This window comes from Rutidosis leptorrhynchoides, chromosome 6 (genome assembly GCF_046630445.1).
Source record: "Rutidosis leptorrhynchoides isolate AG116_Rl617_1_P2 chromosome 6, CSIRO_AGI_Rlap_v1, whole genome shotgun sequence".
In the NCBI taxonomy this organism is placed as follows: Eukaryota; Viridiplantae; Streptophyta; class Magnoliopsida; order Asterales; family Asteraceae; genus Rutidosis; species Rutidosis leptorrhynchoides.
In genome coordinates, this window is record NC_092338.1 from 367,241,892 (window position 1) to 367,313,980 (window position 72,089).

Below are 72,089 nucleotides of genomic sequence, written 5' to 3' on the forward strand. Positions count from 1 at the left end.
ATGACTCCAAGTAATATCTCTAATATGAGCAAATGCACAACGGAAGATTTTTTTAATACCTGAGAATAAACATGCTTTAAAGTGTCAACCAAAAGGTTGGTGAGTTCATTAGTTTATCATAAATAATCATTTCCGATAGTATAATAGACCACAAGATACTCATATTTCGAAAACAATCTGTGAAGTCTGCTCACTGTTGGAAAATCATTCATACGATATATAAACACATGGTAATCGACCTTAACAAGATGCATATAGAATATCCCCCGCATATCGGCATTCCGCACGGTCATGCAAAAGCATACAAATAGGTCACTCTTTTAAATATGATGGTTATGTACATCTCACAAACAGATCATATCTTGTAAGACCCAATAATTTATTGTACATAATTTATTTATGGTATACGATGCGTGTATGAAGTGTACGTGTTGCTTGCTCGAACGCCGAAGGAAATTGGACGTTGTCTGAAGTGACAAGGTGTGTACGTATCTTTTCAACCCCAAATAAAGTTTGTGTTGATGTTTCAAAGCCTTACCATTGGAAAGGAAATCTTATTACGTTTCCAACGATATTTGATTCATCGAAAACGGAGCTACGGTCAAAAAGTTATGGCCAAAACAAGTTTCTGAAAACTGACCTGCAGGTTGGAGCGGCGCTCCACCATTTGGCGCGGCGCTCCGATTGCTGCTGATGCAATTTTCAGCCTTTTTAAAAGGTTTAAATGAGGGGTACTTTGGTCTTTTCATTTAGGGTCGGTTTAGGGTCATCAAGACTGATCTAGAACTCCATTAGAGCTCATTTCTCACCCACACAAACACTCTCATCCACATCTAGAGAGAGAGGAAGAGTTCTAGAGTGAGAGAGCTTGATTTGGAGAAGAAGGAGTCGAATTCTCGCCAAAGCTCAGGTTTTAAAGTTGTTCATCTCGCTCCCAGCTATGTTTTGGTAGTATTGGTAAGTTCTAACTCCGAATTTCATTTGTTAGATTTGATATTCAAGTTAGGGTTTGAGATTGTTAGTTGTAAAACCTATTTGGTTGATGAAGAGGGTTTATGGAAACTTGCTATTTTGATATTTGGCGGATTTTGGGTTGGTTAATGATTTAACCATGTTTAAGACTTGTAAATGGTGTATAATCACTAGTGTTAGTGATTATTGGTGTTTTGGAAACCATTAGGGTTCTTATGATTGACTAATTTTGACTAGAGTCAAAATTAGGGTTTGTTGATGATTATGACTCAATTGCCGATTTAATAAGGTTTATAAACTTAAAATGGATTAAGTTGAAGCATAGAACCGAGTTAAATATATCCTGTGTCAAACTTGCTAATGGCGTGATATTGACTTCTTATGGGTCAAATTAGGGTTTAAGTGTCATTTTGGGCAAGATAGGTGTTTAACACCTATGATTGGGTTTGATTGGCATATTAGGATCATTCTCACCGGTGTTAGTGATTATTGGTTAGTTTGGGCGCGGTTTGTGCTTGGAAGTGCATTTGGGTCAAAATTGCTCTAGTTGTCAATTTGGGTTGATTTGTATATCCACCCTAATTGTGTTACTTGTTATGTGATAAATGGATTAAGTACATTCCATCGGCGATTGCGGATTTCGGTAGCATTCTTCAAGGCGACAAGGTGAGTGTTAATATCATATATGCATATGTATGTGTAGGATGGGTGCAGGTCGGGTGAAGGGGTTCTCGCTTATAGAGCTCGCTTCTCGTATAGGTGGAATTGTTGGACTTGTGTATAGGTCCAATTGGCACGGTTGTGCGTTTTGGTTGACCACTTTGGCCAGGTGCACACTTTGTGTGTACGTTATCACATGGGCGTGTGATGTGGACTTATATAACCCCAATGACGAAGGGTTAATATAGTGAGTGGAATAATTATATGCGTAGTTATATAATGTATTTATTTGTTGTAGCGTGAGATGTGAAGTGTCGATGTGCTAAGACACCACATTTCACGTGAGGAGTGAAGTGTCGATGTGCTAAGACACCACTCAAAGTAACGTGACGAGTGAAGTGTCGATGTGCTAAGACACCACTCAAAGTAATGTGACGGGTGAAGTGTCGATGTGTTAAGACGCCACCCGGGGTGAAGTGTCGATGTGTTAAGACACCACCCGGAGTGAAGTATCGATGTGCTAAGATGCCACTCCAAGAGAATAACGGGTGAAGTGCCGATGTGTTAAGGCGCCACTCGAGGTGAAGTATCGACGTGTTAAGATGCCACCTCAAGTAAAATGAAGAGTGAAGTGTTGAAGTGTTAAGACACCACTCGAGGTGAAGTGTCGACGTGTTAAGACGCCACCCGGGGTGAAGTATCGAAGTGTTAAGATGCCACCCGTGGGGTTAGTGTACGAAGTATTAAGTGCACTAATGGTTGTTATGAACATCGATGACTTGTTTCGCGAAGTCATTCCCTTGCGAAGATTTGGTTAACCATGGTTATTGTGTTGTAAGCGTAAGCAAATTATGTTATTCGAGATATATATATATATATATATATATATATATATATATATATATATATATATATATATATATATATATATATATATATATATTGTATACATATAATGTTGTATTGTCGTGATGTAGCTAACCCTCCGGGTGTAGCTTATTGGCATTGTTCACATCGTTGTTGGTGAACTTATATTTTGTTGATGTATCTTTAGCTCGTTGCTTAGTGATCTTACGGTATGCTTAGACTAGCTTGCCTTTATGCTTGGATGCTCCGGTATGCGGTATTTGGTTTTGTGTGGCGTGTCCATTTTATGCATATATATGTATGTAGTATATTCTCACTCACTAAGCATTAGCTTACCCTCTCGTTTGATTACCTTTTTATAGATTTGCATGGATGCGGTGGCTCGGGTAAGCGTGGGACTGGTGGACTCGCGTAGTTGCTTTAGAAGGCTTGCTTTTGGATTGATTAGGATTGGGTAGCGTATCCCCAATCGCCATGCTCGGCTTTATTTGGTGTTACAAATCATGTGATTGAAAACTTGTATTTTCGTATGAAAGTCGTAAAACGGACGGTGTGGGCCCGGCCTCGTAAAACTTATTTTATGAATGGAACGTGTTAGTTTTTCATATATGAATAGGTTGTGAAAAGCTTTTTGTCTAAATACGTCGGGAAGTGGTCAAACATTTTCGCATTTCATGACTTTTTGGACAGGCCAGTTTGGCGCGCCGCGCGGCCATATGGCACGCCGCGCCATATGCTGTTCCAGCAAAAAAAAATTATTTGATATTTCCGTGTGATCGTTTGTATTACGGGTTGGGTTGTTACAAGTGGTATCAGAGCATGGTCTAAGAGATTTAGGTGACTTGAGATAGGTGCCTAGGCTTAGACTTTTGTATGTGCTTAATTTGTTGCGGGACTTGTAGGATTACGGGTCGGAATGGGTTTAGTTAGTGCCTTGTTTATAGGTTGACTAACGTTTATATTAGTAATGCGGATATTATTAATATGCTATTGTGTTGTGATAATGATTCTTGTGTTGTGTTTTGTTTACGTTTGCGGTTGCATATATCATCGAGCGAGGCGGTCGTTGTACTAACGAGTCGATACGGCGTGTATGCGTAATAAAGACTTGCAAACCTTATTACGGGTGCAAATCGTGTCTAACAAGTGATGTACGACGAGTGTTTAGCAAGATGGGGCGGTGTTGTGTGTGTGCTTTATACGTTCGTGATATAATCGCTTTGCATTCCTTGGAATGGCGACGGGAAATGGGATAGAGACGAACGACGCTGAGTTTAACGCTAGAGTTGCGGTCGCCGTTGCAGAGTAAATGAGTGCGTTTCGAGAAGAAATGGATAGGGAGTATTCCGAACTTCAAAGTAGTGGCGAAATGGAACGTTGTCTTAAGAGCTTCATGAGGACTAAACCCCGATGTATCACGGGAAACCGGATCTTTTGATAAGTACAACTTGGATCTCGGATGTCAAAGGATGTTTTCGCACTATTGAATGCCCTCCCGAGAAAAGACGAGACTCGCTACTAGTTTGTTGCGGGGTAGGGCGAGGGATTCGTTGGACGGTAAGATTGATCTTGTCGGTGGCGAAACGTTTATGGCTTTATCGTAGGACGAATTTAAGGAGGAATTCTTCGAGGAGTTCCGGACTTCAGCCGATTTGTGGGAATTGCGTAATGAGTTGCGAAATTTGCAATAAGGAGCTATGGATTTGAATACTCTTAAGACGACCTTTATGGCGAAGGATCGTTTTTGCCAGGAGTATTTGGGGAATGATCATTTGTTGATGCAAGATTTCTATCGAACCTTGAATAATGACTCGAGGAGTAAGATTAGCAGAGTTCAGGAAAAATCGTTTGCGGAGTTATTCGCCGCGGCTAGAGGTTTCGAGTCGTATTCACGATCGAAGGTTGGTGAACCTTCAAGTGAGAGAAGGGTTGTTTCTTTTGGTGCTCCAAGTAAGAGGACTAAGGGTATGAGTGTGAGCACGGGTGGTACACGGACGGGTATATCGGATTCTAATGCATCTAGGTGTTACAGTTGTGGCGTGAGGGGTCACAAGTATTGGGAATGTCCGGTACCAAAGGGTGATGGCACAGTATGTTTCAATTGCCAAGAAGAAGGACATCGTAAGTCTGAATGTCCCGAGTTAGCGGGGACGGGGGCGGCAAGGAGACGTTAAGGTACATTTCGTTTTAATAAATATGTCCTTTGATTATTTATTATGTGTCGTTTGAGTTGGAGTATGTTAAATGCATCGTGTTGTGCATGTTATCGTCATGGGTGACGTTCCTAATGGAAGTACCCTATGGTGACGTTTTGATTGTTGGGCAAAGGGCGTAAGACTTGGCGTAACCAAGCATTCCTTAGTATTTGGGAAATGTTTCTACCAAGCCATGGAAATGAGTTTTGGTGTTCGGATGTTAGAGCGTGTTCGCTCTCGTGTTGAAGTTGATGAACCATGAGGTTCGACGGGTGGGATAAAACCCGAGAAATCGAGTGTTTTGGATCTCAATGTATGTTGGTAAAGGAGTCTACGTGACGCGACATTAGGTGCCTCTTTTATACCTACTAGCGTGGTGTTCGACTCCGATTGTGTTGCGGTTACATTGTACTTAGGGTACCGAGGTGAAACCCTTAGGTACATGAGTGATCGGGTGGAATATGACAAACTAAATCAATTGGATGATTGCGAGGGTATGGTTTGTGTAATTGTGGTACACTTTTCATTCAAAGTGTTTAAGGATTGATTGAAATCCTTCGTGTGCCCAAGATTGGAGCAAGATGTGGTGATGGGCCGTGTGAGCCCAATTGTTGGTATAGTCTACCTTTGGTAGCATTGTACGAGTTGTGGATATGGAACGTAGTTCCAAGTGGGGGAGTTACACTCCCGCACGAGGAGATCCTTAGGGTGAGAATTTGGATAATGCTTATGGTAGATCCGAAACTTGTGTTGGGACCTAGTTTTGGTTGATTTGTGGTAGAGTACAATTTTGGTTAAATTGTACTTATGATTTTAGATTTGAAAATTATCACCGAGGTGGTAATGTGGTAAATCTCGTTGAGAGATAATGGACGTGTTTGGCGAGCAAGGTGAAATCCCTCGGTTAAGGGATGTGTGTGTCGGATTCTCTTTTAGAGAATTTTTGTTTTGTACCTATGTTCGATATAGGTGGTTCTTGCTCGATTGTGTGAATGGTTAGTGGTATCCGTTAGGATTCACTATGGCGTAGCAGAGCGCGATGTTACGCTACTCGTTGTTCGAGGCCAAAAGGGCGTTAATTGGTGAAGCATGACCTTCGGGGTCCGCTGACTTCATCATGGTATTGTTGATTGGTGAAGCATGACCTTCGGGGTTCGCTGACTTCATCATGGTATAGTTGATTGGTGAAGCATGACCTTCGTGGTCCGCTGACTTCATCATGGGAGTAGTGATATATCGGTGAAGCATGACCGTTGACGGGGTCCGCTAACTTCATCGGGTGTTGAGTGATCTATCGGTTGTTTTATACACCGATGGTGGGGTCGTGAGGACCATGTTGTGTGATTAGTGATGTGATAGCCGTGTTTCGCTCACATGTTGTTACGGGTGTGACAATAGTCGATTTTGTACACCTTAGGATTAGCGTTGGCATAGTCGTTTTGGGCGCTTTTGGTTTTAGCCATTGCTTATGATGTTAGGATAGTGGCGTATTAGTTATATTGCGCACTACAAAGGATGTTTAGAGGTAAGTGTAATCCGTAAGGATTCATGTGGTTCGATCTTCAACGTTCAGATTGTTGACTTTAGGTTGAGATTTGGTAGCTTTTAGCGTTGTCCTCTGTAAAGGTACGCTAAGGAATTGATATCTCGGTACGAGATTGGTTGAGTTTTTCCCGATATGGGAATTGAGCAGGTTTTAGTGCTCGGATTGTGGTTTTGATAAATCGCGGGTGACAATTTTAGATGTTAAAGGTGATTCATTGGGAAGAATTGTCTAGGAAAGTTCGGATTGGGACTTATAATTGAGGACCGTTGAGTAGGTCCGGATTGGTTAAGTGGAGAAGATCACGAGGACGTGATCGAGTTTAAGTGGGGGAGAGTTGTAAGACCCAAATATTTATTGTACATAATGTATTTATGGTATACGATGCGTGTATGAAGTGTACGTGTTGCTTGCTCGAACGCCGAAGGAAACTGGACGTTGTCTGAAGTGACAAGGTGTGTACGTATCTTTTCAACCCCAAATAAAGTTTGTGTTGATGTTTCAAAGCCTTACCATTGGAAATTAAATCTTATTACGTTTCCAACGATATTTGATTCATCGAAAACGGAGTTACGGTCAAAAAGTTATGGCCAAAACAAGTTTCTGAAAACTGACCTGCAGGTTGGAGCGGCGCTCCACCATTTGGCGCGGCACTCCGATTGCTGCTGATGCAATTTTCAGCCTTTCTAAAAGGTTTAAATGAGGGGTACTTTGGTCTTTTCATGTAGGGTCGGTTTAGGGTCATCAAGACTGATCTAGAACTCCATTGGAGCTCATTTCTCACCCACACAAACACTCTCATCCACATCTAGAGAGAGAGAGGAAGAGTTCTAGAGTGAGAGAGCTTGATTTGGAGAAGAAGGAGTCGAATTCTCGCCAAAGCTCGGGTTTTAAAGTTGTTCATCTCGCTCCTAGCTATGTTTTGGTTGTATTGGTAAGTTCTAACTCCGAATTTCATTTGTTAGATTTGATATTCAAGTAAGGGTTTGAGATTGTTAGTTGTAAAACCCATTTGGTTGATGAAGAGGGTTTATGGAAACTCGCTATTTTGATATTTGGCGGGTTTTGGGTTGGTTAATGATTTAACCATGTTTAAGACTTGTAAATGGTGTATAATCACTAGTGTTAGTGATTATTGGTGTTTTGGAAACCATTAGGGTTCTTATGGTTGACTAATTTTGACTAGAGTCAAAATTAGGGTTTGTTGATGATTATGACTCAATTGCCGATTTAATAAGGTTTATAAACTTAAAATGGATTAAGTTGAAGCATAGAACCGAGTTAAATATGTTCTGGTGTCAAAACTTGCTAATGGCGTGATATTGACTTCTTATGGGTCAAATTAGGGTTTAAGTGTCATTTTGGGCAAGATAGGTGTTTAACACCTATGATTGGGTTTGATTGGCATATTAGGACCATTCTCACTGGTGTTAGTGATTATTGATTAGTTTGGGCGCGGTTTGTGCTTGGAAATGCATTTGGGTCAAAATTGCACTAGTTGTCAAGTTGGGTTGATTTGTATATCCACCCTAATTGTGTTACTTGTTATGTGATAAATGGATTAGGTACATTCAATCGGCGATTGCGGATTTCGGTAGCATTCTTTAAGGTGACAAGGTGAGTGTTAATATCCTATATGCATATGTATGTGTAGGATGGGTGCAGGTCGGGTGAAGGGGTTCTCGCTTATAGAGCTCGCTTCTCGTATAGGTGGAATTGTTGGACTTGTGTATAGGTCCAATTGGCACGGTTGTGCATTTTGGTTGACCACTTTGGCCAGGTGCACACTTTGTGTGTACGTTATCACATGGGCGTGTGATGTGGACTTATATAACCCTAATGACGAAGGGTTAATATAGTGAGTGGAATAATTATATGCGTAGGTATATAATGTATTTATTTGTTGTAACGTGAGATGTGAAGTGTCGATGTGCTAAGACACTTCATTTCACATGACGAGTGAAGTGTCGATGTGCTAAGACACCACTCAAAGTAACGTGACGAGTGAAGTGTCGATGTGCTAAGACACCACTCAAAGTAATGTGACGGGTGAAGTGTCGATGTGTTAAGACGCCACCCGGGGTGAAGTGTCGATGTGTTAAGACACCACCCGGAGTGAAGTATCGATGTGCTAAGATGCCACTCCAAGAGAATAAGGGGTGAAGTACCGATGTGTTAAGGCGCCACTCGAGGTGAAGTATCGACGTATTAAGATGCCACCTCAAGTAAAATGAAGAGTGAAGTGTCGAAGTGTTAAGACACCACTCGGGGTGAAGTGTCGACGTGTTAAGACGCCACCCGGGGTGAAGTATCGAAGTGTTAAGATGCCACCCGTGGGGTTAGTGTACGAAGTGTTAAGTGCACTAATGGTTGTTATGAACATCGATGACTTGTTTCACGAAGTCATTCCCTTGCGAAGATTTGGTTAACCATGGTTATTGTGTTGTAAGCGTAAGCAAATTATGTTATTCGAGATATATATATATATATATATATATATATATATATATATATATATATATATATATATATATATATATATATATATATATATATATATATATATATATATATATATATATATATATATATATATATTATACATATAATGTTGTATTGTCGTGATGTAGCTAACCCTCCGGGTGTAGCTTATTGGCATTGTTCACATCGTTGTTGGTGAACTTATATTTTGTTGATGTATCTTTAGCTCGTTGCTTAGTGATCATACGGTATGCTTAGACTAGCTTGCCTTTATGCTTGGATGCTCCGGTATGCGGTATTTGGTTTTGTGTGGCGTGTCCATTTTATGCATATATATGTATGTAGTATATTCTCACTCACTAAGCGTTAGCTTACCCTCTCGTTGTTTACCTTTTTATAGATTTGCATGGATGCGGTGGCTCGGGTAAGCGTGGGACTAGTGGACTCACGTAGTTGCTTTAGAAGGCTTGATTTTGGATTGATTAGGATTGGGTAGCGTATCCCCAATCGCCATGCTCGGCTTTATTTGGTGTTACAAATCATGTGATTGAAAACTTGTATTTTCGTATGAAAGTCGTAAAACGGCCGATGTGGGCCCGGCCTCGTAAAACTTATTTTATGAATGGAACATGTTAGTTTTTCATATATGAATAGGTAGTGAAAAGCGTTTTGTCTAAATACGTCGGGAAGTGGTCAAACATTTTTGCATTTCATGACTTTTTGGACAGGCCAGTTTGGCGCGCCGCTGTAACATCCCGCATTTTTCCGTTAAATTATTTTAACGACCGTCTTTTTTTTTTAGATAATATCTTCCGTTATCTAAATTCGTAGTTTCCGTTGACTAACGTTCATAATATTTCCGTTACTTAATTATAACATCACTCGTTTACTCGAGCGTTTTCAAAATATTCGTTCGGTAAAATCCCGCACCCGCTTCTAAACTCGAGGGACTAAAATTGACACGGGGCAAACTAGTTGACTAGGTCAACTAGTCCACCCCAATCACCACCATTCAATCATCTCCATCTCTCTCTCTTTCTCTCTAGCAAGAACACACACACAATTACCAAATCCATTCAATCATCATCTAAATTCGATCTAGGAGGCTTACAACAAAATAAATTACATATTCGTGATCCTCTCTTCATCCTCTTCATTTTGGTACCAACTTCATCTCGTTACGGTAACATTTCTAAAACTCTAGATTTCTCTAAATTCGTGTTTTTGACTTGAAATGGTGTTAGTTAGTGTCTATGGCTCATTGTGATGTCGTGTATGTAATTTGTATGCTCGATCTTGTTATTTGGTGTAACTAGCATGAACACTTGAAATGGGTTAGTTTAATCTTTGATTTTGATTGATTAAATGTTGTTAGATGTTAAACCCATTGTGTTAAAAGTGTTACTAGCATCGTTAGTTTCGTTTTGGTATGTTGGATGATATGAAAACCTTGCGTTAACATGATTATTGATTTTGTGATTCTTGGCTAGGGTTTGATAGCTCTTAAAATGGACTTTTGATGATTTAAATGCCATGAAACATTGTTAGTAAGTGTTTAGTTGTATTGTATGTTTCGTTACCTTCAAAACGGCATATCATATGTATAAATTGGATTCCCGAATCATGAAATGCATTTTGCGAATTTGAGACTTTGATTATGAACATTTAACGATCTCTTGACGAGGTTTTTGTTGTTGTAAATGATAAACTCGATTGATGATATGTGGTTAGTTGTATCCTTTGTCAAAATACCTTCCCGATGATATAGGATACATGTTTTGATTATTTGCGGGTCATAAATTGGGATTGTTTGAGTTTTGGTTCGTGCATTTCTTTGTTGCAGCAAAACAGGGCCTGGATACAGATCTGGGCGCCGTCCAGATTCTTGGACGCCGTCCAGCCCTTCAGACTTGGACGCCGTCCAGCCTTTTGGACGCCGTCCAGGCCTTCAATACTGGACGCCGTCCAGCCATTTTGGACGCCGTCCAGATGAACTATCAGGGGCTGTCCAAAATTGTCGTTTTTCGTTTAATTCTAACTATGCTACGCACCTCCGATTAACATGAAACTTGACCAACATGCTCATATATGATTTCTAAGCTCAGAAAAATAGTTCGGAACCCGACCCGACCCCGTTGACTTTTTCGTTGACTTTGACCAAGTTTGACTTTTAGTCAAACTTAACAAAACACTTATGCAATCGTTCTAATCTTATTTTATACTTGATTCTTGCATGAAACTTGACAAATTGATTCACATGCTATATTTAATCGAGTCGTAACGAGCCATAGGACTAATTGAACACATTTCGCCCGACCTTGTGTCGTAACCGGTCAATTGATATAACTTACTTGTTTAGGTCAAGGCTAAGCAACTTTCATGCACACGTTTACTTTGTGAAGTACATTTATACTCGTGCACTCGAGGTGAGATCATAGTCCCACCTTTTCAACAACTTTTTATACTTTTAAATTATGGGCTGAGAAACATATACTTTGTTACATTTTGTACTACTTACTTTTATACTTTGAACACAAGTACAAGGAAAACAAACATTCCACAGCGAGTTAGAACAAAAATCCTCAATTCGATTATCATTAGTTACACTTGCAGGGTGTAATCGAGAACTTATATTGTGTGGCCATACGGGTTTGACAAACCCTCATTACGGACGGTTCGCTACCGTCTACGGATGAAATATATTTTCGAGAAACAGTGTATGTTCTAACACTATTGTGATGGGGTTCTATGGAAGGAAACGTTAAGTATTAATAATTGGGTGCTCGCGAACAATACTTTTGGAATGCAAACGATTTTGATAATCAACTATGGGAATACTAAATCTTGTGGTTCAAAAACAACGTTTACAAATACACCTATGATTTCACCAACGTTTTTCGTTGACAGTTTTCTATATGTTTCTCAGGTTCATACTCGGCTACTTGATACATGCTTCCGCACACTTTGATTACTTGCTTGAGGTCAAGCATACATGCATACGCTAGTGATAGCACTTTTGGATTAAACCTTAAAGCATACATACTTACGCTATTTATAGCAACTGTGATTTTCAACTTATATTATGTCGCAAGTTTTTTCATTTATACTTTACAATTTTTGTAATCTTAAACTTGTTGTCGAATTGTTTGTAAACTAAACTTTGCAAGTCTTGTACGTTTCAAATGAATGCGACATAATTTTGGTCAAACGAGTCTCATATAGGGACTATGACCACGCAACGGGACCTAAGTAGTCGGCGCCGTCAATGACGATTTTGTCGGGTCGCTACAGATGGTATCAGAGCGTTGGTTGTAGGGAACTAGGATGTGCATTAGTGTGTCTGACAGAGTCGTTGGGACGCCTTAGTGAATCTAGACTACAACCGGATAATTAGCCATTGCATTCTGACATACATTTGCTATAGATAGCACTTACTTGACTACTTGTGCATTATACTTGAATCATTCTTAGGCAAACTTTTTAATGGTACCCAACCTTCATCATACGAACTCGTATTCCACCACTTTTTGGTAACACACGTGAATTCAAGGTTTATACGCGTACGGATGACCACGACTTTGTTAGTCACTCCAGTTCGGGAATTCTGACTCCTTGGTTGTTATCCACCCCGTCTCAGCTTACTATCCACAAGTGTTGTAAAGTTTCCACCACCACTCTAGATGAGTATCGTCATCACTATTTATCACTACGGTTGCGTACTACTCGTTATCATGACTCGTTACTCTTTTCATACCTAAATACATTATTGTCTGACTCGAACCGCATTGACGTGAACAATCATTTATACACTTCCCTAGGGGAACGCTTCCTTAGAGTTGCAGAAATTCTTTCGATTTAATACGAGTCACGTTTGAGACGTCGTTACATTTTGTTCATATTAGATCTTCACAGTTACACGAACTTGATGTTATGGAGTGATGTGGGAATGGAGGTATGAGTTAGCGTAATATAACGACACTCGATCAACGTGGTTATATTACGGTAAGACATACCAAAGTTCTAATGACACGTGATGGTGGTTAGACTCGATCAACCTAATCACCACCATGTGCCATGTACATGACTTCATCTATTCATGTTTGGACATCTGAAAACTCCGAAAGTACTGACAACAACCATACCGGGGATACACCTTCGAATATTGTCGAACCATATTTATGCTTCCGAATGAATGACAAATTCTTTCAACATCAAACATATGTTACACGTGTATACTATCTCATTTTCGCACAGTTTTATCGACGAACTACAAACTGTTTGGTATGCTCACATCGAGGCGGAAACTTCTCTCGCATTACACTCGTACTTCCGTTTAAGGAAATCATTATTCTAAACTCTCAATGGAGAGAGAGACTCTTCACGTTATACTAGTATTCACCACGAGGGTGAATAGTCCTAACAAACGTTTTCGAAAACCGATAAATCTTCCGCGGCGCGAAATTCTTGAGAAACATAAACTTGTTCTAACTAAAGTTTTCAAGTCCTAACAAACTTATTCGAATTTATCTTAAGGAAATGTACCTCGTTTCGGATCGAGATCCTCGTTTCACTTCTAGATTTAGGAGTGCCTTACAAAAGTCTCGGGACCACGTTTAGACATGAGTACCGCGTATCATCCACAAACCGACGAACAAAGCACATGTACAATTCAACCTTGAAAATCGTAATACGAATTTGCGTTATCAACTTCAAATTCACTTGAGAAAAGTATTTGCCTTTAGCCGAATTCTAGTACTACAATAATTTTCATTCGAGTACTAACGCCACACCTTTCGAGAACTCGTATAGCCACAATTGTCATTTTCTAAATTGTTGAACCGAAGTAGTTGACATGCAAACCACCGGACCCAGACTCATTCATGAGATAACCTTTATGATCGTTCAAATCCAAGAAAGGCTCAAGGCGGACCGTAGTCGCCAAAAGAGCTATGCCGATGTTAGACGTGGACCTCTCGAATTCCAAGTGGGTAACCGCGTAACGTTAAAAAGTCGCACCTTAGGAAGGTGTAATCCGTTTCGGGAAACGTAGGAAGCTAAATCCGCGATACACAAAACCTTTTAAAATCCTGGGGCGTTTCGGACTCGTTACTAGCCGTTTAGACTTTTCAACTCATTCGAGTCTCCGTACATCCCACATTCTACGTATCAAACTTAAAGACGTGCCTTGCGAAACCAGGACTTGTTACCCTCTTCGACGAACCTACTATCGATGATAAACTTTCCTTCCTAGGAGAACCGGTTGAAATTTTGAATCATGAAACCAAACTTTGAAGCAACGTAAAACCCCGACTGTCAAAGTTCGTTGAAATGCTCGATGAAGTATTTTTACTTATCCGTAGAATGGGCAACGCACGATCTCGATGAAGGAACAACGACTACTACTTTCAACTAAATTTCGGGACGAAATTTCTTTTAAGGTGTAGGTAATGTAACATCCCGCATTTTTCCGTTAAATTATTTTAACGACCGTCTTTTTTTTTTTAGATAATATCTTCCGTTATCTAAATTCGTAGTTTCCGTTGACTAACGTTCATAATATTTTCGTTACTTAATTATAACATCACTCGTTTACTCGAGCGTTTTCAAAATATTCGTTCGGTAAAATCCCGCACCCGCTTCTAAACTCGAGGGACTAAAATTGACACGGGGCAAACTAGTTGACTAGGTCAACTAGTCCACCCCAATCACCACCATTCAATCATCTCCATCTCTCTCTCTTTCTCTCTAGCAAGAACACACACACAATTACCAAATCCATTCAATCATCATCTAAATTCGATCTAGGAGGCTTACAACAAAATAAATTACATATTCGTGATCCTCTCTTCATCCTCTTCATTTTGGTACCAACTTCATCTCGTTAGGGTAACATTTCTAAAACTCTAGATTTTTCTAAATTCGTGTTTTTGACTTGAAATGGTGTTAGTTAGTGTCTATGGCTCATTGTGATGTCGTGTATGTAATTTGTATGCTCGATCTTGTTATTTGGTGTAACTAGCATGAACACTTGAAATGGGTTAGTTTAATCTTTGATTTTGATTGATTAAATGTTGTTAGATGTTAAACCCATTGTGTTAAAAGTGTTACTAGCATCGTTAGTTTCGTTTTGGTATGTTGGATGATATGAAAACCTTGCGTTAACATGATTATTGATTTTGTAATTCTTGGCTAGGGTTTGATAGCTCTTAAAATGGACTTTTGATGATTTGAATGCCATGAAACATTGTTAGTAAGTGTTTAGTTGTATTGTATGTTTTGTTACCTTCAAAACGGCATATCATATGAATAAATTGGATTCCCGAATCATGAAATGCATTTTGCGAATTTGAGACTTTGATTATGAACATTTAACGATCTCTTGACGAGGTTTTTGTTGTTGTAAATGATAAACTCGATTGATGATATGTGGTTAGTTGTATCCTTTGTCAAAATACCTTCCCGATGATATAGGATACATGTTTTGATTATTTGCGGGTCATAAATTGGGATTGTTTGAGTTTTGGTTCGTGCATTTCTTTGTTGCAGCAAAACAGGGCCTGGATACAGATCTGGACGCCGTCCAGATTCTTGGACGCCGTCCAGCCCTTCAGACTTGGACGCCGTCCAGCCTTTTGGACGCCGTCCAGGCCTTCAATACTGGACGCCGTCCAGCCATATTGGACGTCGTCCAGATGAACTATCAGGGGCTGTCCAAAATTGTCGTTTTTCGTTTAATTATAACTATGCTACGCACCTCCGATTAACATGAAACTTGACCAACATGCTCATATATGATTTCTAAGCTCAGGAAAATAGTTCGGAACCCGACCCGACCCCGTTGACTTTTTCGTTGACTTTGACCAAGTTTGACTTTTAGTCAAACTTAACAAAACACTTATGCAATCGTTCTAATCTTATTTTATACTTGATTCTTGCATGAAACTTGACAAATTGATTCACATGCTATATTTAATCGAGTCGTAACGAGCCATAGGACTAATTGAACACATTTCGCCCGACCTTGTGTCGTAACCGGTCAATTGATATAACTTACTTGTTTAGGTCAAGGCTAAGCAACTTTCATGCACACGTTTACTTTGTGAAGTACATTTATACTCGTGCACTCGAGGTGAGATCATAGTCCCACCTTTTCAACAACTTTTTATACTTTTAAATTGTGGGCTGAGAAACATATACTTTGTTACATTTTGTACTACTTACTTTTATACTTTGAACACAAGTACAAGGAAAACAAACATTCCACAGCGAGTTAGAACAAAAATCCTCAATTCGATTATCATTAGTTACACTTGCAGGGTGTAAGCGAGAACTTATATTGTGTGGCCATACGGGTTTGACAAACCCTCATTACGGGCGGTTCGCTACCGTCTACGGATGAAATATATTTTCGAGAAACAGTGTATGTTCTAACACTATTGTGATGGGGTTCTATGGAAGGAAACGTTAAGTCTTGATAATTGGGTGCTCGCGAACAATACTTTTGGAATGCAAACGATTTTGATAATCAACTCTGGGAATACTAAATCTTGTGGTTCAAAAACAACGTTTACAAATACACCTATGATTTCACCAACGTTTTTCGTTGACAGTTTTCTATATGTTTCTCAGGTTCATACTCGGCTACTTGATACATGCTTCCGCACACTTTGATTACTTGCTTGAGGTCAAGCATACATGCATACGCTAGTGATAGCACTTTTGGATTAAACCTTAAAGCATACATACTTACGCTATTTATAGCAACTGTGATTTTCAACTTATATTATGTCGCAAGTTATTTCATTTATACTTTACAATTTTTGTAATCTTAAACTTGTTGTCGAATTGTTTGTAAACTAAACTTTGCAAGTCTTGTACGTTTCAAATGAATGCGACATAATTTTGGTCAAACGAGTCTCATATAGGGACTATGACCACGCAACGGGACCTAAGTAGTCGGCGCCGTCAATGACGATTTTGTCGGGTCGCTACAGCCGCGCCATATGCTGTTCCAGCAATTTTTTTTTATTTGATATTTCCGCGTGATCGTTTGTATTACGGGTTGGGTTGTTACATATCTTTTAAAGCTGGCGGTTGTATACCTATTTTGAAGTACTAAAGCAGTTCAAATTCTCTGACTGGGGCTTGTGAGTGCCCATAGATCTATCTTTAGGATTCGCGTCAATTAGGAGCTCAGTTTCCTAATTCTTAGATTACCAGACTATAAAGGGGTGATATCGGGTGTACTTTTAACTCAATCGTAGAATGTTTTTAAGTACTTGTGTCTATTTCGTAAAACATTTATAAAACAGCGCATGTATTCTCAGTCCCAAAAATATATATATTGCAAAAACATTTAAAAAGGGAGTAATGAAACTCACTCTACAATATTTTGTAGTAAAAATATTCATACGACGAAACTGAACAATGCAGGGTTGGTCTTGGATTCACGAACCTATATCATTTATGTATATTAACACATATAATAGTATTCGAACAAATATATATATTATTATTAGTGATAAAATTTTATATTGATAACTTATTTATTTCATTAAATATATTCATTTTATATATAAAAATATTTATGTAGTTAAGTTAATATATTTTTATATAATATCATTTGTTCGTTAAGTTAATGATAATACTAAAATAATGGTAATATTATTATTACTTAGGTTTAATAATGACGTTGAAAATAATTATTTTGATAACATCATTAGTCACTTTATTAGTAGTGATATTGATAATGATAATAATAATAATATTAATAATAATAATGATAATGTTAATTTTAATTTTAATAAAATGCAAATTTTAAGGTTGATAGATTTTTAATAAAACTGTAAATGATAATTTCAAATAAAATGACAATTTTAATAACAATACAACTTATTAATGAAAAAATTTTATAATGACAGTAATCTTAATAATAATAATAATAATAATAATAATAATAATAATAATAATAATACTAAAATATTGATTTAACCATAATGGTATTAAATTTTTAACCTTAGTGATAGTACTAATAATAATACTAATAATAATACTACTGATAATAATAATAACAAAAATAATAATTTTACTGCTGGTGGTAGTTTTGATATTAGTATTGGTAATGACAATAATAATCATAATTGTGATTATAATCATGATAATAATAATAAATGATAACTAATACATTTTGTAGTAAAAATAATAATAATTATAATACCTAATGATAATACTAGTAACAACAATAATGATAATATTATTAATGATAATAATAATCATACTTTTAGATGTTAGGAATTAATAATAATTATCATAATAATAAAAATAATTAGTAGTAATAATAATAATAATATTCATATTATTAACTTTAGGGATAACAATAATTAACATAATAATAACATAATAATAATAATAATAATAATAATAATAATAATAATAATAATAATAATAATAATAATAATAATAAAAGATAAATAAATAGTTAGCTACCTCAATGAAATGGCTAAAAAAAATGTGCTTCAGTTCAGACTCGAACCCACAATCCCTCAATAACCCACAAACACATACAGCCATCGAACCATCTGACTTTTCTGTTTTATTACTATACCCATATACTTTTAAACAGACTATATCTATTTCCATTTTTTTCCTGCTTCTTCACCTTAATTTCTATCGACCTTAATTACCCTTTTATCTCATCTGATTCATTTGATTTAAGTCTTAAGATTAAATTTCAATCAACCTGTTGTGGGGGATTTTTAACTAACGGCCAATAAATAAAAAAATATCAGACGCGAAGAACACAATAAAACTCAATCATCGATTTTGATTTTCAGACGTTTTTGGACAATGTTTCTTACAGGAAATAGATTCTAAATCACTCCTAAAATCTTTCTGAATCTTCAATTTCAATAGAAACATTAAAACGATTACGAATTTGAAGATGAACACAATATTTGACTTTTTGTAAATTACCTTTACTTGTAAAATTGAAATACGATAGATAAAATTGAACCTTGAAACTTTACAGATAATTTAGTTGGAAGATTTCTAACAACACTACATTAACACATTTTGAAGTTTGGTTAGAAATCGAGGTATTCGAATAATGAAATAAAAAACAGGGCAGTTCGTTGTTGTTCTTCCTCTTTAATTTTTTTTTTTTTGATAATTATAAGCTTTAAGGGTTTTTGGAATTTGATAGTTGATAAAGTGTAGTCATTTAGTATTACTTACAACTGGAAATTATTGAGTTTAATAGCACAATGAATCCGACAGAGTGATCAATTAAGAACAGAAATAAATAAAAAGGTTGAAAAGGATGTTAAACTGATTTTATCTGTTTCTGGTGGAATGATTTCGACATATACAGCTGATAAAGGCAGAAGACAAAATTGAAAAAGGTTGATTATGATTTGCAACTGATTCCATTTATCTAGTCCTTGTATATATATTTTTTATTATTAATAATAAGTAATACAAATACATTAATAATAATAATAATAATTTTAATAATAATAATAATAATAATAATAATAATAATAATAATAATAATAATAATAGAGTTATTAATATAAAATACTAGTAATAATAATAGAATTAATAATAATAATAATATTGATAATCAAAATAATACTAATAATAAAAATGAGATCAATATTAATCATAGTTGATAAATAAAATAAAATGTTAGTTATAATATTATAAATGATAATAATATTGTAACAATTTATATATATATCAATTATCATAGTTGTATCTTAATATTATTAATCATGATATTTATATTAGTATTTACTTTAAGAATGAAAGTAATATATATATATATATATATATATATATATATATATATATATATATATATATATATGATTATTAAATATTACATATATTATATATATATATATATATATATTAATATGTAATATCTAATAATCATATATATATATATATATATATATATATATATATATATATATATATATATAATATGTAATATCTAATAATCATATAATAACTTTTATTGATTCTTTATTATTTAATTATATATATATATATTATAATATACATATAATAATTATACCTAGAAATCACATGGCTTTATATATAGATTAATTTTAAATTATACCTAATTATTTTGTATCTTATTTTTCATATCTAATTCTAATGTTTACATTATATTTTTCAATTATCATATATACTATTATTTACATATATATTTATACATACAACATTAATTATGTATAGATTCCTGTATATATATAGATATTTATTTTAATAGTAACTTTATTATTTTGTATACTACTTTACAAATTCAAATCAAATAATTAGATTGTATTTTATTGTTTCAAAATATTATATATACACCTATATTTATATTTATAATTATATATATTTTACATATTTATGTATACACAATTGTTCGTAAATCGTCGAGCACAGTCAAAGGGTAAATGATTACATGAACACAGTTCAAAGTTTTTGATATTTCAACATTACAGACTTTACTTATCGTATCGAAATCATATAAAGATCAAGTTTAAATTTGGTCAGAAATTTTCGGGTCATCACAGTACCTACCCGTTAAAGAAATTTCGTCCCGAAATTTGATTGGGATGGTCATGACTGACATTAAGTATGTTTTCATGACGCATACGAGCTGAAAATTAGAATTTTATCATCAGCGAGTAATATGAATAAAACAATTTATTTATGCAAAGCGTACAAGTGAAGTTATCACAAAAGAGTGAAATGAGAAATAAAGATTCATCTTGACTTTTGATGTAGTCACCGTTGAATTCCGGAATTCAAAGGATTTAAAGAAAAATCTTCGAAATCTAAAAGATTTGATTCTTCGGTGAATAAGAAAATTAAGATCTCTATAATTAATTATGGTGATTTGCCTCGATTACTCTGTCTAATATTCTCATTATAAATTAAGCTCTTCCGTTCCATTATTCTCACCATTCTTATACTTTCTTTCTTAGTTCATACATCCAAAAGATTGTGAAAATGCTTAATCCCGTTCTAATCCTTGATATTTTTCTAATTATCATTTCTGTCATCCTTCTTTTTCAATCTTCCACCAGAAGAATCTGTTTACTTCTACTATTACCTTGGGGTGATACTATTCTTAATTCTACATTGTCTTTATATTGCTATTCGTATTAATATTCACGGTTTGTAACCTCCGTGTTGTTATTGGGCTTTATATTTTCTCTTATATTTTGGAGCTCTTTGCCTTTTTATTCTCTTCTCGACCTCTAGTAGAGCGAGTAATGGTCCAGAATACGTAAGTATGAAGTTTCAAATGAACATGACTAATATTCTAAGAAAGAAACGGTAATAGCACAATCTGACTTGTCAAATTACCAGAATTCAAGGGAAAAGATAGGACTATCAAGAAAATATGTTCTTGATGTATTTATAGATTAGATAGAATGTAAGAGTCATGTAACATGGCACATGATGACGTTATAATCTGTGAATCATCACGTTCCATTAGAAACTCAGCATGACTTACTGTAATATAATCATGTTGATCAAGTGTCATTATATTATACTAACTCATGCTTCAGTTCCCAATACTTCTTCAAAAACACTCATATTTTAAATTTGAATTTTTCAGAATTTAGAAACTGAAACAGTTTCCTTTCTGATGTAACACTGATAGCGCGAAGAGATAAATGATTTCAAATAAAAATAGTTATGAAAATATCTTCATAGTTATCGAGGATATTTATAATGAAAGAAACGATGATATCTTAGAATTTTAGAATCAAATTGTGATGAAGAAATTCATTCACGATGATTTAGAGCGATTTAAGGAGCAAGGTATTCGTTAAAGATTTCATCAGAAACAGAATCATCAGGATTCTTTATGTACAAGTTTAGTCCTTTTGATTTGTTCAGAGTCTCCTTCATGGTTTCGTATAATTCGCTTTTCGGTACTAAATTTTCTATTGAGCGTTTCCAACACTCTATTCTTTATCATCATACTTTTGACTGTTAAAGCCATCAATAGTTTTCGCTACTTTATCAGCTTTCTCAAAATTCAAAGAACTGATTCGTAGACTAGAGTGCTGTTCAGAATTTCAGAATAGGAGTTCATAATTCTAAGAGATAAATGTTATATGTATACATATAACTATTGATGTAGAACGCTGCGAAATTCAAAATACTAATTGCTGATTTCCCGGTACTTAGTATGGCAATTCTCGTTACAAGATGCGGATGAGTATATGATAGGGTTATAATAAGGTTACTCCGGATGAAAAGTCAAAATTGTTTTGGTGGAGCTGTAACAAAATTGGCTACTTTGGAAAGGGAATGCAAAGTTATTTTCGGTAATAACAACGTCAAAGGAGCTAACACAGATACGTGTTAAATGTTTACTCAGGTTCTGAGTGTTTTCAGGTGTATAACTATATGCATCAATCTTTTCTTCCGTAGATGAAATGCGGTTGGTTTATCCTCTCGATTAAGGTGTTTTCAAGAATCATGAAAGGTTTGAACGCAGATTGTATTCATCAAGATACAAATGAAGTTTAAGATGAAATCAAGTGGCAAACTTGAAGAATTGTTTAGTTTCATATGTTATAATCAATATTTTAATTCATTTTAATTGTCCACAGTTAGTAGTCCACAATTTGTAGTTCAACAATTCATATATAGTTTAATATATAATATTCGAATTAATTAATACGTATCGTGACCCATTGTATACATGTCTCAGACTCGATCACAACTCAAAGTATATATATTATTTTAGAATCAACCTCAACCCTGTATAGCTAACTCTATCATTACTGCATATAGAGTGTCTATGGTTATTCCAAATAATATATATAGATGCGTCGATATGATATGTCAAAACCTTGTATACGTGTCCCGATATTTAAAATGCGTAAATAACAGTATTTAAATGACGATAAATAAAGTGCGTAAAATAAAGAACAGAAATTAAATGACAATAAAATTGCGAGAATTACGATAAATAAATTACGATAAATAAAATGTAATATGGAATTAACAGTTAGCTAGGAACAGTTAGCTAGGATTTTGTTAGCATAGATTCTTAACAAAATTTCTCATACTTAATTTGTTTGTTTCTAACAAATTTTATTTTGTCAAATGTTTTCTTCATTATGCCACTTGTTGGATTCTGATAAGTCAAAATCCAAATATGAAATTGAATGAAAATGGTTATTCTGTGGTGAACGGATTCGTATATCTGTGAATGTAAGTAGGATAGTAAATGACTGTTGAATCAGATTCGAAGAATGTACAGTGTAACTTATTAATGTGAAATCTAAATATTCCTCGGGTATTACCTACCCGTTAACATATTTTCACCATCAACAGTTTGTACGAAAGAATTTTTAATTACAATCTTTATGAAAATATATATACATGTATATTTTCTTCAGATGTAATCATGGATTTAATGAGTTAATATAATTTTAATCTCATTTTCTTTTCGGTTTGAGCTAGAATAAGTAATCTCTAAAACTTTTAGAAACTACATATTCTTCGCAGAATATTTCTTCAATGAGATTATGGATCAATACTTCATCGTTCATTGTTGTTGGTACTCCTTGGTATCTATGGTGTGTATGACGTTGATGTTCGAGGTACATACTGTGATATTGAGACATATGACGTTGAAACTTGTGTTGTTGGTGGTAGTGGTGTTGATGTTGGTGGTACTGTTGGTGCTGGTGATGTTGTTGAAGCTGGTAAGTTTTGCACCATATTCTCCAAATTAATTACTCAAGCGCGAAGCTCGTTGACTTCTTCCATTATTCCGGGGTGATTGTCAGTTCGGATGCGTGAATGAATAAGATCTAGAATTTGAGATAGAATATAATCGTGATGAGCTACCCTCGAAATGAGGCTGAAAATGATGTTTCGGATAGGTTCACCGGTAAGTGCTCCAGGTTCTTCACCAAGAAGGGAATGTGGTGGATGGAAGGGATCACCTTCTTCTCGTCTCCATTGATTAAGTCGACTACGAACTCATCAGATGAATTGGGGATGGCTGATTGATTGATTCATTCTGGTAACACTGCTTTCGGAGCTTAGGTGAAACTCCATGTCGGAATCCGAGGGACTTGAACTAGTGACGAGTTCCATTCCGTACGATTGAATAAAGGATTTTTCGATATAAAATGATTTTTGGTTATCAAATGGTATTCTAATTACATAGAATATCTATATATATAGAGCAAAAGATTTCGTAGATTACAGAGAAAATTTCGAAAGCTGTCAGGCAAAGGTAGCAGTAACAGATACGCTAAGATATGAATTTTGTCTATACACTATTCTTGCAATCAATGCAGTAAGATGTGTCTAGACTAAGAATGATAAGCAGATAATTTCCGACAAAAATGATAAGCAAAACTTTTGACATGCAGACACGGTCGAATTCCAGACTCACTAATGCATCCTAACGACTATCAGTTAGACACACTAATGCAGACCTGGTTTGCTAAGACCACCGCTCTGATACCAACTGAAATGCCTCATTCATATTGATTATAAACGTTACATAATAATTGATTTCATCGCGAGGTACTTGACCTTTATATGATACATTTTACAAACATTGCATTCGTTTTTAAAGAGACAAACTTTCATTACATCAAAGGTTGACGGCATGCATACCATTTCATAATATATCCAACTATAATTGACTTAATAATAATCTTGATGAACTCAACGACTCAAATGCAACGTCTTTTGAAATATGTCATGAATGACTCCAAGTAATATCTCTAATATGAGCAAATGCACAGCGGAAGATTTCTTTAATACCTGAGAATAAACATGCTTTAAAGTGTCAACCAAAAGGTTGGTGAGTTCATTAGTTTATCATAAATAATTATTTCCGATAGTATAATAGACCACAAAATACTCATATTTCGAAAACAATCTGTGCAGGTATGCTCACTGCTGGAAAATCATTCATAAGATATATAAACACCTGGTAATCGACCTTAACAAGATGCATATAGAATATCCCCCGCATACCGGCATTCCGCACGGTCATGCAAAAGCATACAAACAGGTCACTCTTTTAAATATGATGGTTGTGTACACCTCACAAACAGATCATATATTTTAAAGCTGGCGTATGTATACCTATTTCGAAGTACTAAATCAGTTCAAATTCTCTGACTGGGGCTTGTGAGTGCCCATAGATCTATATTTAGGATTCACATCAATTAGGAGCTCGGTTTCCTAATTCTTAGATTACCAGACTATAAAGGGGTGATATCCGGTGTACTCGTAACTCAATCGTAGAATGTTTTTAAGTACTTGTGTCTATTTCATAAAACAGTTATAAAACAGCGCATGTATTCTCAGTCCCAAAAATATATATATTGCAAAAACATTTAAAAAGGGAGTAATGAAACTCACTCTACAATATTTTGTAGTAAAAATATTCATACGACGAAACTGAACAATGCAGGGCTGGCCTTGGATTCACGAACCTATATCATTTATGTATATTAACACATATAATAGTATTCGAACAAATATATATATATATATATATATATATATATATATATATATATATATATATATATATATATATATATATATATATATATATATATATATATATATATATATTATTAGTGATAAAATTTTATATTGATAACTTATTTATTTCATTAAATATATGCATTTTATATATATAAATATTTATGTAGTTAAGTTAAGTATATTTTTATATAATATCATTTGTTCGTTAAGTTAATGATAATACTAAAATAATAGTAATATTATTATTACTTAGGTTTAATAATGACGTTGAAAATAATTATTTTGATAACATCATTAGTCACTTTGTTAGTAGTGATATTGATAATGATAATAATAATAATATTAATATTAATAATGATAATGTTAATTTTAATAAAATGCAAATTTTAAGGTTGATAGATTTTTAATAAAACTGTAGATGATAATTTCAAATAAAATGACACTTTTAATAACAATACAACTTATTAATGAAAAAATTTTATAATGACAGTAATCTTAATAATAATAATAATAATACTAAAATATTGATTTAACCATAATGGTATTAAATTTTTAACCTTAGTGATAGTACTAATAATAATACTAATAATAATACTACTGATAATAATAATAACTAAAATAATAATTTTACTGCTGGTGGTTGTTTTGATATTAATATTGGTAATGACAATAATAATCATAATTATGATTATAATCATGATAATAATAATAAATGATAACTAATACATTTTGTAGTAAAAATAATAATAATTATAATACCTAATGATAATACTAGTAACAACAATAATGATAATATTATTAATGATAATAATAATCATACTTTTAGATGTTAGGAATTAATAATAATTATCATAATAAAAACAACAATTAGTAGTTATAATAATAATAATATTCATATTATTAATTTTAGGGATAACAATAATTAACATAATAATAATAATAATAATAATAATAATAATAATAATAATAATAATAATAATAATAATAATAATAAAGATAAATAAATAGGTAACTACCTCAATGAAATGGCTAAAAAAAAATGTGCTTCAGTTCAGACTCGAACCCACGATCCCTCAATAACCCACAAACACATACAGCCATCGAACCATCTGACTTTTTTGTTTTATTACTATACCCATATACTTTTAAACAGACTATATCTATTTCCATTTTCTTCCTGCTTCTTCACCTTAATTTCTATCGACCTTAATTACCCTTTTATCTCATCTGATTCGTTTGATTTAAGTCTTAAGATTAAATTTCAATCGACCTGTTGTGGGGGGGGGGGGGGTTTAACTAATGGCCAATAAATAAAAAAATATCAGACGCGAAGAACACAATAAAACTCAATCATCGATTTTGATTTTCAGACATTTTTGGACAATGTTTCTTACAGGAAATAGATTCTAAATCACTCCTAAAATATTTTTGAATCTTCAATTTTAATAGAAACCTTAAAACGATTACGAATTTGAAGATGAACACAATTTTTGACTTTTTGTAAATTACCTTTGACTTGCAAAATTGAAATACGATAGATAAAATTGAACCTTGAAACTTTACAGATAATTTAGTTGGAAGATTCCCAACAACACTACATTAACACATTTTGAAGTTTGGTTAGAAATCAAGGTATTCGAATAATGAAATAAAAACAGGCCAGTTCGTTGTTGTTTTTCCTCTTTAATTTTTTTTTTTTTTTTGATAATTATAAGCTGTTAAGGGTTTTTGGAATTTGATAGTTGATAAAGTGTAGTCATTTAGTATTACTTACAACTGGAAATTATTGAGTTTAATAGCACAATGAATCCGACAGAGTGATCAATTAAGAACAGAAATAAATAAAAAGGTTGAAAAGGATGTTAAACTGATTTTATCTGTTTCTGGTGGAATGATTTCGACATATACAGATGGTAAAGGCAGAAGACAAAATTGAAAAAGGTTGATTGTGATTTGCAAGTGATTCCATTTATCTAGTCCTTGTATATATATTTTTTATTATTAATAATAAGTAATACAAATACATTAATAATAATAATAATAATAATAATAATAATAATAATAATAATAATAATAATAATAATAATAATAATAGTAATAATAATAATAATAATGATAATAGAGTTATTAATATAAAATACTAGTAATAATAATAGAATTAATAATAATAATAATATTGATAATCAAAATAATACTAATAATAAAAATGAGATCAATATTAATCATAGTTGATAAAAAAAATAAAATGTTAGTTATAATATTATAAATGATAATAATATTATAAAAATTTATATATATATATCAATTATCAATTATCATAGTTGTATCTTAATATTATTAATCATGATATTTATATTAGTATTTACTTTAAGAATAAAAGTAATATATATATATATATATATATATATATATATATATATATATATTAACTTGTAATTTATATATATATATATATTATCTATGTAATATCTAATAATCATATAATAACTTTTATTGATTCTTTATTATTTAATTTTATATATTATAATATACATATAATAATTATACCTAGAAATCACATGGCTTTATATATAGATTCATTTTAAATTATACCTAATTATTTTGTATCTTATTTTTCATATCTAATTCTAATGTTTACATTATATTTTCCAATTATCATATATACTATTATTTACATATATATTTATACATACAACATTAATTATGTATAGATTCCTGTATATATATAGATATTTATTTTAATAGTAACTTTATTATTTTGTATACTACTTTACATATTCAAATCAAATAATTAGATTGTATTTTATTGCTTTAAAATATTATATATACACCTATATTTATATTTATAATTATATATATTTTACATATTTATGTATACACAATTGTTCGTGAATCGTCGAGCACAGTCAAAGGGTAAATGATTACATGAACACAGTTCAAAGTTTTTGAGATTTCAACATTACAGACTTTACTTATCGTGTCGGAATCATATAAAGATCAAGTTTAAATTTGGTCGGAAATTTCCGGGTCGTCACACAATATCCGGTCTAGTACATACCATAGCATACATGATGCTACCCACAACACTAGCATATGGAACATGTGACATATGCTACACCTCCTCCTCAGTTTCCGGTGACAACGCCGATGAAAGTTTGAAATGTGCAGCAAGTGGAGTACTAACCGGTTCGGAGTTATCCATCCTAAAATGCTGAAGAACCTTCTCAATGTATTTCTTTTGTGACAAATATAATTTTCCTTCACGTCTATCTCTAATAATCTCCATTCCCAATATCTTCTTAGCTGCACCCAAATCTTTCATCTCAAACTCACTTTTGAGTTGAGATTTTAACTGATCGATCTCTGACATGTTTTTCGAAGCAATCAACATATCATCCACATATAATAGCAAATAAACATACGAGCCATCAGGAAGCTTCTTGCGATATACACAACTATCATAATTACTCAGTGAGTAACATTTACTAGTCATGAATACGTCAAACCTCTTATACCATTGTCGAGGTGATTGCTTCAAGCCATATAATGACTTTTTCAACAAACATGCATAATCTTCCTTTCCTTGGACAACAAATCCTTCTGGCTGGCTCATAAAGATCCGTTCCTCCAACTCACCATGTAAGAATGCCGTCTTGACATCTAATTACTACAACTCCATATCAAGTAAAGCAACCATGGCAAGTAACACGCAGATAAAGGTATGCTTTACGATCGGTGAGAAAACTTCATTAAAGTCAACTCTCTCTCTCTCTCTCTGAGTAAAGCCTTTTGCTATAAGGCGTGCTTTGAACCTTTCATCTTCTACACTCGAAATTCCGTCCTTCTTTTTAAAGATCCATTTGCATCCAACAATCTTCTGAACTTTTGGCGGTTTCACCAGCTCCCATGTATGATTCTTATAAAGAGACTCCATCTCTTCATTCATAGCTACAGACCACTCTGCAGATTCTGGACAACCAATAGCTTCACGATATGTAGCAGGTTCTTGGACCTCTATATCTTCTGCCATGCTCAGGGCATAAGCTACTAAATCTTCATGCCCAAACCGTTGTGGTGGTCTTATAGCTCGTCGTTCTCTATCTCTTGCTAGATTATAATTCTGTAGATCATGTTGCTCAGCTGACTGATCTTCTGGTGTCATATGATCAACACCAAAGTCATGTACATCTTCTACAACGGGCTCGACAGGAGTATCTTGTACTACTCCGTGCGGAACATCTATTTCTTGCTCCACCTGCTTCTCAACTTCACGATCTATTCCAGCAACTACTTGTTCTTTCTCTGTCTTTTTCAACATAGCAGACTCGTCAAATGTCACATCCCTGCTGATAAGAAATCGAGTTGATTTACCATCAGGGCACCACAATCTATAACCCTTCACCCTATCTGCATACCCTAGAAATATGCATCTCTTAGTCCTCGGCTCAAGTTTACCATCTTTCACATGAGCATAAGCAGGACAACCAAAAATCTTCAAATCACTATAACTTACAGGGGAACCTGACCATTTCTCCAAAGGAGTTTGACAATCAATTGCCGTTGATGGAGACCGATTTACCAAATAACAAGCTGTGTTGACAGCTTCAGCCCAAAATATATTTGGTAATTTTTCATTTGAGAGCATACACCTCGCTCGCTCAATGAGCATTCTATTCATTTGTTCTGCAATGCCATTCTGTTGTGGTGTAAACTGCACTGTGTGGTGTCTCACAATGCCTTCGTTCTTGCAGAACTCATTGAATTCGCCTTTGCAGAATTTCAGTCCATTGTCAGTTCTCAAGTGCTTGATGAACTTTCCAGTCTGCTTCTCTATCATCATCTTCCATTGCTTGAAATTGACAAAGACTTCATCCTTATGTTTAAGGATATAAACCCACACTCTTCTCGAATAGTCATCAATAAAGGTTAACATGTATCTCGCACCACCTTTTGAAGGAACAGGAGATGGACCTCAAAGATCTGAATGGATATAATCCAAAGTACCTTTTGTCCTATGAACGGCTGTGCCAAACTTTATTCGGCTCTGTTTGCCGAATACACAGTGCTCGCAGAATTCTAATTTTCTGATATTCTGGCTACACAGCAAACCTCGTTTACTAAGTTCCATCATTCCTCTCTTGCTCATGTGCCTAAGGCACATGTGCCATAACTTGGTGGTAGATACATCTTTATCTGATGAAGAAACTCCAGCTGCACCAGTGACCGTGTTACCCTTTAACAAGTAAAGGCCGTTGAACCTTTCACCTTTCATCACAATAAATGCACCTCTAGAGACTTTTAATACTCCACCTCGAGCTCGATACTCACAACCGATGGATTTCAGAGTACCCAAGGAAATAAGATTCTTCTTCAATTATGGAACATGACTGAATTCTGTCAAAGTCCTCACCGTGCCATCATACATCTTGATTTGGATTGTTCCTATGCCAACAACCTTACAAGCTACATCATTTCCCATAAGGACTTTACCACCATTTATTTCTCGATAGATGACAAATCAATCCCTAATAGGACACATATGATAAGAACAACCCGAATCAAGAACCCACTCGTTAACTGAGCGGCTATCGGTAACACTAAGAACATTTACGCCATCAGAATCATTTTCTGTAACTGCGGCAACTTTATCGGATCCCGTTGCATTCCAAATCTCTCTCTTTCCTTTTAAGTCTGGACAGTCTCTACGCATGTGACCTTCCTTGTAACAATTGTAACACTTGATCTTTCGAGATCTTCTTTTTGATCTAGAACGGCCCTTGTTGTTACTACTTGATGCTCTATCGTTACGTCTTCCTCTCGCCACCAAACCTTCCGCACTTTCTTCCACATAATCCGCCGAGGATTTCTTCCTTAACTCGCTAGAGTTTAAGGTAGATTTGACATCCTCCATGGAAATAGTTTTTCTACTATGTAGTAGAGTTGTAACCAAATGCTCGTACGATTTTGGCAAAGAACATAAGAAAATTAACGATTGATCTTCATCATCAATTTTCACACTAATATTATTCAAGTCCAAAATTATTTTATTGAACTCATCGATGTGATCATTTAATGAACCTTCTTTCATCTGAAGAGTATACAATCGTTGTTTCATATACAACCGGTTCGTGAGACTCTTACTCATATATAGAGATTCTAGCTGTTTCCAAAGTCCAGCCGGTGTGGTTTTTGCCGCAACTTCTCTAAGCACACAATCGGCAAGATTTAGAATAATCATGCCGTGTGCCTTTTCCAGAAGTTCATCCTTCTCTTCATCTGTTAACTTTTCGGGTAGATGTTCTCTCCCTTTCAAAGCTAATAAATAACCTTGTTGGCTCAATAGAGCCCGCATCTTCATTCGCCAAAGACCAAAATCGTTCTGGCCATTAAATTTCTCTACATCAGACCTGATTATCGTCAGCTTGAATATTTAATCACAGCTATGCTCTGATACCAGTTTGTTGTGATTTAGCGCACTTTCAAGACCCGAGAAATTAATAGAACAATTAAGCAATAAATAAAGACACAAGATTTACGTGGTTCGGCATGAGGCCTAGTCCACGGGCGGAAGCAGGGAAGGATTTTATTAGCAAATATGACAAACTCGAGGTTACAATGTATCACTCAATCTAGGATCTAAAATACTAACAAAGTATTTAGACCGCTTACTAGATTATAACACTTCCCTCTTAACTCACCCGTATAGAATTTTGATTAACAATTCTATACCTCACTCTTTTCTCTATACTACTTTTACAAGAGTTAATTAAACTCTTTCAAGTATGGGTGATCCTCAAATGAAATCCATGCACTTCCTTTTATAGTTGAACTTTGTATGTTAAGAAGAAGACTTCAAATTGACTAATCCTTCCATTTATCAAGTTTTAAACAAGTTGTTGTCAAGTTGTAAACAAGTTGTAAGTTCTAGTACATCCCCCTTTCTTTGACTTGTAAAACCAATATGTATGCAATTTGAATTTGACATCTCAAATACAACTCATAACATAGTTGGCCTTCTAGAGTTTGTAAGATAAAATTTGTCATGCATGTATCTAGGCTTCATTCTAATGTGAAAGCAAGTTGGAATTGAGTCAACATATAACATTGTAGGCTTGACCAAGCTAGCATCCAACAAGATCCCCTAATACATTTGGATCACAATACTTGATAATAGTAACGACATTATCAAGTCTGCCATTTTCCAGATTTATCTTTAATTGCCCTAGTGTTAAGTTGCCTTCACTCAAAACTCAAATTCCATAGCATAAAACCACAAAACTTGTACAAAGTCATCATCCGCTTCTGACTTTAACAACACACATCACACCATATGTCGAGCACAAATTGGGTAAAAGAAACAGAAGATCTATGTTTTGGACATAATTGTCATCCAACATAATTTTAGAGGTGACAGATGGAAAGAAGAACAAAATTCTTAATAAAGATGCAGTAACTTGCACATGCGAACAATGGAAGTTGTTCGGTCTATCGTGCAGACGCGTAATGGTAGTTGCACAGTATTTTAAACTTCAAGAAGTTACAGGCCACGTTGTGAGGTGTCTCACAACTGAAACTTATTAAGCTGCATACCTCGAGTGTATTCACCTCATTGATGATATCTCTAAATAGGTGAATCTAGGTGATCTTAAGATTGTTCGACCTCCATTGTTTGTTAAAAGACAATATGATAGACTAAAGGAAACGACACGTATTCCATTAAAAGGAAAAGAATAATCTACATCTACGAGAAAGTGCAATCATTACAAGGAATATGGGCATATAAGTTTGGTTTGCACGTCACACTATGATAGGTTAGATTAAGGAAGACAAAGTCGACGTCGAAATCGAAGTCGAGTGGAAGTAAGAAGCCTCACAATCATCTTAGTATTATCCGACTGTCAATATGAGTCAGCCATTGTTGTGAGTTATTTTGCAACGTGCATTATGTTGTGTGTTTGTGTCGTATGTTTTATGATGTTATTTCGTATAGTTTTTAATATATAATTGTGTGTTTGTATGTTTTATGATGTTTAACGTAAACAAAATCATTTATTTTACAAAAGCAAAAAAAGAACTATAAGTTCGAACAGGTTTGAGTTCGAACTCATCGAAGTAGCAAGTAGAGTTCGAACAATACCCCTAGGTTTGAACATGGTCCGATCCTGGTGTACAGGAGCGTATTTCAATTGTCAATGGGTCAACAAAGTTTTTAGATCTGTGCACTAAGTTCGAACATGTGTTTGTTCGAACTTATAATGTATTTTCATTAATTTTGGGGAAACTGTTTTTTTTGTCCTAACACTTCGAAAGATAGTGTATTTTGATCATTTTTTCTGATTAAAAGCCTTCTAGTTTGTCGAGCCCAATTTTCTTCCAGCCGATGTTTTATGTTATGCGTCTCAAGTGAAAGCTCATATTTTTATACGTCACAAGTGTCAAGTGGTATACCCACTATTGCAGAAAATCCCGATTACTCCAGATTAATCGCCGATTACCCATTTTTGAGAATAATCTGTTCTGATTTTATAAAATCCGTTTAACTAATCGATCAACGTCGGTTAATGAGTCAAAATCAGATTTTTTGATCAACGTCGGTTAATGAGTCAAAATCAGATTTTTTGATCAAAGTCGTTCAAAGTCAAAATTTGTAACATTTTTACATGAATTTAGACTAAAATTTTAGAGCTTTAAACCAATTACACAATCATGTTTAAGTTTATGCTTATGATTTTTTTCTATATTTACATATATAAATTTGAAATATATTATGTTAAATGTATAAAAAAATATAATCCGGTTAATCCCAACTAATCTCCAAATTTTCGATTACTCCTAAAATCCTCAACGATTGCTTTCCGAATAGTGAGTTTTACAACCTTGCGTATACTAATGGAAAGTCTCGGCTTGGCATGATGCATGGAGCGACTATGGTCCACTTGCTAACATCATTTCAAAAAATGGTTCTAAGGCTGCGATTCTGGAGATACTACCTTTTGATGAAGGTAATTTGCCGGTCAAATATCTAGGAGTGCCTCTTGTTTAGTCAAGTTTATATCATAGAGATTGCAAGATCCTTGTTGACCGTGTAAAAAATAGAATAGCAGATTGGAAGAACAAATTTTTGTCCTTTGCAGGTCGGGTTCAATTGATTATTTCAGTTATTTCAGCTATGCAGCTATATTGGCAGTCATCGTTTATTATTCCAAGTGCAATTATTAAAGAGATCGAGGGGTTAATGAGGGGTTTTCTTTGGTGCCAAGGGGACATGAAGAAGGGAAAAGCGAAGGTGAAATGGTCTCGAGTTTGTCTTCCTAAAGAAGAGGGGGGCCTTGGTATTAAAAGATTGAAAGAATGGAATGTCGCGTTGATGGCTTCTCACCTTTGGCGATTATTGTCTAATAAACAATCGTTGTGGGTGCAATGGATTCACACGTATCGCCTTAAAGGTAGGAGCTTATGGGATGCTCCTCTTGTTGCGGGAGCTAGTGTGAGTTGGCGCAAGATTGTGTCTATCAGGGATCTCATATGTGATCGTTTTGTTTATAGCATTGGAGATGGTACGAAAGTCTCGGCTTGGCATGATGCATGGAGCAACTATGGTCCACTTGCTAACATCATTTCAAACCGAGATATATCAAATGCTGGTTTCTCTAGAGATGCGACAGTTCATGATATTATTTCTCAAAATGGGTGGTGTTGGCCACTTGAATGGTACTCGAAGTACCCAGGTTTGTGTAATATAGCTACGCCTACTCTCTCCAATTTTCCAGATACTATTTATTGGCGTGACTATTCGGGCAATTTATGTCGATTTTCAGTTAGTGTGGTTTGGAATACTATACGAACAAGAGCTGATCCAGTTAATTGGTATCATATTGTTTGGTATCTGCAGTGTATTCCTAGACACTCGTTCTTGGTTTGGTTGCTCTTGGGTGAGAATCTTAAGACGCAAGACAGATTGAAGGCGTGGGAAGTTGGGGCAAGTGTGCAACTCGTGTGCCAATTATGTTCTTTAGAGCCTGATTCTCATATGCATTTATTTTTCCGATGTTCATTTGCTGCAAACATCTGGTCTTCGGTTAAGAACAACTTGATGGTCTCTATTTCGGGTAACGAATGGCCTGAGTTTGTTGATTCAATCAGACCTTTTGCTCCGAGAAGATCTGTTCGTAGCATTGTTTCGAAATTGTTGTTTAGTGCGGCAGTTTACATTATTTGGCAGGAGCGCAACAACAGGTTGTTTAAAAAGGAATTGCGATCGTGTAGTAAGGTGGTGGCAGCTATATTCTCGTTGGTTCGATTGAAAATCATGGCTTCTAGATGGAAAAATTCGACGCAAGTGAAGCACATGAAGGATGCTTGGAAGGTTCCTTAATTGGTTTTGTATGTTTCTTTGTTTGTGAGCTTATTAGCTCGTGTGTTTTGGCTGTTGGCCTGGTTTCTCTGTTTGGGGGCATGTCCTCATAGCTTTTTGTGCTTCACTGTGTAATATTTTTTCGATTTTTAATATTATTTACCGGGTAGATTTACCCTTTACCCCACACACACACACACACAATGGAGCATGCCAAACACTTTGGGCTTATAGTGGGCCTTACTCATACATACACACATCAGCTAATTAAAACCCAATCATTATCATCTTCATGACTTCATATAACCTATCTAACAAAATACCATATACTCATGGTTGTCTTCTTCAGTTTTCATGTTTCCAGTTTCAATCATGGCCACTAATTGCTTAACTTCAACCCCATTACATTCATCTTCTATGTATCTATCTACTCTCTCTATTTCAAAACTCAATTACTCATCAAATTCTTCAACTCACTTCCCTCACAAAAGTCAAAAAAGTTCACAATCTACCCAATTATCTGTATCACCATCATCTTCATTTTGTACTTTATATCCCAAAAACCCTGAAAAAAGTAGAAATCTTTTTACAGTTTCAGCACTCGTTGAAGATGAACAACAACAATTGAATTCATCTGGGTCTGCTGTTACTGGAAATGGGTATAGTTTACAGGAAGATACAGATTTCAGGAATTCATTCAAACAGTTTGAATTATATGTATGTAATCTTCCAAGAAGCTGTGGTATATCAGAGCTGCTTAATAAATTTGAAACCTATGGTACAGTTCAATCTGTTGAGGTAGTTTTTTCTACAGTATTATTATTTTTTAAATTGTTGCTCACTATGTGTTTGATGAAATGCCCCAACCAGATATCATATTAGATTTTTGTAGAATTTTAATGGTACTATCTGGTGTTTGGGTACTATTAATATTCAGCTTATCGTTTTCTCAAACTTCGATAAGAATTAGTCATACAACTTACCTCTTCGAGTTTCATATTACATTTATCTCTTAAGTTCTGAATGGTCACAATAGCAATAACTCCAATATTATGAAGGAGTGTGTGTTGAGATACTTGGCTATATATCTATCGCTTGTTCCTTAGTAATAATATCAATCTTGAATAGAAAGTAAGCAGCTTTGACTTCAAAAAGTGTGTGTTTCTGTTTCCGGAGGGATCTTTTAGGTTTTTTTCCCATGAGTTTTATGATTATGATGATTTCTCATTTTTACAGCATCGTAATTACCATTAGGTCGTAATTTGGGTTCTTATTGGGGCTTTATTAGGTCCCAAGAATTGCAGAGACAGGGATGAGCCGGGGATGTGGTTACGTGACCATGAGCTCACTTGATGAAGCCAAAGCTGCTATTGCAGCTTTAGATGGATCTGTAAGTTCTTAAACGCATAGTTGTATCGGTCTGCATTTGTGTATGTATATTTTTCTTTAAACTTGCAAACTTAAATTATTGTGCTGTTTGTAAAAGGATGTTGATGGACGTGAGATGCGAGTAAGATTTTCAGCTGACATGAACAGTAATTGGGGAAGCACAATATCGAGTTCACGACCTCAAAAGAATTTAGTATTTGAATCACCTTATAAGATTTATGCTGGAAATCTTGCCTGGAGTGTTAAACCTGAGGACTTGAGGAATCATTTCAGCCGATTTGGTACTGTAATTAGCACAACGGTGTTACATGATCGTAAAGGTGGAAAGAATCGTGTTTACGGGTTTCTTTCTTTTTCGTCATCTAGCGAACTTGAAGCTGCAATGTCTTTGGATGGCACAGTTCAGTCTATATTCCTTTCATTACCTTTGTTTTTTCTTTATATATTAGATGTAACAAGATTGGGTGGTTGGATTGGGTAATGGGTCAAAATGAGCTATTGGTAAAACATATTGCTCTTGGTTTGATCTCAAGCAAAATTTAAGCACATGATTACTGTTGTTAAAACTTTTTTGATGAAATGATTTAGAAGGTTCTTGCAATGCTTGTAGATAAGTTTTTGTTTTTACCCATCTGACAGATTTGAGTTAAAACTCAAGTACATGACCCAAATGGACACGTTGAGAAGTAAATGTGTCTATGTTGTCACCTCTATGGTCATACTTCATATATCCTACTAGTTAACTACATTAAGCATAATCACTATATACACTTTTTCGGTATCTCTTGCAGCAATTTTATGGTAGAACAATAAAACTTAGAGAAGTTGTAAAATGGCCCGAGCAAGAGCCTTAATTGGAGTTTTTGATGCATATAAGAGAGATTGAAGAGAAAGAGGAACGAACCATACGAGTTTTGATCTTATTTTTGGACCTATATATGTTACAGATCATTTTCAAACTCGCGTGCGTTTGACAGAAATGTTTGGACTTTGGCATGCTAAGAAGTATTTCACTTGTTAAGAACTTGTCTATCATGAAAAGCAGTCACATTGTAAAGACTTTGTCATGATTTAATTTTGTTTAAAGATATATTCATATATTAAAAAACTTGTCACCGCAGGGGGGTTTCATTATAACAGTTGTGCGGTCTCTGGTCAAGTTCAAAGCTTATGTCAGCTTGTTTGTATACATCATGTTCAATTAAGGTTGACATAGCAACATCAACTATATCATGCGGTTCGCAGAGCTAGTAATATACCAGAATGATTTAATAAATTCATTGAAAATGTGACTAAGAGGCATTTGTTTACCTCTAAATGGAATGGGTTAGCGCTGAATGCTAAACAATATAGCATTCAACACGCGTTTGTTTCTGACTTCTGAATGACAAATGGTGCTGAATGTTTCAACATTCAGAGAATTCAGAACTATTAAGAGCTGAAATTATCTCTGAATCATTAAGCACCAAATTTTTATGTAATAATTCTCTTTAAATTATGTCAAGAACACTTATTAAACAACTATATTGTAATTTTTATTATTGTCAAAGGTTAATAAGGTAATTTTACATGATTTACCTTATTCGTATTAAATGATTATCAATTATAAAATAGTCTATTCTCATTCAGAACTAACTTCAATCTGAACCTTTGAATTATTCAGATAATGAACCATTCAGCGCTAAATCATTCAATTTTATCAAACGCGCCCTATAAGGTTCACCCTCGTGGTGCAGAAAGGCTATTCGTAACACCAAAGACCTAGACCCTTATGTACATTGGGTTTCATGATTGCTAAATGAATCATGCATGGAAGCCACAGTTCAAAAGTTGAAGAATTAGGACTCAATGATTGGGACAAATCGACAATTATAAGGACGGTTTCGCTTACGTTATCTTCTAACTTTGATTATCTCGGTCTCAAATAAATGATAAAATAAATAGTACCTCTGTAAATCAACATCATCCAAGCAAACTCTGAAAACTAATTATGAATTCAAATTGCAATACTCAATGCAGTTACACTTCAAAGTTGTCTATAGTTCATATTTACTCCATCTTCAACATGATTACCCTATTTACATCACCAATCCCTTTCCTAATAGCACTTTTGCAATTTTTGCTTTCCACATCGAATATGAGTTGTAAAAACATACGAATCATACATATTGGATTGGATTAAGTGTTAAAGCAAGGAACTATCCTGCAAGTTTTGATTAAAAAATGCTGTATCCCCTAACTAAGTTCAAACGAACGCTATTACCTAATGTTAAAGAACTTTAATAGCTTACAAATTCGGTTTCAGCTTATCACAACAAGGTTCAAGAATTCTTCAACAAATACAGGGGTTCATTCCCTACTCGATCAACATTTCACTTCAATGTTAAAAGAACAAGTTATGATCCCTTTAACAAAACCAATTAAAACTTTTCTGGATTACTCAATTAACTCAACCATTGATTTACGCTCACACCAATCCAACAAAATATTCATTTTTCACTATATCGTTTAGATTCACAAGTTCCTTGCAACACCAGATATTCAGTTTTCGCGCGAATTAGCCTTGTAAGATAAATGTGACTTTTCTAAACCTTCACTCAATCATATACTTTCACAATTTGGCGCTTTGAAACACCCGCCACTCAAACATGTCCCCTTCTTGATTTAAACTTATCGTTCACTCGACCCATTCTAACCAAATAATCTTGTAAACCAACACCTGCATCCACTATCCTCGTATGCGGCCCTATTTCAACCTTCAACACTTCATCCAAATTATCGATCTCCAACTCGCAAATCCTACTCACAACATCCACCCAAGTATCAAAATGTGGAGCGGCCCCACTTTTCAACATCCCCTCCAAAACCACACACGCTTCATCAACCTTCCCAACATTACACAGCCCGTTAATCAAAAAATGCCAAACCGACACATGAGGAGAAAACCCTTTTGACACCATCAAATCCAAATAAGTTTTAGCCTCATCATACAAACCCTGACTACAGAAACCACCAACTAAAGTACTATACGACACCAAATTTGGCAAACAACCATTCGAAGGCATATCTTCAAGAACCTTACAAGCATCATGTGCACGATTCTCCCTACAAAACCCTAAAATAACCGTATTATAATGTACAATATCAGGGTTACATCCTTTAACTTTCATCCTACATAAAAGCTTATACGCTTCCCTAAGTTTCTTCTTCCTACACAAACTATTTAAAACGCTCGTGTAAGTTAATGAATCCGGTACAAACCCTTTATTTAACATATCGTCCAACAAGTCAACCGCCCGATTGACCTGACTTTTTCTGCACAAACCTTGCATTAAAACCCGATACGACTCCACATTCGGAACAACATCTCTCTTAAACATTTCATTGAACAGGTGGTATGCAATACTAAGATCACCATTACCACAAAACGCACGCATCAATATATTATACGATTCCACATTAGGCGAAACATCGTACCGATGAGCAGACTTAAACAGATCAAACGCGGGGCGAAGATAATTCCTCTGTGCTACTAAAATATCAAGAATTACATTCAGTTGTTTCGCACGCGGCTTAATGTTAAACTCGAGTATCGTGTAGAACGTTTTCAACGCTTTATCGGGCAAATTGGCTTCACCATACATGCGAATAATGTGTGTAAAGAGAGACGGTTGGACTGCGTAATCGCGGTTACATTTAAGGTCGGATAAAACGGAATTCATTAGGGTAAACCGATGAGCTCTACCGAGTTTAAGTATTAGGGTTTGGTAAGTTGCGTAGGAATGGCGAAAACCGGGGTACGACTTAGGGGCTAAATCAAATATTTCTTTAGCTATAAGTGCATCGGATTGTGAAGAAATGAGTTTTTGGATTTGTGATGGTGATGGAAGTGATGAAAGTTGTTGATTTTGATTTGGTAATAAAAGGGGTGAACATAAATGGAAATAGATTTTAGGGTTTTTGACATTTGTTAGGGTCTTAAGTGAATGGGAGGTTATAAATTTGTTGAAATGAGAAATTAAATACGGCATGATGATGATGGATATAAATCAATGAAACAAGAATATAGAAATTGAAGTTGAAACAGGGTATACCTATAAAGAGGTGGATGCCGGAATTTATGGAGGTAGCGATTGACGACGGTGGCCGGAGACAGTGGAGGTTTACGGCTGCAGTTGTTTATTTTTTTTTCACTGTTAAAAAAATATTAACAATTAAAAAAAAGTTTAACAAAATGATCTTAGCTTGTTATTTATGTGAATATCGAATCCGAGTGTAACCGATGGCGAGGGTGTGGGAAAAAGCCGGTGTAGGCTTCCGGGTATAGAGCCGGGTCTACGAGTACAGGACCGGATATTGGAATGATTTTTATCTGGGTTCGGCATGTAATAGATACAAACTCGATTATTCAGCTCGTTTATTTAAAAAAGACCCGCAATCATATCCTAACTCGTTTAAATTTATATAATACTCCTATGTATATGTATTATGTATACTTATTATAAATGGGACACAAATAATCATGAAAAAACTCGTTTAGTCGATAGTTAGTAATTAAATGGAGGATCTAAATACTCACGAGAAAACTAGTTTATCTGATAGTTAATACGGAGTACGTAATACTATTGTTTATGAACGACGGTTAGGAGTCATTGACGGAGGCCCGAACGCGATGTCGTAACCTACTCACCCGATAGTTTCCACACTCGAACTAATAAAGTCCTACCGCCCTTCAGGATGAATCCCCTACGACAAATCCATACGGACATCACGTGTGGTATAACCCACTCGGGTGAGGTTTGAACTCAAGACGTCCGCAACCTCCGAAGCCTATGAATGGGCAGAAGGAAAATTTTGCAGCGAGTGGGAGTCGGACCGCTGCCAACTCCTTGTTCAAATGTTTTGTCTAAGATTTAAATGAAAAGCTTTAGAATCTCATCAGAAAAGATTTTACTTCTCTGAAAAATAAGTTTTTTCATGCATAAGTAGATATAGAGAATAGAGAAAGTATTTGTCAAAAATGCTCCAACTCAAATTGATAACACAACGTCACAAATCATCACGCCAAAAACATACAATCTTTATTTGCCAAATCCAAAAATGACATAAGGCGAGGAAAGAAATTTTTTTTTTTTCCGCAATGGAAAAAAAAAAAAAAAACATATCAGATTTGATGACACGCATATTTAACTTGTGTAGTAAAAGTTGTATGCTCCGGAAGGGAGAGCACAAAAACATGCATCAAGTAGATACTAACTATACAAAAAAATGACTAATCACCATCCAATAATTCTTTCAGAACCAGCAAGAGAAGTTCATCAAGTTATATCATGACCAAATTTTTATTAAATACTCTGCTAAGCGTACATAATGTAGCGTTCTTCCCAGAGTGGACACGTGCACGATGCTTTCTTGTTACGATATTCAGCTCCACAGATGTAGCAAAATTCATACCCACATCTGTATTAGCATTTTCAAATTAGTACCATCATTAATCATCAATAACCAGTACCATTAATTTAACAGTTTATTCTTCTTTATGTAGAAATAACAACAACGACAATTCCCACTTGCACGCATGTGGACTACGAAAAGGTGAAATGTAAACAATCATTCCTCTAATCAGGAATAAAAGGAAAGTCATTTCTGATAGATATTCCAAATCATTCTATTCTCAATAATTTAGGTATAAATAAATTTTTTATTATACATTTATTCATCATGGTTTAACCCAAATCAAAACCAGTGGTGGAATATAGTGAGGGCAGGTAGGGGCATCCGCCCCAGTCGGATAAAAAAATTTACACTAAATTTTTCTTATACTAAAAGATAAGGCTTTTATTAGTGTTTACTCCTGCTGACAGTGAAAAAAATATTTATTTTTTACACTCGCCCCATATGTATCCGGGTTCAAGTTATGCCACTGATCAAAACTATATACATTAATTATAAACGCATATCTTGGGGTGGCAGAAAAAGAGTCAGAAACGATTACGGGATATTTATATCGTGTACATCTCTAGAAGGGCATAAACAAGAAACACCTCATACGTTTACCCGTTGTTACAGTCAAACTAAGCTGACAAATCGTCTTTTTACTTCGTTTAGAGGCTTATGTGACAATTCATTCTATTATATTTTTAGTTTCCAATCAATGCCTACACACCGGAACTATGTAAAATGTAATTCACATGAACGAATTAAAGATTATTTAAATAAATAACCAAAATAGAGAAAAAGAAGGTAACATGACTAAAAGATGATTTAGCCTAATCATATACAGATAACATAAGCAACTTATAATATAATTGAAAGTATGAACACGACAAATCCCAACTACAGATATACAAGAGCCAGAACTACTAAGGGCATTTCATCCGGCATAAGTATCAGGAACGCGACGTGGCTTCAGTCAATTAGAGATATGAACCAAGAAAATAATATACGCAGTACTACTACTTTTTTGCAGCTTTCACACGTATGAGGGGCCCCAAGTTTCATAGTGGTTCCAATGGTTAAGCATAAATCTAATTTCTAGTCTTTCCTAAAGGTGGAAAAATGGGTCAGTCGGGTAACAAGTTTGGGATCAGCTCAAAGGGGTCCGTAAGTGGGCTAATTTTAAATATCTTACTGGTCCATTGTCACGGGACACCGCTGCTGATAAGCTACATTCGCCTTTGTTTTGGATAAATCGTTAAAAAAGTGATTAGAATTTTAGTAAAGCAGGTATGAAAGTTATATGAAGTTTAATACAATCAAGATGACTTTCGACCCATTTGAACCTTCATCTTTAATAGTCAAATCTTTTGGGTCAAACCATTAGCAGTTTTAGATAATAATAATAATAATAATTAATAATAATAATAATAATAATAAAGGTGAATGAAATATGAAGGAAAAAAAAATTCAAACCTGCAATGAATATGGAAGCACCTTGCTTTAAGCTCAACCAAATTACTGCACTTTATACACTGACGCCAACGATTTTTAGTCGCAAGAGACAAAAGTTTCCCCTCGTTCGAAGATTTAAATAGGAACGAGTTCTTGTATTCTGAACAAATAATATCATCATGCCAAGGTACTTTACAACTGATACAAAAAAAGCGATTACATTTAACACATTTTCGCTTTCCACTTTTTAAACCCGAACACTTATAATATTCTTCGACCTCCGTTTTCGACATTAAAGCAGAACAATTAGGAAAAGGACAATAAACTTTCTCTGAAGGAGGAATAGAAGCTTCTTTAATCCTTGAACTCATAATATCATATAATTCGGGCTTCAAAAACACCTTGCAGCTTTCAACTTTAAACTGGGACCCACATTTTTCATGCGGGCATTCGGGCAGCTGCCCCTGAAGCAACTTTGCTTCAACATGTTTTCTCATACAAGAATAGCAATATCTATGCTGACACTTGTTAACACAAAACATTTTATCACTGTTGATAAATTCACAACAAATTGTGCATTGTTCAACAAGTGTCACGCTAGAAGTACTTTCGGCCCATTTGGTTGATTCAGAACTGACTGAGTCTTTCGCGAGTTTATAAACGAGCTTGATATCGTTTTGAGTCACGAGATGTGGTTTAAAATAATCAATTTTATCCTTAATGAGGTTAAACTGGTCAACCAATTTCATGATTTTTCTGTTTGTTGGTTTCTCTTCACCTGTGAGCTGCATTGTCAAAGATTGTTATAATCAAATCGCAATAAACGCATACTTATTATTCACAAAATAATAACACAGTAAGTGATAGACTGATAATTACAGTAACATATATTAGTATGATAGACATATGACAAGTATATAATAGGGTTAAGTGAACCATGATGTATCGAACTAAGGTCTAACATTCATAGTGTGCATCGAACTATTCGGACTTGAGTCTTCAATTTGTGTAAAATGAACTTGTTATTAATTGTTATCGTATGTAACACTTGCGTGTTGTGTAAAGTGCTTTCTTAAATTGGCGCCAATACTAGCAAGTTGTCAATCTAGCGCCAATGTTTGACAGTGCGAAATACGCAAACAGTGCCGATGTACGCAAATTTGAGGCATTATATAGGACGGAGCTTACTGTTTTTTTTTTTTTTTTTGTTAGTGCAATATGCATTAAGAGTGGCGTGTTTATTAATTAATTTAGGTGAGTCCATTTGATGGTGAGGGTTATGTCATGGATATTAATGAAATGTGATAGAGTTAGTGATGCGAATGAAATGATGATGTGGCTTCACAATGTTAATTTGAAGAAGTATGTCAATGATAATAATAGTTGAGATCCTTTTGATGACCTATGTTGTGTTGAAGGGATATCTATATAATCCGATCGATTGTGTAAAGCCCACGGTAGCAGCGGAACCAGGGAAAGCACGTCTGTTTGGTCCGAACGTTTAGAGGCTCTTTCTAAGAGATGGGAATGCAGTTAGAAAACATCCTCGGGGCATGAGGCTATGTCCGTTTTCGCCCTGATGCGCTCCTTGCGGGAAAGCCAAAATCTAGTCCTAACATGTTTCTGGCTTTCACGTAATCAAAATACACACAATAACAATAAAATGAAAGTTCATTATACACAATGTAAACCGTAATAGTTTGATACAATTATTTTATTAAGGGCTGTCGTTACCAATATCCATAACTTAATGAATTTTGTTTGTCATGGTGTGCTTTAAAGTATTGTACTAGGCGGTTACTTAGTGACTTGAAAGTGATACTTTTTAACTTGTACAATTATTTTATGCACATTAACGACAGAGCCCTAAGGGCTGTTGCTAGAGATCCATAGCTTAATGAACTTTGCTAACAACAGCCCTAGCGTGATTTAGAGTGTTGTACTTATCGGTTACTTACTGACTTATAATTATTTTATGCACGTTAACGACGGGCCGTCGTTAGCAAAGACCATAACTTATTGAGCTTTGCTAACGACAACCCTTAGTGTGCTTACTTACCGACTTGAAAACGACACTTTTTAACTTGTATAATTATTTTATGCACGTTAACTACACCATCGTTAGCAAAATCCTAACTTATCTACATACCAAATGTGATTTGAAAACGAGTGATATAAAGAAAACTTACATATCCATGAACCGAAACGTTATCGCAGAAAACATGTACACGTTTAATCCGAAGATTAACAGCAGCATTCATTGCTTCAATCAATGCATTAAGATCTACAACATCACAGTCAGTAGCACGTGTACCAACGGCATCAAGCAGAAACGATTTACTCAACTCACGTACACAACGATCATTATCGTTGTCGAATATCGCTACGCCAATACCACCAAATGACATTTTAACATTTGTAACTGTTTCATCAATAACTAAACCTTTGGCATATACTGAAAATGTAGCATGATGATGATGATAAGATTGTTTAGATGTTGAAGGAAGTTTTACTATATCTTGCATTTGAAGTAATGAAGTAAAATGTGAAGTCAATGTTGGTATGATGATGGAGAACATGATCGGTCCTCGAGTTACATGCTGGCTAGATTAAGGTTTTTAGGCGAAATTATTTAGGGTTTGTTTTTTGAACTTTTTTCTTAGATTTTAATTATATTTAATATTTATAATATCTTCTTTTCTAAGAAACCTAATATTATGTCATCATTCTTCGAAAAAAACCACTCGGCAAACTATGATCGCTTATATGAAAATCAAATTTTAAATAATCTTCACCATTGATTATTTTGATTTGATTATATTACCTATTACCTATATTATCAAAAGATGGAGCAGAATCATCACAATTTATAATTTTTTATTTTACACGTTTTCTCAACCTTTTTAGTTTCGTTATTTTTTTTTTAATTGGCAAAATTCGTTTCCAAAATTGACCCCGATAACCCAATCCTTTCCTAATTGTCCAGACTTCATCCGCTATGCTCCCCCTTATTCACGATCTCTCCTAAGTCATATCTAAGACTACTTTTTTAACAATGACGGATAAAAGTGACGTTTTGCGGGGTAGATGTAGGATGTTGACGGACATTTTGATAAAATGGTAAATATTGAGGTGATGTGTTGAGTGACGTGTTGGATGATTTGTTAAAATATCATTAGAAGTTGGGTAAAAAAATGATAAAAAAAATGACCAATCAGGAACAAGCACGCTTGGTTTTCTTCCCATGCCACTAGCAAGCACGCCTGGGTAAGTGTCACAAACACGCCTCACTAAAGGGGTGTTGGGTTTATAATGCGAGCACGCCACTGTTATTTATGGCCTAAACTTTTTGATTATCGATTTTGCCGAATCTGATTTGTTGCTAAATATACGGTTTGAATATACGAGTATTTGAGTTTGCAAATCCATATATTTTTCTTGTCATCAAATAAGTTGTTGTAAAACTAGTAAGCTAGTTAGGTAATAAACACCCGATGATTATCGCGTTGCCTCTTTAAAAACTTGTAAAAAATTTATTAACTAGTGAAATGACCTGTTAAATCACGGGTTTGTTTAAACGAAACAGTTTAATGTAGTATTTTTACATAAACTTTATTTCACTTGTACATATCGTTGCCATCTTGGCACCCGTTGTATGTTTGAGAACTTGGTAGTTTTGCTTAATTGAGCGATACCTCCTTTTATTAATAAAATGTTTTGATTGCCTTTCAAAAAAAATTAAGAGAATATAAATGCTAAAGTCATTTAGTTTAATGACCCGTGAAACTGCGTATTTCTACTAAGAAACTTGTCGTTGTTTTTACAAACATATTGATATATTTAATTTAGTCATAATATGTAACGCCCGGATTTTTCCGCTAATATATTGAAGATTAATATTTACATAATTAAATGTTTCCAACAAGTTAAACAATCAAACTTGTCAAGATATATATATATTTGGAATAGATTTCATGCAAATGTTTGACCACCTAGTCTGTCTGACGATTCACGAACATCATAATTAGAAATAATTATATAATGATGTATATATGGATATATATATACTTATGATTTGTTAAAATGATATTTAAGTATCTCATTATATATAATAACAATTGGTTATATACATAAAATGAGATTACTAACTTAAAGACTTCAAGACTATATACATATATATAACGATTAACGTTGTAATAATTTCTAAATTAAAATGTATGTATATGTATTGTATTAATATGTATTAATACATTTTTGAAAGACTTAATAATATATATCAATATATTTATACTCAATAAAGATAGCTATGCTCATTTTCTCATTCAATTTTATCAAGAATCCTATTCGTATTCATACGGTATTTATACCCGTATAATACCCAGCTTCTATACGTATTTACTATAGGTATATACATACCAAATCATTGATCTTAGCAGCCCTCAATCAATTGTGAGACATGTATAAACATGATGTAGACTTGTGGGAACCATGTTGGAAACTAGTATGACTAAATGCATAAAATTACAAACCATGGAGCCATGTTGTTGTCCCCATTTTGATGCCAACATGTAGGATAAATAACCATCCATTTCATTCCAATTAACTACATCATTTTACCCTCTAAACACATACTCAAACACTCTCTCAAACCTCCATTCAATTCAGCAAGTATTGGTCTCATAATCCAAGTTATAATCATCATAACAAAGCTTGATCAAGAACACTTCAAGAATTCCAAGCCATCAAGGGTATCTTTGAACTCAAGATATTCTCCTTATTTCTCCAGCAACTTTACTCATTTGATTTGAGGTAGTAACCTTATTCATAATCTTATTCGATTCGTATTCATATAGCTATCTTATTATGAGTTATAACTAATAACAACAAGAACATAGTTTAGATTATTTCTAAACTTGTTTGCAAATAAACTTAATCCTTCTAACTTGACTTTTAAAACACTTCAACACATGTATTATGACAGTATGTCAAGCTAACATAAGGATATAAAACTTGTAAACACGAAGAACACCTTAAAATCGAATATACGCCGTCTTATTCGAACGGGGGCTGTTTTGGGTTTAATTTTAAAAACCTATCTTAAACTTTGAATTAAAAGATTTCCTTTAGTGAAAAATCTTATTTTATATGGATATGAAATATATCCAAAATCCATGGTTAAACTCAAAGTGGAAGTATGTTTTTCAAAAAGGGTCATCAAGATGTCGTTCTTACGACGGATATGACTATCTTCTCTTATTTGACACCTAAGCTGTATTTTCGACTATAAACCTATACTTTTTCTGTTAAGATTATTGAGTTCGATACGAAACCATGGCAACTCGAATCACTCAAAATGGATTTGTAACGAAGAAATTATGGGTAAAACAAAATTGGATATTTTTCTTAATTTTTAGCTACGGACATGATTTATAAAAATGGATGCTAACCTTATCCTAGCTGTGATAACCCGTCCTAATCCTCCTGGACGAAGTCATCAACATTTAGTTCCATTGCAATGATCGATTCCAAGATATGTCCTTAACATGAGCAAATGCACAGCGGAAGGCTTAATTCGTACCTGAGAATAACATGCTTTAAAAAGTCAACATAAAGTTGGTGAGATATATAGGTTTGATGCTAGCAGTGTTATAACTATGGACCACAAGATTTCATATTTATAAACATAATACACTCGCAAGTGTATGAAAAGCATTCCAAGCAGTGGGCACCCGGTAACTAACCTTAACAAGAGTGTGTACCCCTGAGTTATAATAATATGTGCACCGAATCAAGTGCGTTCCGTTAACCTCGAAGTACTAAACACCCGTTCTTCTAGTTTACTAGAACAACATCTGAGTGGGGGTGTAAAACCCGATAGATCTATCTTTAGGATTCGCGCCTACCAGTTCATAAACCAATAGTTAAAGTTACCAAGCTAGGGGATTTTTGATTCAAACCCATGTAGAACGTAATTTTAGTCACTTGTGTCCATAACGTAAATCATTTATAAAAACAGCGCATGTATTCTCAGCCCAAAAATATTTAAAGTTTAAAAGGGATCTATATACTCACCTAATGTATTTTGTAGTAAAAATACATATGACGTCATCGATCAAGTATAAGGTTGGCCTCGGATTCACGAACCTATTATATGTATTTAAATATGTTATCATATCCGAACAAGTTTATATATATTATTTCAATTGTTATATATATTTCTATATATATATATATATATATATTAGTATTTATTTGATAAATATTAATAATATTAATGAATGAAGAGTTGTGTTATTGTAATAATATTGGTAATGTTAACCCTTAAATTAATAATTTATAATATTCATAAGAACAATAATAATAATACTAAAAATAATATTGATAAAATAAATGATAATTTTGTTTTTAAAAAAAAAAGTTGATTTTAATAAAAAGATATATATATATATAATATATATATATATATATATATATATATATATATATATATATATATATATATATATATATATATATATATATATATATATATATACTTTTAATCGATAATAGTCATAATGATAATTTGTAAAAATAATGATAAGAGTGCTGGTATTGTGATTTTAATTATAATGATACTACTAATATTAACTTTAATGATGTTATTAATAATAATTCTAATAATGGTAATAATAACTAATGATAATACTAATAATAATAATTTTAATTATATTAAAGGTGTTAATATTTGTTAACATAATATTAGCAACAATGATTTTATTAGTAATAATAATAAGAGATAATAATAATAAACCTTGTTATACCTCAAAATAGTTGGTTTTTAAAAAAAACGTCACTGCTGGGTATTGAACCCGAGACCTCTAGGACAAGCAACACACCCATAAACCATCCAGCCAAGATCACTTATCTGATTTATATCAGTTTTATTTGTTTATAACCCGAGTATACTTATTATCTTCTTCTTCCTTATAATCAAACGAGCTATGACCCCTTCCTACTCATTCGAAAATTACCAAATCGAATTTAGAACTTAATATCCATCGTATAAACTCTTATATGTGATTAATTTGGTTGAAAGAAAAAAAAAAAAATAATAGAACCCATCTATCTGCTGTTCGTCGAGTAACAAATCCAAAAAAAAAAAAAATCAATTTCGATCTCAAGATAATTTCAGGGAACGATTATAACTTAGTTTGTGTTACAAATGATTCCTATAATCATTATAAATTATCAATTCGACTCCAATTCAAACAGATGGTTCGAATTTAATTCAAAAACAAATTTTGACTTTATGAATTAAAAACTTCAACTCAGGAATTAGAAATCGATGGATGAATTCGTGCCATGATAATTTGCAGAAAGTTTAAGGGAATGCTTCCTAATATACCTGTGTTTTTACTTTGGGAAATTGAATTGAAAATCGAAGTTTTTGGTCAAATGGTACTCGAACAGAACATGAATCTGGGTTCTTCCTTTAGTTTCTGTTTTTTAAAAAAAAATCGATTTTTATATAAGCAAAGGTAGTAATTTATGATGTGTTGAGTGATGTTTAGAATGGAAATTGAGAACTCGATTATATAATAATCCAGCTATATCAACAATTTTATTCAGTATAGAAAAGAGATAAACAGAAGAAAACAAAAACAGGATATTGATTTGATCGATTGTTGGTTTATAGTGAAATGAATGTCAACAAGAAATCACGGGTCAGCAGGAACCAAGAGAAAAATAAATAAAAAAAAAATAAATAAATAAATAAAATAATAAAAAGAGAAAATAGATTGGGATATATATAAACGCATCTATATCTGTTTGATGATATTATACGGAAATTTTAATATTAACAAATACTATCCATAATTATAATATTATTTATATTAATGATATTAATAAAATACTGATATAACAATGATAATAATAATAATAATAAATAATAATAATAATAATAACAACAACATTATATATCAATTTACATGTATTAAATTCTATTCCAGTATAAAATTTTGACATATTAATATTCATTATACTGATATCTATATTAATATTTATATTTATTTTATTAAAAGTAACAATAACATTATTAATATTTTATACATATATATACATATATATTCGTATTAAATTTTATAGTGGTTCGTGAATCGTCAAGAGCAGTCGAAGGGTAACTGATTATCCGAAAATAGATTTTTAACTTTCTAGACTCAACTTTACAGGGTTTTGCTTATCGCGTCGGAAATATATAGAGATTAGAGTTTAAATTTGGCCGGAAATTTCCGGGTCGTTACAGTACCCACTCGTTAAAGAAATTTCGTCCTCGAAATTTGGTAGAGGTTGTCATAAATAACAATAGGAATGTTTTCATGACGATCATGAGGTAATAATGAAGTTTTATCATTATTGAGAGATTTAGATAAAACGATTCGATTATGTAAGACGCACGAGTGAAGCTATCACAAAAGGGTGAAATGAGTATTATGGAATTGTTTTTACCGATGACGTGATTAGGATTGATTTCCGAATTTTAAGGGATTTAAAGAAAATCTTACCTAATAAGATTTGGTTCTTTGGCGATTTAGGAAATCAAAATCTTATTTGATTTAATGCAATAATTTGTTCCGATTTCTCTGTCGGATATATTGCTATAAATCTATTCACTTTTATGATTTCCTTGGAATTATATTGTTTCTAATTTTCCCGTGTCTTTACGTTGCTATACGTATTGATATACACGGTTTGTAGTTTCTGGGTGATTGTCGGGTTTTATACCTTCCCTTATATTTCGATGTTCCTACTTCTGTCTTCTATAATCATTGTTATTCACAGTTAATACTTTCTCCTATTTGCTGCGATATATACCCCAATTTCTATTTCGGAGCTTCATTCTTTCGTTTCTTCTTCTTGCATTTAAGCGTCCCTTGTAATGGTCCGGAATTCGTAGGTATGAGATTCGGAATGAACATAGTTATTATTCTTAGAAAGAAATGGTAATGGCATAATTTTGATTGGTCAATTTACCAGAATATTTCGGAAAATTAGAACTATCAGGGTGATACGTTCTAATATGTTTGGAGATTGGATAGAATGTAAGAGCCGTGTAACATGGCACATGATGATGGTACTGTGAATCATCACATTCCATTAGAAATTTAACATGACTTACTGTAATATAATGAAGTCGATCAAGTTTCATTATATTATACTAATTCATGCATCAGTTCCCAACATTACTTCAAAACATTCATATTTTAAACTCGAAGGTTTTAGAACTTAGAAACTAACACAGTTTAATTTATGTTGTAACGTAGATGTTACGAAGTGATAAATGATTTCAGGTGGGAATAATATCTCCAGAAATTTAAAGAATATGCATAACGGAAGATATGAAAATATCTTATAATCTCTAAGATAACATGTTGATGAAGAATATCATCCGAAAAGGTTTAGAATAAGGAGTAGGGTTCTTACTAACGTTTTCAGCAGGCACTGAATCATTTGGATCCTTTGAAGATAGGTTCAGTTTTCACGATTTGTTCACGGCCTCCTTTATACTTTGCTCAATTCGTCTTCCTTCTTTGTTTCTATGTTTTACCAACACACCGTGCTTTATCGCCAAACTTTTGACTGTTAAAGTCGTTCACAGTTTTTGCTGCTTCATTAGCATTTCAAGAACTTCTTCATAGTTCCGGGTGTTTTTAAGAAATTTTACATTCGAAGTATGAAATTCTTAGAGTAGACGTTATAGATATAACTGGGGATGTTCTGCGAGATTTTCAAAATACTGATTGCAGATTCCGCCAAAGAGATGACAATCTGCTGGTACATCTGTTGATGATGTCGTGAAATAAAAAGAAAACTCTTCGGTAATAACGGCGAAAGGACAGCGTATATATGTCGAAGTTATAGTAAGACTAGTCTTGCTAAGAAATCGAGGTTAACTTGCTGGAGCTGTGACAAAATTGGCTAATTTGGAAAGAAATCGTAAGGTTGTTTTTGCTAATAAGTGATAAGAAATTCGACACGGATAAGTTTTAACTATAACTCCAGTTTCGAAAGTTTTTCAGGTGCATAACTGTATACATGAATCGTTCTTCCATAAACGAGGTGCGGCTGGTTCAACTTATCGATCGAGGTGTTTTCAAGAATCGCGAAAGATTTGAACGCGAATTGTAATTGTCAATGTACAAATGAGGTTTTAGGATAGAATCAAGTGGCAAACTTGAAGAATTGTTTAATTTCATATGTTATAATCAACATTTTAATTCATTTTAATTGTCCCAAAGTTGACAGTCTAATAGTGCGATTGTCCAATAGTCCAATAGTTCAACAGTTCAATATATTCATATATAATTTAATATACATAATTAATACGTATCGTGACCCGTGTACCGGTCTCGGTGTCGATCACAACTCAAAGTATATATATATTTTGGAATCAACTCCGACCCTGTATAGCCAACTCCCACCTTCACATATAGAGTGTCTATGGTTGTTCCGAAATATATATATAGATGGGTCAGTATGATAAGTCGAAACCTTGTATACGTGTCCCGTTATTTAAAATGCGTAAAATAAAGTGCGTAAAAGTAAATAACAGAAATTAAATGACGGTAAATAAAATTGCGAGAATGTAAATTGCGATAATGTAAATTGCTATAATGTAAATTGCGATAAATTAAATGTTAAGCAGTTAGCTGGGGACAGTTAGCTAGGAACAGTTAGCGTGAATTCCTAACAATATTTCAATTTATTAGTTCGTTTGTTTCTAACAAATTTTTATCATGTCCAATGTTTTCTTCATTATGCCACTTGTTGGATTCCAATAGGTCAAAATCCGAATATGAAATTTGAATGAAAATGGTTATTCCGAATTGAGCGGATATGAATATCGGTGGTTGTAAGTAGGATAATAAATGACCGTTGAATCAGATTCGAAGAATGTACAGTGTAACTTATTAATGTGAATTCTAAATATTCCTCGGGTACTACCCACCCGTTAAAATATTCTCATCATTAACAGTTTGTACGAAATAAGTTTTAATTACAATCTTTATGAAAATATACTTGCATATATATTTTCTTCGGATGTAATTATGAATTTAATGAGTCAATAGAATATTATACTCATTTGATTTATTGTTGGCACTTGATTACATGATCTCTAAAACATTAGAGATTACATAATTGCCATGTCGAACAAAGGTAAATGAGGTAGAACAATACGTAGAACGAAATTAATCGATGTGGAACGATATGTAGAACGAAAATCATACTCTAAATACAGATGGTAATATTGAGGCGTGTGATGTTGATATTCGAGGTACAGATTATGAGGTTGAGAGTTACGGCTTGGTTATAGTTTAGGGATGATAAGGGTACTGTCGACGTCGATGACGGTGATGCTGATGATGATGCCGGTACCGAAGATTGCGATGTTAATGTTTCTGGCGATACTGGTTAAGCTGCCGATGCTGCTGCTGGTGTTCGTAACCTTCGCACCAGGTTCTCCAAAGTCGTCACACGAGCGCGTAGTTTGTTAACTTCTTCTAGTACTACAGGATGATTGACGATTGAAACGAGTGGGTGAATAAGATTCAAAACATAGGATAATATATAATCGTGACGGGATATTCTAGAAATGAGAGGGTAAATGGTTTCTCGAACAGGTTCGCCAGTAAGCGCTTCAGGTTAAAAAGGGCAATTTAGTGGATGGAAGAGATCTTCGACGTGAAATGATTTTCGGATATCGGATGATATTATAACTATATAGAATATCTATATGTATTTCGTATACTACATAGGAATTTACGGCATATAACAGGCAAGTCTACAGATATGCTAAGATATGAATTTTGTCTATACACTATCGATGCACTAAATGCAGTAAGACGTGTCTAGACTTATGAATGATAGGCAGGCAATTCCCTAAGGATAATAAGCAGATGATTTCCGACTAGAATGATAAGCAAAACTTTTTGACAGGTAGACATGGTCAAAGTCCAGACTCACTAATGTATCCTAACAACTACTAGTCAGACACACTAATGCAAGGCCTGGTTCACTAAGACCAACGCTCTGATACCAACTGTGATAACCCGTCCTAATCCTCCTGGACGAAGTCATCAACATTTAGTTCCATTGCAATGATCGATTCCAAGATATGTCCTTAACATGAGCAAATGCACAGCGGAAGGCTTAATTCGTACCTGAGAATAACATGCTTTAAAAAGTCAACATAAAGTTGGTGAGATATATAGGTTTGATGCTAGCAGTGTTATAACTATGGACCACAAGATTTCATATTTATAAACATAATACACTCGCAAGTGTATGAAAAGCATTCCAAGCAGTGGGCACCCGGTAACTAACCTTAACAAGAGTGTGTACCCCTGAGTTATAATAATATGTGCACCGAATCAAGTGCGTTCCGTTAACCTCGAAGTACTAAACACCCGTTCTTCTAGTTTACTAGAACAACATCTGAGTGGGGGTGTAAAACCCGATAGATCTATCTTTAGGATTCGCGCCTACCAGTTCATAAACCAATAGTTAAAGTTACCAAGCTAGGGGATTTTTGATTCAAACCCATGTAGAACGTAATTTTAGTCACTTGTGTCCATAACGTAAATCATTTATAAAAACAGCGCATGTATTCTCAGCCCAAAAATATTTAAAGTTTAAAAGGGATCTATATACTCACCTAATGTATTTTGTAGTAAAAATACATATGACGTCATCGATCAAGTATAAGGTTGGCCTCGGATTCACGAACCTATTATATGTATTTAAATATGTTATCATATCCGAACAAGTTTATATATATTATTTCAATTGTTATATATATTTCTATATATATATATATATATATATTAGTATTTATTTGATAAATATTAATAATATTAATGAATGAAGAGTTGTGTTATTGTAATAATATTGGTAATGTTAACCCTTAAATTAATAATTTATAATATTCATAAGAACAATAATAATAATACTAAAAATAATATTGATAAAATAAATGATAATTTTGTTTTTAAAAAAAAAAGTTGATTTTAATAAAAAGATATATATATATATATAATATATATATATATATATATATATATATATATATATATATATATATATATATATATATATATATATATATATATATATATATATACTTTTAATCGATAATAGTCATAATGATAATTTGTAAAAATAATGATAAGAGTGCTGGTATTGTGATTTTAATTATAATGATACTACTAATATTAACTTTAATGATGTTATTAATAATAATTCTAATAATGGTAATAATAACTAATGATAATACTAATAATAATAATTTTAATTATATTAAAGGTGTTAATATTTGTTAACATAATATTAGCAACAATGATTTTATTAGTAATAATAATAAGAGATAATAATAATAAACCTTGTTATACCTCAAAATAGTTGGTTTTTAAAAAAAACGTCACTGCTGGGTATTGAACCCGAGACCTCTAGGACAAGCAACACACCCATAAACCATCCAGCTGAAATGTCCCGTTCTTATTGATTAAAAACGTTCCATATTAATTGATTTCGTTGCGAGGTTTTGACCTCTATATGAGACGTTTTTCAAAGACTGCATTCATTTTTAAAACAAACCATAACCTTTATTTCATAAATAAAGGTTTAAAAAGCTTTAAGTAGATTATCAAATAATGATAATCTAAAATATCCTGTTTACACATGACCATTACATAATGGTTTACAATACAAATATGTTACATCGAAATCAGTTTCTTGAATGCAGTTTTTACACAATATCATACAAACATGGACTCCAAATCTTGTCCTTATTTTAGTATGCAACAGCGGAAGCTCTTAATATTCACCTGAGAATAAACATGCTTTAAACGTCAACAAAAATGTTGGTGAGTTATAGGTTTAACCTATATATATCAAATCGTAACAATAGACCACAAGATTTCATATTTCAATACACATCCCATACATAGAGATAAAAATCATTCATATGGTGAACACCTGGTAACCGACATTAACAAGATGCATATATAAGAATATCCCCATCATTCCGGGACACCCTTCGGATATGATATAAATTTCGAAGTACTAAAGCATCCGGTACTTTGGATGGGGTTTGTTAAGCCCAATAGATCTATCTTTAGGATTCGCGTCAATTAGGGTGTCTGTTCCCTAATTCTTAGATTACCAGACTTAATAAAAAGGGGCATATTCGATTTCGATAATTCAACCACAGAATGTAGTTTCACGTACTTGTGTCTATTTTGTAAATCATTTATAAAACCTGCATGTATTCTCATCCCAAAAAATATTAGATTTTAAAAGTGGGACTATAACTCACTTTCACAGATTTTTACTTCGTCGGGAAGTAAGATTTGGCCACTGGTTGATTCACGAACCTATAACAATATATACATATATATCAAAGTATGTTCAAAATATATTTACAACACTTTTAATATATTTTGATGTTTTAAGTTTATTAAGTCAGCTGTCCTCGTTAGTAACCTACAACTAGTTGTCCACAGTTAGATGTACAGAAATAAATCGATAAATATTATCTTGAATCAATCCACGACCCAGTGTATACGTATCTCAGTATTGATCACAACTCAAACTATATATATTTTGGAATCAACCTCAACCCTGTATAGCTAACTCCAACATTCACATATAGAGTGTCTATGGTTGTTCCGAAATATATATAGATGTGTCGACATGATAGGTCGAAACATTGTATACGTGTCTATGGTATCTCAAGATTACATAATATACAATACAAGTTGATTAAGTTATGGTTGGAATAGATTTGTTACCAATTTTCACGTAGTTAAAATGAGAAAAATTATCCAATCTTGTTTTACCCATAACTTCTTCATTTTAAATCCGTTTTGAATGAATCAAATTGCTATGGTTTCATATTGAACTGTATTTTATGAATCTAAACTGAAAAAGTATAGGTTTATAGTCGGAAAAATAAGTTACAAGTCGTTTTTGTAAAGGTAGTCATTTCAGTCGAAAGAACGACGTCTAGATGACCATTTTAGAAAACATACTTCCACTTTGAGTTTAACCATAATTTTTGGATATAGTTTCATGTTCATAATAAAAATCATTTTCTCAGAATAACAACTTTTAAATCAAAGTTTATCATAGTTTTTAATTAACTAACCCAAAACAGCCCGCGGTGTTACTACGACGGCGTAAATCCGGTTTTACGGTGTTTTTCGTGTTTCCAGGTTTTAAATCATTAAGTTAGCATATCATATAGATATAGAACATGTGTTTAGTTAATTTTAAAAGTCAAGTTAGAAGGATTAACTTTTGTTTGCGAACAAGTTTAGAATTAACTAAACTATGTTCTAGTGATTACGAGTTTAAACCTTCGAATAAGATAGTTTTATATATATGAATCGAATGATGTTATGAACATCATTACTACCTCAAGTTTAGTAGGTAAACCTACTGGAAGTGACAAGAAATGATCTAGCTTCAAAGGATCTTGGATGGCTTGAAAGTTCTTGAAGTAGGATCATGACACAAAAACAAGTTCAAGTAAGATTTTTGCTCGAATTAAGATAGTTTATAGTTATAGAAATTGAATCAAAGTTTGAATATGAATATTACCTTGAATAAGAAAGATAACCTACTGTATATAACAAAGGTTTCTTGATCTTAGATGATTACTTGGAATGGATTAGAAAGCTTGGAAGTAAATTAGTAAACTTGAAGGGATTTTTGAAGTATTCTTGAAGTGTTCTTCCTATGATGATTATAGCTTGATTCTTGAAGTGATTTTTGATGAAGATGATGATTAACTACTGGAAAAATACGTTCATAATAGTGTGGGTGTGTTGAGAGAGAATTAGAAAGAGATTTGGAAGTGAAATGGAGTGAATGATGAGTGTTAATTGGTGAGTGGTGAGTGGGGTTAAAAGGAGTTCTAGTTAGTTGACTAGCTCATGGTAGAAGTTAAAATTGATTAGTCATACATGACATAATCAAGAGTGGAATCCCATGCTAGTTCCTATTGGTATATACCCATAGTAAGTACGTTTTGAAGCTGTGTATAATACGGGTAAGAATACGACTAGAATTCTTGATGAAAGAAAAGAATGGGAAAGTAACTGTAACCATTTTCGTTAAGTATGAGTGTTTTGATATATGTCTTGAAGTCTTCCAAAAGTATTTTAATACATATAAATACACTACATGTATATACATTTTAACGGAGTCGTTAAGTCATCGTTAGTCGTTACATGTAAGTGTTGTTTTGAAACCTTTAAGTTAACGATCTCAATTAATGTTGTTAACCCATTGTTTATTATATCTAATGAGATGTTAAATTATTATATTATCATAATATTATGATATATTAATATATCTTAATATGATATATATACATTTAAATGTCGTTACAACGATAATCGTTACATATATGTCTCGTTTCGAAATCCTTAAGTTAGTAGTCTTGTTTATATGTATATAACTCATTGTTAATATACTTATGGAGATACTTACTTATCATAATCTCATGTTAACCATATGTATATCCATATATATATATCGTCAAGTCGTTTTTACAAGTTTTAACGTTCGTGAATCGCCGGTCAACTTGGGTGGTCAATTGTCTATATGAAACATATTTCAATTAATCAAGTCTTAACAAGTTTGATTGCTTAACATGTTGGAAACATTTAATCATGTAAATATCAATCTCAATTAATTTATATAAACATGGAAAAGTTCGGGTCACTACAGTACCTACCCGTTAAATAAATTTCGTCCCGAAATTTTAAGCTGTTGAAGGTGTTGACGAATCTTCTGGAAATAGATGCGGGTATTTCTTCTTCATCTGATCTTCACGCTCCCAGGTGAACTCGGGTCCTCTACGAGCATTCCATCGAACCTTAACAATTGGTATCTTGTTTTGCTTAAGTCTTTTAACCTCACGATCCATTATTTCGACGGGTTCTTCGATGAATTGGAGTTTTTCATTGATTTGGATTTCATCTAACGGAATAGTGAGATCTTCTTTAGCAAAACATTTTTTCAAATTCGAGACGTGGAAAGTGTTATGTACAGCCGCGAGTTGTTGAGGTAACTCAAGTCGGTAAGCTACTGGTCCGACACGATCAATAATCTTGAATGGTCCAATATACCTTGGATTTAATTTCCCTCGTTTACCAAATCGAACAACGCCTTTCCAAGGTGCAACTTTAAGCATGACCATCTCTCCAATTTCAAATTCTATATCTTTTCTTTTAATGTCAGCGTAGCTCTTTTGTCGACTTTGGGCGGTTTTCAACCGTTGTTGAATTTGGATGATCTTCTCGGTAGTTTCTTGTATAATCTCCGGACCCGTAATCTGTCTATCCCCCACTTCACTCCAACAAATCGGAGACCTGCACTTTCTACCATAAAGTGCTTCAAACGGCGCCATCTCAATGCTTGAATGATAGCTGTTGTTGTAGGAAAATTCTGCTAACGGTAGATGTCGATCCCAACTGTTTCCGAAATCAATAACACATGCTTGTAGCATGTCTTCAAGCGTTTGTATCGTCCTTTCACTCTGCCCATCAGTTTGTGGATGATAGGCAGTACTCATGTCTAAACGAGTTCCTAATGCTTGCTGTAATGTCTGCCAGAATCTTGAAATAAATCTGCCATCCCTATCAGAGATAATAGAGATTGGTATTCCATGTCTGGAGACGACTTCCTTCAAATACAGTCGTGCTAACTTCTCCATCTTGTCATCTTCTCTTATTGGTAGGAAGTGTGCTGATTTGGTGAGACGATCAACTATTACCCAAATAGTATCAAAACCACTTGCAGTCCTTGGCAATTTAGTGATGAAATCCATGGTAATGTTTTCCCATTTCCATTCCGGGATTTCGGGTTGTTGAAGTAGACCTGATGGTTTCTGATGCTCAGCTTTGACCTTAGAACACGTCAAACATTCTCCTACATATTTAGCAACATCGGATTTCATACCCGGCCACCAAAAATGTTTCTTGAGATCCTTGTACATCTTCCCCGTTCCAGGATGTATTGAGTATCTGGTTTTATGAGCTTCTCTAAGTACCATTTCTCTCATATCTCCAAATCTTGGTACCCAAATCCTTTCAGCCCTATACCGGGTTCCGTCTTCCCGAATATTAAGATGCTTCTCCGATCCTTTGGGTATTTCATCCTTTAAATTTCCTTCTTTTAAAACTCCTTGTTGCGCCTCCTTTATTTGAGTAGTAAGGTTATTATGAATCATTATATTCATAGATTTTACTCGAATGGGTTCTCTGTCCTTCCTGCTCAAGGCATCGGCTACCACATTTGCCTTTCCCGGGTGGTAACGAATCTCAAAGTCGTAATCATTCAATAATTCAATCCACCTACGCTGCCTCATATTCAGTTGTTTCTGATTAAATATGTGTTGAAGACTTTTGTGGTCGGTATATATAATACTTTTGACCCCATATAAGTAGTGCCTCCAAGTCTTTAATGCAAAAACAACCGCGCCTAATTCCAAATCATGCGTCGTATAATTTTGTTCGTGAATCTTCAATTGTCTAGACGCATAAGCAATCACCTTCGTTCGTTGCATTAATACACAACCGAGACCTTGCTTTGATGCGTCACAATAAATCACAAAATCATCATTCCCTTCAGGCAATGACAATATAGGTGCCGTAGTTAGCTTTTTCTTCAATAACTGAAACGCTTTCTCTTGTTCATCATTCCATTCAAATTTCTTCCCTTTATGCGTTAATGCAGTCAAGGGTTTTGCTATTCTGGAAAAGTCTTGGATGAACCTTCTGTAGTAACCAGCTAGTCCTAAAAACTGGCGTATGTGTTTCGGAGTTTTCGGGGTTTCCCACTTTTCAACAGTTTCTATCTTTGCCGGATCCACCTTAATACCTTCTTTGTTCACTATGTGACCGAGGAATTGAACTTCTTCCAACCAAAATGCACACTTTGAAAATTTAGCGTACAATTCTTCCTTCCTCAATACTTCTAACACCTTTCTCAAATGTTCACCGTGTTCTTGGTCATTCTTTGAGTAAATAAGTATGTCATCAATGAAAACAATGACAAACTTGTCAAGGTATGGTCCACACACTCGGTTCATAAGGTCCATGAACACAGCTGGTGCATTAGTTAAACCAAACGGCATGACCATAAACTCGTAATGACCGTAACGTGTTCTGAAAGCAGTCTTTGGAATATCATCTTCTTTCACCCGCATTTGATGATACCCGGAACGTAAGTCAATCTTTGAATAAACAGACGAGCCTTGTAGTTGATCAAATAAGTCGTCGATTCTCGGTAGTGGGTAGCGGTTCTTGATGGTAAGTTTGTTCAACTCTCGGTAGTCGATACACAACCTGAATGTACCATCTTTCTTCTTGACAAACAAAACAGGAGCTCCCCACGGTGATGTGCTTGGTCGAATGAAACCACGCTCTAAAAGTTCTTGTAATTGGCTTTGCAGTTCTTTCATCTCGCTGGGTGCGAGTCTGTAAGGAGCACGAGCTATTGGTGCAGCTCCTGGTACAAGATCTATTTGAAATTCAACGGATCGATGTGGGGGTAATCCCGGTAATTCTTTCGGAAATACATCGGGAAATTCTTTTGCAATGGGAACATCATTGATGCTCTTTTCTTCAGTTTGTACTTTCTCGACGTGTGCTAGAACAGCATAGCAACCTTTTCTTATTAGTTTTTGTGCCTTCAAATTACTAATAAGATGTAGCTTCGTGTTGCCCTTTTCTCCGTACACCATTAAGGGTTTTCCTTTTTCTCGTATAATGCGAATTGCATTTTTGTAACAAACGATCTCCGCTTTCACTTCTTTCAACCAGTCCATACCGATTATCACATCAAAACTCCCTAACTCTACTGGTATCAAATCAATCTTAAATGTTTCGCTAACCAGTTTAATTTCTCGATTCCGACATATATTATCTGCTGAAATTAATTTACCATTTGCTAATTCGAGTAAAAATTTACTATCCAAAGGCGTCAATGGACAACTTAATTTAGCACAAAAATCTCTACTCATATAGCTTCTATCCGCACCCGAATCAAATAAAACGTAAGCAGATTTATTGTCAATAAGAAACGTACCCGTAACAAGCTCCGGGTCTTCCTGTGCCTCTACCGCATTAATATTGAAAACTCTTCCACGGCCTTGTCCATTCGTGTTCTCCTGGTTCGGGCAATTTCTAATAATGTGGCCTGGTTTTCCACATTTATAACAAACTACATTGGCATAACTTGCTCCGACACTACTTGCTCCGCCATTACTCGTTCCGACACTATTTGTTCCTTTCGTTCTATTAACCCCTGGTCCGTAGACCTCACACTTCGCCGCGCTATGACCATTTCTTTTACACTTGTTGCAAAATTTGGTGCAGAACCCCGAGTGATTCTTTTCACACCTTTGGCATAGCTGCTTCTGATTGTTGTTGTTGTTGCGGTTATTATTGTTGTTGGGATGATTGTTGTAGTTGCTGTTGTTGTTGTTGTTGTTATTGTTGGGCCGTTTGTTGTAGTTGCGATTGATGTTGCGATTGTTGGGATAATTGTTGCGATTATTGTTGTAATTGCTGTTGTTGTTGTATTGGTGATTCTTATCACCGTTTTCCTCCCACTTTCTTTTGACTTGCTTCACATTGGCCTCTTCAGCAGTCTGTTCTTTAATTCTTTCTTCAATCTGGTTCACTAGTTTGTGAGCCATTCTACACGCCTGTTGTATGGAGGCGGGTTCGTGTGAACTTATATCTTCTTGGATTCTTTCTGGTAATCCTTTCACAAACGCGTCGATCTTCTCTTCCTCATCTTCGAATGCTCCCGGACACAATAGGCACAATTCTGTGAATCGTCTTTCATACGTGGTAATATCAAATCCATGGGTTCGTAACCCTCTAAGTTCTGTCTTGAGCTTATTGACCTCGGTTCTGGGACGGTACTTCTCGTTCATCAAGTGCTTGAATGCTGACCACGGTAGTGCGTACGCATCATCTTGTCCCACTTGCTCTAGATAGGTATTCCACCATGTTAACGCAGAACCTGTGAAGGTATGCGTAGCGTACTTCACTTTGTCCTCTTCAGTACACTTACTTATGGCAAACACCGATTCAACCTTCTCGGTCCACCGTTTCAATCCGATCGGTCCTTCGGTTCCATCAAATTCCAAAGGTTTGCAGGCAGTGAATTCTTTGTAGGTGCATCCTACACGATTTCCTGTACTGCCAGATCCAAGGTTATTGTTGGTATATAGCGCAGCCTGTACTGCGGCTATGTTTGAAGCTAGAAAAGTACGGAATTCCTCTTCATTCATATTCACGGTGTGTCGAGTAGTCGGTGCCATTTCCTTCAAAATAGTTAAATGGAACAAGTTAATCATACAGAATATTAAGAGTAGTTAATAGTATTTCGTAGCATAATATGAACTCATTTATAAAAGCTTTTTCTTCATATTAGCGTTTTATAAGTTTAAATTCGGGTAGTACCTACCCGTTAAGTTCATACTTAGTAGCTAATATACAATTCAACTACTACAATTCTATATGAAAAACTGATTGTAATAATATTTCGCGTTCAAACTTTTATACAATATTTTACAAACTTACAATACCGCTTATTTTACATAAAGCATAAAATATAGCACACAATAACTTTGATACAACATAGTTGTGAAGACAATTCTAGCTAGTACACAAGTCGTTCAGCAAAGGCAATAAAGACACGTAATTCATACGTCCAGAAACAAGTCATGCATTCTGGTTTTACTAGGATTACTTCCCATCCTTGGTCTTGTGGAACATAACCGTTATGGCCGTTGATAAGACAGCGTGTTGTAACGTCGTCAAAGGGACGAGGGTTACGTAATGACCAACAGTCTCGTAATAACCTAAAAACCTCATTTCTTACCCCAATTACCGACTCTGTCACTTGAGGGAACGTTTTGTTTAATAGTTGTAGCCCGATGTTCTTGTTCTCACTTTGGTGAGAAGCGAACATTACTAACCCGTAAGCATAACATGCTTCTTTATGTTGCATGTTAGCCGCTTTTTCTAAATCACGAAGTCCTATATTTGGATATACTGAGTCAAAATAATTTCTTAACCCGTTGCGTAAAATAGCATTTGGGTTCCCCGCAATATATGCGTCAAAGTAAACACATCGTAACTTATGGATTTCCCAATGTGATATCCCCCATCTTCCGAACGAAAGCCTTTTATAAACCAAATCATTCTTGGAACGTTCTTCGAATGTCTTACAAACTGATCTCGCCTTAAATAGTTGTGCCGAGGAATTCTGACCGACTCTAGACAAGATTTCATCAATCATGTCTCCGGGTAGGTCTCTTAAAATATTGGGTTGTCTATCCATTTTGTGTTTTTATACTGTAAAATAGACAAAAGTTAGATTCATAAAAAAATACTTATTAATACAAGCAATTTTTACATATATCATAAAGCATAAGCACACTATATTACATATATTACACCACACGAATACAACTATCTTATTCCGACTCGCTTGTTTCTTCTTCTTTGGTTTTGGTTCGTTTTCCCAAGTTTCTAGGGATATATGATGTTCCCCTAATACGAGCCGTTATTTTCCACATTGGTTTAGAAAAACCTGGTGGTTTAGAGGTTCCCGGGTCATTGTTACAACTTAAGGACTTCGGGGGTTGACGATACATATAAAGTTCATCGGGGTTGGAATTAGATTTCTCTATTTTTATGCCCTTTCCCTTATTATTTTCTTTTGCCTTTTTAAATTCAGTTGGGGTAATTTCTATAACATCATCGGAATTCTCGTCGGAATCCGATTCATCGGAGAATTGGTAGTCCTCCCAATATTTTGCTTCCTTAGCGGAAACACCATTGACCATAATTAACCTTGGTCGGTTGGTTGAGGATTTTCTTTTACTTAACCGTTTTATTATTTCCCCCACCGGTTCTATTTCTTCATCCGGTTCCGATTCTTCTTCCGGTTCCGATTCTTCTTCTGGTTCCGACTCTTCTTCCGGTTCCTCTTCGGGAACTTGTGAATCAGTCCACGAATCATTCCAATTTACATTTGACTCTTCATTATTATTAGGTGAGTCAATGGGACTTGTTCTAGAGGTAGACATCTATCACATAATATCAAACGCGTTAAGAGATTAATATATCACATAATATTCACATGTTAAAAATATATAGTTTCCAACAAAATTTGTTAAGCAATCATTTTTCAAGTAAACACGGTCGAAGTCCAAACTCACTAATGCATCCTAACAAACTCGATAAGACACACTAATGCAAATTTTCTGGTTCTCTAAGACCAACGCTCGGATACCAACTGAAATGTCCCGTTCTTATTGATTAAAAACGTTCCATATTAATTGATTTCGTTGCGAGGTTTTGACCTCTATATGAGACGTTTTTCAAAGACTGCATTCATTTTTAAAACAAACCATAACCTTTATTTCATAAATAAAGGTTTAAAAAGCTTTAAGTAGATTATCAAATAATGATAATCTAAAATATCCTGTTTACACATGACCATTACATAATGGTTTACAATACAAATATGTTACATCGAAATCAGTTTCTTGAATGCAGTTTTTACACAATATCATACAAACATGGACTCCAAATCTTGTCCTTATTTTAGTATGCAACAGCGGAAGCTCTTAATATTCACCTGAGAATAAACATGCTTTAAACGTCAACAAAAATGTTGGTGAGTTATAGGTTTAACCTATATATATCAAATCGTAACAATAGACCACAAGATTTCATATTTCAATACACATCCCATACATAGAGATAAAAATCATTCATATGGTGAACACCTGGTAACCGACATTAACAAGATGCATATATAAGAATATCCCCATCATTCCGGGACACCCTTCGGATATGATATAAATTTCGAAGTACTAAAGCATCCGGTACTTTGGATGGGGTTTGTTAAGCCCAATAGATCTATCTTTAGGATTCGCGTCAATTAGGGTGTCTGTTCCCTAATTCTTAGATTACCAGACTTAATAAAAAGGGGCATATTCGATTTCGATAATTCAACCACAGAATGTAGTTTCACGTACTTGTGTCTATTTTGTAAATCATTTATAAAACCTGCATGTATTCTCATCCCAAAAAATATTAGATTTTAAAAGTGGGACTATAACTCACTTTCACAGATTTTTACTTCGTCGGGAAGTAAGATTTGGCCACTGGTTGATTCACGAACCTATAACAATATATACATATATATCAAAGTATGTTCAAAATATATTTACAACACTTTTAATATATTTTGATGTTTTAAGTTTATTAAGTCAGCTGTCCTCGTTAGTAACCTACAACTAGTTGTCCACAGTTAGATGTACAGAAATAAATCGATAAATATTATCTTGAATCAATCCACGACCCAGTGTATACGTATCTCAGTATTGATCACAACTCAAACTATATATATTTTGGAATCAACCTCAACCCTGTATAGCTAACTCCAACATTCACATATAGAGTGTCTATGGTTGTTCCGAAATATATATAGATGTGTCGACATGATAGGTCGAAACATTGTATACGTGTCTATGGTATCTCAAGATTACATAATATACAATACAAGTTGATTAAGTTATGGTTGGAATAGATTTGTTACCAATTTTCACGTAGTTAAAATGAGAAAAATTATCCAATCTTGTTTTACCCATAACTTCTTCATTTTAAATCCGTTTTGAATGAATCAAATTGCTATGGTTTCATATTGAACTGTATTTTATGAATCTAAACTGAAAAAGTATAGGTTTATAGTCGGAAAAATAAGTTACAAGTCGTTTTTGTAAAGGTAGTCATTTCAGTCGAAAGAACGACGTCTAGATGACCATTTTAGAAAACATACTTCCACTTTGAGTTTAACCATAATTTTTGGATATAGTTTCATGTTCATAATAAAAATCATTTTCTCAGAATAACAACTTTTAAATCAAAGTTTATCATAGTTTTTAATTAACTAACCCAAAACAGCCCGCGGTGTTACTACGACGGCGTAAATCCGGTTTTACGGTGTTTTTCGTGTTTCCAGGTTTTAAATCATTAAGTTAGCATATCATATAGATATAGAACATGTGTTTAGTTAATTTTAAAAGTCAAGTTAGAAGGATTAACTTTTGTTTGCGAACAAGTTTAGAATTAACTAAACTATGTTCTAGTGATTACGAGTTTAAACCTTCGAATAAGATAGTTTTATATATATGAATCGAATGATGTTATGAACATCATTACTACCTCAAGTTTAGTAGGTAAACCTACTGGAAGTGACAAGAAATGATCTAGCTTCAAAGGATCTTGGATGGCTTGAAAGTTCTTGAAGTAGGATCATGACACAAAAACAAGTTCAAGTAAGATTTTTGCTCGAATTAAGATAGTTTATAGTTATAGAAATTGAATCAAAGTTTGAATATGAATATTACCTTGAATAAGAAAGATAACCTACTGTATATAACAAAGGTTTCTTGATCTTAGATGATTACTTGGAATGGATTAGAAAGCTTGGAAGTAAATTAGTAAACTTGAAGGGATTTTTGAAGTATTCTTGAAGTGTTCTTCCTATGATGATTATAGCTTGATTCTTGAAGTGATTTTTGATGAAGATGATGATTAACTACTGGAAAAATACGTTCATAATAGTGTGGGTGTGTTGAGAGAGAATTAGAAAGAGATTTGGAAGTGAAATGGAGTGAATGATGAGTGTTAATTGGTGAGTGGTGAGTGGGGTTAAAAGGAGTTCTAGTTAGTTGACTAGCTCATGGTAGAAGTTAAAATTGATTAGTCATACATGACATAATCAAGAGTGGAATCCCATGCTAGTTCCTATTGGTATATACCCATAGTAAGTACGTTTTGAAGCTGTGTATAATACGGGTAAGAATACGACTAGAATTCTTGATGAAAGAAAAGAATGGGAAAGTAACTGTAACCATTTTCGTTAAGTATGAGTGTTTTGATATATGTCTTGAAGTCTTCCAAAAGTATTTTAATACATATAAATACACTACATGTATATACATTTTAACGGAGTCGTTAAGTCATCGTTAGTCGTTACATGTAAGTGTTGTTTTGAAACCTTTAAGTTAACGATCTCAATTAATGTTGTTAACCCATTGTTTATTATATCTAATGAGATGTTAAATTATTATATTATCATAATATTATGATATATTAATATATCTTAATATGATATATATACATTTAAATGTCGTTACAACGATAATCGTTACATATATGTCTCGTTTCGAAATCCTTAAGTTAGTAGTCTTGTTTATATGTATATAACTCATTGTTAATATACTTATGGAGATACTTACTTATCATAATCTCATGTTAACCATATGTATATCCATATATATATATCGTCAAGTCGTTTTTACAAGTTTTAACGTTCGTGAATCGCCGGTCAACTTGGGTGGTCAATTGTCTATATGAAACATATTTCAATTAATCAAGTCTTAACAAGTTTGATTGCTTAACATGTTGGAAACATTTAATCATGTAAATATCAATCTCAATTAATTTATATAAACATGGAAAAGTTCGGGTCACTACACCAGCCAAGATCACTTATCTGATTTATATCAGTTTTATTTGTTTATAACCCGAGTATACTTATTATCTTCTTCTTCCTTATAATCAAACGAGCTATGACCCCTTCCTACTCATTCGAAAATTACCAAATCGAATTTAGAACTTAATATCCATCGTATAAACTCTTATATGTGATTAATTTGGTTGAAAGAAAAAAAAAAAAATAATAGAACCCATCTATCTGCTGTTCGTCGAGTAACAAATCCAAAAAAAAAAAAAATCAATTTCGATCTCAAGATAATTTCAGGGAACGATTATAACTTAGTTTGTGTTACAAATGATTCCTATAATCATTATAAATTATCAATTCGACTCCAATTCAAACAGATGGTTCGAATTTAATTCAAAAACAAATTTTGACTTTATGAATTAAAAACTTCAACTCAGGAATTAGAAATCGATGGATGAATTCGTGCCATGATAATTTGCAGAAAGTTTAAGGGAATGCTTCCTAATATACCTGTGTTTTTACTTTGGGAAATTGAATTGAAAATCGAAGTTTTTGGTCAAATGGTACTCGAACAGAACATGAATCTGGGTTCTTCCTTTAGTTTCTGTTTTTTAAAAAAAAATCGATTTTTATATAAGCAAAGGTAGTAATTTATGATGTGTTGAGTGATGTTTAGAATGGAAATTGAGAACTCGATTATATAATAATCCAGCTATATCAACAATTTTATTCAGTATAGAAAAGAGATAAACAGAAGAAAACAAAAACAGGATATTGATTTGATCGATTGTTGGTTTATAGTGAAATGAATGTCAACAAGAAATCACGGGTCAGCAGGAACCAAGAGAAAAATAAATAAAAAAAAAATAAATAAATAAATAAAATAATAAAAAGAGAAAATAGATTGGGATATATATAAACGCATCTATATCTGTTTGATGATATTATACGGAAATTTTAATATTAACAAATACTATCCATAATTATAATATTATTTATATTAATGATATTAATAAAATACTGATATAACAATGATAATAATAATAATAATAAATAATAATAATAATAATAACAACAACATTATATATCAATTTACATGTATTAAATTCTATTCCAGTATAAAATTTTGACATATTAATATTCATTATACTGATATCTATATTAATATTTATATTTATTTTATTAAAAGTAACAATAACATTATTAATATTTTATACATATATATACATATATATTCGTATTAAATTTTATAGTGGTTCGTGAATCGTCAAGAGCAGTCGAAGGGTAACTGATTATCCGAAAATAGATTTTTAACTTTCTAGACTCAACTTTACAGGGTTTTGCTTATCGCGTCGGAAATATATAGAGATTAGAGTTTAAATTTGGCCGGAAATTTCCGGGTCGTTACACTAGCTAACTTACCTTGTATCCTACATGTATTTATACATGTCTTGTTCCCGAACTTATGGAAATACAATTTATAATAGTCGTGATTAAGTTCTATGACAATATATTATAGTCTTAATAAAGATCGTAAGGCACCATATATATATATGACTTGATCACCGTGGAC

General features: G+C 33.9%; 4 protein-coding genes across 4 annotated transcripts; 1 reads left to right on the forward strand and 3 right to left on the reverse strand.

Annotated features, from left to right (window-relative positions):
• Positions 1 to 30,241: 30,241 nt before the first annotated feature.
• LOC139854867 (uncharacterized mitochondrial protein AtMg00300-like) lies at positions 30,242 to 30,748 on the reverse strand. Its single transcript, XM_071844143.1, has 2 exons — positions 30,680 to 30,748; positions 30,242 to 30,637 (listed from the first exon to the last, which is right to left on the reverse strand). The coding sequence occupies exons 1-2, from the start codon at positions 30,746 to 30,748 to the stop codon at positions 30,242 to 30,244; spliced, it is 465 nt and encodes a 154-aa protein (XP_071700244.1).
• A 5,194-nt stretch (positions 30,749 to 35,942) lies between these two features.
• On the forward strand, positions 35,943 to 37,648 carry LOC139854869 (28 kDa ribonucleoprotein, chloroplastic). Its single transcript, XM_071844144.1, has 5 exons — positions 35,943 to 36,421; positions 36,912 to 37,013; positions 37,110 to 37,417; positions 37,462 to 37,513; positions 37,601 to 37,648. Exons 1-5 carry the CDS (start codon positions 35,978 to 35,980, stop codon positions 37,646 to 37,648), a joined length of 954 nt encoding a protein of 317 aa, XP_071700245.1. The 5' UTR covers positions 35,943 to 35,977.
• Positions 37,649 to 39,654: 2,006 nt separating this feature from the next.
• LOC139852916 (uncharacterized) lies at positions 39,655 to 41,124 on the reverse strand. The gene has a single exon (XM_071842259.1). The coding sequence runs from the start codon at positions 41,041 to 41,043 to the stop codon at positions 39,655 to 39,657; it is 1,389 nt and encodes a 462-aa protein (XP_071698360.1). The 5' UTR covers positions 41,044 to 41,124.
• Positions 41,125 to 42,369: 1,245 nt separating this feature from the next.
• On the reverse strand, positions 42,370 to 46,482 carry LOC139854870 (E3 ubiquitin-protein ligase RSL1-like). The gene is made up of 3 exons (XM_071844145.1): positions 46,093 to 46,482; positions 43,925 to 44,688; positions 42,370 to 42,472 (listed from the first exon to the last, which is right to left on the reverse strand). The coding sequence occupies exons 1-3, from the start codon at positions 46,480 to 46,482 to the stop codon at positions 42,370 to 42,372; spliced, it is 1,257 nt and encodes a 418-aa protein (XP_071700246.1).
• Between the last annotated feature and the right edge of the window lie 25,607 nt (positions 46,483 to 72,089).

Coding starts and splice junctions, on each gene's coding strand:
- LOC139854870 (XM_071844145.1), bottom strand. CDS start 46,482: ATGTTCTCCATCATCATACCAACATTGACTTCACATTTTACTTCATTA. Junction 44,689..46,092: donor ACGTTTCGGTTCATGGATAT/GTAAGTTTTCTT, acceptor TTGACAATGCAG/CTCACAGGTGAAGAGAAACC. Junction 42,473..43,924: donor TGCTTCCATATTCATTGCAG/GTTTGAATTTTT, acceptor ATGCTAATACAG/ATGTGGGTATGAATTTTGCT.
- LOC139854867 (XM_071844143.1), bottom strand. CDS start 30,748: ATGGGAAATGATGTAGCTTGTAAGGTTGTTGGCATAGGAACAATCCAA. Junction 30,638..30,679: donor TCAAGATGTATGATGGCACG/GTGAGGACTTTG, acceptor CCATAATTGAAG/AAGAATCTTATTTCCTTGGG.
- LOC139852916 (XM_071842259.1), bottom strand. CDS start 41,043: ATGCCGTATTTAATTTCTCATTTCAACAAATTTATAACCTCCCATTCA.
- LOC139854869 (XM_071844144.1), top strand. CDS start 35,978: ATGTTTCCAGTTTCAATCATGGCCACTAATTGCTTAACTTCAACCCCA. Junction 36,422..36,911: donor GTACAGTTCAATCTGTTGAG/GTAGTTTTTTCT, acceptor GGGCTTTATTAG/GTCCCAAGAATTGCAGAGAC. Junction 37,514..37,600: donor TGGGTCAAAATGAGCTATTG/GTAAAACATATT, acceptor GAAATGATTTAG/AAGGTTCTTGCAATGCTTGT.